General features: G+C 43.1%; 2 protein-coding genes across 7 annotated transcripts in view; one reads left to right on the top strand and one right to left on the bottom strand.

The window, feature by feature from the left end:
* Positions 1-8,665, top strand: part of ubxn10 (UBX domain protein 10) — a 52,552-nt gene extending 43,887 nt beyond the window's left edge. For all 5 annotated transcript variants that reach the window (XM_073032332.1, XM_073032333.1, XM_073032331.1 and 2 more), the window contains one exon: positions 4,691-8,665. In XM_073032332.1, the coding sequence (XP_072888433.1) occupies positions 4,706-5,488 (783 nt within the window). In that variant the 5' untranslated portion in view covers positions 4,691-4,705 and the 3' untranslated portion in view covers positions 5,489-8,665. The remainder of the gene's footprint in view (positions 1-4,690) is intronic.
* A 5,252-nt stretch (positions 8,666-13,917) lies between these two features.
* On the bottom strand, positions 13,918-60,482 carry ddx19a (DEAD-box helicase 19a). Of its 2 annotated transcripts, none has more exons than XM_073032336.1 (12): positions 60,361-60,482; positions 57,241-57,292; positions 49,989-50,084; positions 47,796-47,931; positions 36,404-36,496; positions 35,741-35,843; positions 31,616-31,730; positions 29,617-29,794; positions 26,073-26,310; positions 25,257-25,419; positions 23,207-23,398; positions 13,918-16,443 (listed from the first exon to the last, which is right to left on the bottom strand). In XM_073032336.1, the coding sequence occupies exons 1-12, from the start codon at positions 60,415-60,417 to the stop codon at positions 16,382-16,384; spliced, it is 1,485 nt and encodes a 494-aa protein (XP_072888437.1). In that variant the 5' UTR covers positions 60,418-60,482; the 3' UTR covers positions 13,918-16,381. The 2 variants fall into 2 exon arrangements, with proteins under 2 accessions (XP_072888437.1, XP_072888436.1); XM_073032335.1 differs by having other exon boundaries at positions 49,989-50,087.
* Positions 60,483-62,062: the final 1,580 nt, after the last annotated feature.

The raw sequence follows: 62,062 nt of genomic DNA on the forward strand, positions 1-62,062 counted from the left end.
AGTCTACTCATCACCGTTTCCCTCCTAATGTCAATCTGTTTCATTTCCTCTGTTACCCTATGTCCTTGGCCCATCCATACATCTGGGAGATTGCTTGTGTCTTCCTTAGTGAAGACAGATCTAAAGTACTTATTAAATTCTTCTGCCATTTCTCTGTTTCCCATAACAATTTCACCCAATTCATTCTTCAAGGGCCCAACATTGTTCCTAACTATCTTCTTTCTCTTCACATACCTAAAAAAGCTTTTGCTATCCTCCTTTATATTCCTGGCTAGCTTGCGTTCGTACCTCATTTTTTCTCCCCGTATTGCCTTTTTAGTTAAGTTCTGTTGTTCCTTAAAAACTTCCCAATCATCTGTCCTCCCACTCACCTTAGCTCTGTCATATTTCCTTTTTTTTAATGCTATGCAATCTCTGACTTCCTTTGTCAACCACTGTAGCCCCTTTCCCCCCTTTGAATCCTTCCTTCTCCAGGGGATGAACTGATTTTGCACCTTGTGCATTATTCCCAAGAATACCTGCCATTGCTGTTCCACTGTCTTTTCTGCTAGGATATCCGTCCAGTCAACTTTGGCCAGCTCCTCCCTCATGGCTCCATAGTTTCCCCTGTTCAACTGCAACACCGACACATCTGAGCTGCCCTTATCCTTCTCAAATTACAGATAAAAACTTATCATATTATGGTCACTACCTCCTAATGGCTCCTTTACTTCAAGATCGCTTATCAAATCCTGTTCATTACATAACACTAAATCCAGAATAGCCTTGTCCCTGGTCGGCTCTGGTACAAGCTGTTCCAAGAATGCATCCCGTAGGCACTCTACAAACTCCCTATCCTGGGGTCCAGCACCAACCTGATTCTCCCAGTTCACCTGCATGTTGAAATCCCCCATAACTACTGCGACATAACCTTTGCCACATGCCAATGTTAACTCCCTATTCAACTTGCACCCAATATCCATGCTACTGTTTGGTGGCCTGTAGACAACACTCATTAGGGTCCTTTTGCCCTTACTGTTCCTCAGTTCTATCCACACAGACTCTACTTCTCCTGACCCTATGTCCCCCCTTGCAAAGGACTGAATCTCATTCCTCACCAACAGGGCCACCAGGAATACAGGTGCATAATTCATTAAGTAAATAAGGTCATAAAGAAAACTTTTACCACATTGCCTTTCATAAATCAAAGTATTGAGTACAGGAGATGGGATGTTATGTTGAGGTTGTATAAGACATTGGTGAGGCCCAATTTGGACTATTGTGTGTAGTTTTGGTCACTTATTTACAGGAAAGATGTAAAAAAAGGTTGTAAGAGTACAGATGAAATTTACAAGGATATTGCCAGGTCTGGCGGACCTGAATTATAAGGAAAGATTGAATAGGTTAGGACTTTATTCCTTGGAACGTAGAGGATTGAGGTGAGACTTGATAGAGGAATACAAAATTATGAGGGCTATAGATAGGGTAAATTCAGGCTTTTTCACTGAGGTTGGGAGGGACTACAACTAGAGGTTATTGGTTAAGGGTGAAAAGTTTAAGGGAAACGTGAGGGGAAACTTGTTCGGTCAGGGTGGTGAGAGTGTGGAATGTGAGCTGGATTTCAATGTTTAAGAGAAGTTTAGATAGGTACATGGATGGTAGGGGTATGGAAGGCTTTGGTTCCAGTACAGGTGGACGGGAGTAGGCAGTTTAAATGGTTTGACATGGACTAGATGGGCTAAATAGCCTATTTCTGTGCTGTACTTTTCTGTGACTCATTCTTCAGGTGTATTCTCTATTCTTTACTCTCAAGTGCTTTTTGTCCTTTTATGTTAAATTATTGCTCTTAAGACTTGCACGTATATGCTGACTGCTGCCTTATCAGATCTGCTTCGCCTGTAATCTGCATCCATGGTTCAGCTCACAAAGATTGGTGCAGGGCCAAGATTTTGTTTTGTTGGAGCTAATTTGCTCTAACGCTTCAACAGCACATCAAAAATATTTAACAAATGCCAATTAGAAGCCATCTGCAGAAACATTTTGGGTGTAATCCTTCATCTCGCCTCCCCCACAAGCAGTGCTGGGATGTTCTTTTGAAACGTTTATTTTACAGCAGGGGTGACACTATCCATCATTGTTTAACACCACAGGAACATTTTGCAGTGGAACAGCTCAATTGATTGCATTCTTAATATGTGTAGCAAATGTACTGTATCTGACATGTAGCAGAGGTAGTGTAGCAGTTAGCATAACTCTTTACAGCACCAACTGGGGTTCAATTCCTGCTGCTGGCTATAAGGTTTGACCACACTTGTGATCAGCTCTGGTTGTCTCATTATGGGAAGGATGTAGAAACTTTACAGGGAGATATTTACCAGGATGTTGCCTAGATGAGAGAGTGTGTCTTATGAGGAAAGGTTGAGAGAGCTTGGGCTTTTCTCTTTGGGGCAAAGAAGGAGTGAAGCAATAGCTTGATAGAGGTGTACAAGATATGAGGCATAGATAGTGCAATCACCCAGTGTCTTTGGCTATGACAGAAGTGGCTAATATGAGAGGGAGTAATTTTAAGATGATTGGAAGTAAGTATGGGGAGGCGTCAGAAATAGTTTTTTTACAGAGAGCGGTGAGTACGTGCAACACCCTGGGGGTAGAGGCAGATACATTAGGGATGTTTAAGAGACTAAGATAGGTGCATGGATGACAGAAAAATGGAGGGTTCTGTGGGAGGAAAGGGTTAGATTGATCTTCGAGTAGGTTAAAGGGTCAGCACAACATTGTGGGCCGAAGGGCCTGTACTGTGCTGTAGTGTTCTATGTTCTAAAGGAATATTAACACTGGAAGGGTAGGACAGTTAGAGTGAGAACACAAAGGGATGTGTTCCTTTAGAACACAAGTTTCAAAGTATGTATGCAGTATACATACCACACCCCCCACGCACATAAACAAATCGCGTAAATGGCGACAAGAACATCAAGTCCCCCCCCACGCAAAAAAACAAATAGTGTGAACAGTGGCAAGAAAGAACGAGTAAAAGCACAGAATATAAAAAGAATTGAAAGTCCAAGTGAACTACAGTCCAATCCATAAACCGCTGACCCCCAACTTTGGTACCATCCTCATCCTCTGACAGCATCGAGGGGGAGAGAGACCCTTTGAATGCAGTGGTTTTCCTTCAGGAGTAGCGAGTGAGAGGCTGGTAGACAGTGCTGAATGATCACCTTGCACGTTTCAGTCTTCCTCAATGCTTTAATCAGCAAGATGGACAAGAAATGGGAGCAACTGTTCTGCATTGTAAAGAAATATTAACACTGTGAAGTGAGGACAGTAGAGAATGAAAACAGAAAGAAATGTAAAGGGTGTTAAATGAAGGGCTGAAAGACATGGCGAGCTGGTCAGATCCTGTTAAAGAGAGAGAAAGGCTGAGCCAATATCAAAGATGGACTGACTTCCAGTAACCTAGCAACTGGACGACCTAATTTAACATCTTATTTCCATGGTGATCCTGTCACTGTGTTATCAGAATTATTTTCCTGGACTGATCCATCCCTCATCCTCCTTCCCTGCCAGTTAAAACCAATCTGTTTTCCCCCGTTCCCAATTCTGATGTCTGTCTTTCCCGAAATGCTGTCTTGCCCACCTAGAGCTTCCAGAATTTTCTGCTTTAAATTGAGTTTGGTGAGGAAACGTTGGTGGAGGGGAGATGTTGTGGAGGTCAGAGCTTGGGTGTGTGAGTAAGGAGGGAACTACTACTGCATTCTGACAATGTCAGCTTAACTTGGCTCCAGACCAATAACACTGTTGTCTCTCAATCCTCCTCCTGGGGCGTAACCTGCCTTGTACACAAGTGCAACTTAACCTCTAGGTCATGCCCAATATCTAAGATCCCCTGTGGTTTATTAACCTTGTTAACCTGTCCTGCCATCTTTGAAATATTGTGTACCAATGTGCAATTTTGATAGGAATTCAAGCTTCAAGATAGGTTATTGTCATTTTTTAATGTAAAGGAGAATGAAATGATTGTTACTCTGGATCTGATGCAGCATAAAGAAAACACTATAAGAATAAAAAATGCAATAAATAAAAATATGATAAACAATGTAAAAGTTTTTGCACACCTTTTAAAATTACTTCAATTAAAGCACATTACAGAGAGGTAGCTTCTTTATGCAGATGGTCTCTGGATTGACCTGCCAGAGGAAGTGATCCAGGCGGGTACAGTTGCAATACATCAGAGACGTTGGATAGCTACGTGGAGAGGCTTGGAGGCCTGTGGGGTGAAGATTGGCAACTGGGACTAGCAGGGAGGATGCTGTGGTCAGCATAGACCAGTTGGCCCCAAGGGCCTGTTTACGTGATGTGTGACTCTATGATATACTCCTCTTCCTGCAAGTTACTATCTCAGTTTGATTTGCTATGTCTTTTTGGAGAAGAAGCTCTGTAACAGCCAATCAAGCCCACACTGCCCATTTACACCCATCTGATCAATTAATCTACTAACCCCTACATCTTTGGAAAGTGGGAAGAAACCAGAGCACCCGAAGTCCATGCAGTCACAGGCAGAACGTGCAGCCTCCTTACAGACAGCAGTGGGAATTGAACCTGGGTCATTGGTGCTGTAATAGTATCACGCTAACTGCTATGCTATTAAGCTGCCCCCAAAGTTGCAGGTGTTGAAGGAGTAGAATTAATTGAGTTTTCTGATTCTCTTTAGGTATGAAAGAGTGAAATGACTGCTACGGAGCCAACCAGCAGACCATCCTCTGGGTCCAAAAGCACTTCCTTTGATCTGCCTGTACACTCCATCACAGATCCCAACACCAACATCATGAATGTTCCAAGGCCTAAGTCTGCCAAAGGTCGGAGTCGCTCTAACTCAGCGTACGTTCACGGCACAGAGAATTGTTCCTATCCTGTTCCGATTCCAACTACCTTCAGTGATCGGAGCAGCTGTCCCTCATCCTCGCCCCCTGTCTTATATCCACACAGCAGGATCACTCGCGTGACCAAAGAGGAAGTCCCAGAACTTCTCCATCCTGTACCTTCTCGGCCATCGTCATCCTTAAATCGGTACAGAGTTCTTCCCTCCATTGGGACCAGCGTCATCAGAACAAAGACTCCAGACCATAATGTGGACTTAAGCATTGACATTGAAGAAAAATTAAGCTTACACGGGGAAAAGGAGCCATCACACTTTAAATCCAAAAGTCCAACTTCCAAAGCACATTCCCTTGTCTTCCCACTGGACGAACCTTCAGAATCTGAGCCGAAATTGCGACTTGCTGTGAGGTACCCATCAGGCCAGAGATTTGAGCGTTGCTTCAGGCCTACAGATACACTACAGACTATCCTGTCTGTGGCGGATTGGAGGAGTGATGGTGACTATAAGAATTTTGTCGTTGAAACGATGGATGTGCCTAGGAGGAGCTTCAAAGATTTGTCGAAGACACTGGAGGAATGTGGAATTCAGAATAAATCAGTTCTTTGTATCTTACATGATGATGATGATTAATGCATGTGTTAGTGACTTGTGTATCACTTTTCCTATTGAAAATTGTAAGACAATGTCAAACCTATGGAGCACTACAAATTTTTCAAATTTGTTAATACTTCTTACCATAAATCCACATCAATGGGACAAACAGCATAACTTCAGTGGCAAACACAAGAGATTCTGCAGATGCTGGAAATCCAGAGCAATGTGCACAAAATACTGGAGGAATTCGGCAGGTCATCTATGGAGAGGAATAAGCAGTCAATGATTCAGGCTGAGACTCGTCATCAGGACTGGAAAGGAAGGGGGAAGATGTCAGAGTAACAAGGTGGGGGGTGGAGAAGGAGTGTGACATTTAAATGGCATTTTCTTACATTCTAAAGCATAACTAACAGTGGAAAGGTGGACAAGTGAGGCAGTAATCTACATTTTCCATGGTCAAGTTAGGTGTTGTGGTGTGCAGTAGTTATATTTCTCTTCAGACCAGTGAAGAGATCCCAAACTGAAGAACTTATGGATAATTTACAAATGCAAAAGTTGATCTAGAAAATAAAAGGGAAGTTTAGTATGCACTCAGTGGCCACTTTATTAGGTACACCTGTACATTAATGCAAATATTTAGTCAGCCAATGATGAGGCAACAACTCAAAACATGCAGATATGGTCAAGAGGTTCAGTTGTTTAGACTAAACATCAGATTGTGGAAGAAATGTGATCACAGTGACTTTGACTGTGGAGTGATTGTTCGTGGCAGACAAGGTTTTAGTATCTCTGAAATTGCTGATCTCTTTGGATTTTCATGTTAAACGGTCTCTGGAGTTTACAGAGAATGGTGCAAAAAAGAAAAAAAACATCTAGTTCTGTGTGCGAAATGCCTTGTTAATGAGAGAGGTCTGTGGAGAATGGCCAGACTGGTTCAAGCTGACAAGAAGGCTACAGTAATTCAAAGCAACACGCAAAATGCTGGAGGAGCTCAGCAAGCCAGGTAACATATATGGAAATGAATAAACAGTTGATGTTTCAGGCCGAGACCCTTCACCAGGACTGGAAAGGAAAGGGGAGCAAGTCAGACTAAGAAGTGAGGTTGCAGGTGACAGGTGAAACTGGGAGGCTAAATTAACTGAGAATAAATTGAGAAGGTGGTATACATAGTGTGTTGTAGTCATCAGTAATCTGTAGCAACTTTACGTACAGAGTTTGCGTAAGTAGATACACAACTTGGATATGACATAGGAGCCATCCCAACCTGAATCATAACAAAGCCAGATCTTCAAAGTCTTCCTAGCATAAAATAAGCCTTATTGCTGTGGAGCCAGTGGTCAGTGAGGACGTGTGGTCCCAGTCCCAGTCCCTGTCACTCACGTGCATTCTTTCTGTCCCCAAAGTAGACCCACCAATTGCAAAGGCATTTCCCACCGAGAGTCAGCACCAGTGGTGAGAAATCCCACTAAAAAGTCAAATTTATCATCAATTTCTTGCAGGCATTTACAGAAAGTTAAAGAAATACAATAAAATTTATGAAAACTATAAAGTCTGACAAACAAGCAATGTGCAGAGGAAGACAAATTGTGTAATTAAATAATACTGAGTACATGAGTTGTACAGTCCTTGAAAATGAATCTGTAGGTTGTGGAATCTGTTCAGAGTTGAGGTGAGTGAAGTTCTGCACTGGTTCAAGAGCCTGATAGTTGTAGGATAATAATTGCTCCTAAACCTAGTGATGTGTGACCTGAGGCTCCTGTACCTCTTGCCTGATGGTGGTAGTGAGAAGAGAGCGTGTCCTGGACGGTGGGGTCCTTGATGATGGGTGCAGCTTTCTTGTGGCTGCATTCCTTGTAGATGTGCTCAGTGGTGGGGAGGGTTTTGCCTGTGATGGGCTGGACTGTTATCTGTTACTTTCTGAAGACTTTTCCATTCTGGCCTATCTATTGAACATCTTCCGTGCAATAGAATGTAGAGCTGGGACTCACGATCCCAGCACATGCAGTGCATTGCATATTGGTCTCGCATAACTCTGATAGAAGCCCCTTGCAGCATTATTTCAGCTCATTGTTTTACTTACACAACAGATTCTAACCAATTTCTTCTGTTGATGCACCTGCTGGATGTTTCAAATTCTTTTGAACAAAACAGAAGGTTGTATTAGCAGCAGCAGCAGCAATTTAAACCAGAAATTCTGGGCATGCAACTTCTAAAAGAAATTGGTTTTGGCCCAGATTTAAATGACGAAAGATCTTCCCTTGAGTGTGGTGCTGCCTGATCACATCATCGGTGAAACTGTGTATGGAATAAGTACAAGGTGTAATAAAACTCTGTGATCTTGTTGAAAACAATCAAATGTTGGAAGGTCGAGATATAGTGGATGAGTCTAGGACCAGAGGGCATAGTTTCAGAATAGAGGGACATCCAGTTAGAACGGAGATGAAGAGGAATTTCTTTAGGCAGAGGTTGAATCAGTGGAATTCATTGCCACTGATAGCTGGGGTGGCAAAGTGTTTGGGTATATTTAAAGTTGAGGTTGATACACTCTTGATTAGTCAGGGTGTCAAAGGTTACAGGGAGAAGGCTGGAGAATGGAGTTGAGAGGGATAATAAATCAGCCATGATTGAATGGCAGAGCAGACTCGATAACCTCAATGGCCTGATTCTGTCCCCTTATGAAAGGGGAAAGGGGCCATTTGATCTGTAAGACAGACTAACTTTTCCTGCATTTCAACCTCCTTACAGGAAAAGCAAAGGATAAACAGGGAAAGAGTTAAATGTGCGGAGCGTCGTGGTTCCTAGTTTTAAGTTTCCTTTGACGTTGTCTGTGGAAAAGTGAGCATTTCATGCTTTTAATCTACATTTAGGAGTGACTTTAATTTTTTAATGATTTTTATGAAATTTTAATATATTTTGTTTAAAATGTTATGACATTTCTGATCTACTTATTGTTTAATACCAACCTTCTTATACAATGACATTTTCTCTGTTGTCTTCTGTTTACATTACTGGTTACCAAGCACAGAATACATCAAATAATTTTACTGAACAACCCTGATATGAACATTATGTTGATTCACTGGAGTTTCTGTTCAACCCCATGACAGGTTTTTAAATCCTTCACAGGATATTTGCTTTTCAAATGGAATTTTAATATTCATTTCAAGTGGAAAGAGCCAAACTGTAATAAATATTGAATGTCTTTCAGCTGAATTCACTCTATTGTCACTTTTGTGAAGCCATTTCTGCATTTTTTCTACAGGAAAAATAGCACAGAGGTAGCAATCCGCATTGGTTCTGTATTTCATTAATGTCGCAACAAGGTGCTGAGTAATAGAAGCACAGAACAAGATGCTGCAAGGTAAAATCCTAAAATGCAGTGACCAGAACGGCTCCAATAAGGGTGCCACAGTAGCGTAGTGGTTTAATGCCACTTTAACGGCTCACAGCATTCCAGAGTTCGGAGTTTCAATTCCAGCATCCTCTGCAAGCAAATTTGTTCATTTCTTCTCATGACTGTGTAGGTTTTCTCCAGGAACTGCAGTTTCCTCCCACAGTCCAAAGATGTACCTGTTAGTAGGTTAATTGGTCATTGTAAACTGTCCTGTGATCAGGCAGGGGTTAAATAGGAGTGTTACTGGTGGCATGACATGAAGGACCTATTCTGCACCGAATCGCTAAATAAAGAGGTTTTTCTCAGCCCATTGAATCTCCACTAGCTCTGAGCAATCTAGCCAGTTAGTCATAGAAAAGCACTGCATAATTGAATTGAAATGACTTTATTTCTTACATCCTTCGCATACGTGTAAAAATCTTTACGTTACATCTCCATCTAAATGTGCAATCATAGTAATTTATAATAAATATAACGGTCATTGTCATATAGAGTACACCAAGTCAGAGTGAGTTCATCAGTCTGATGGCCTGGTGGAAGAAGCTGTCCCGGAGCCTATTGGTCCTGGCTTTTATGCTGCAGTACTGCTTCCCGGATGGTAGCAGCTGGAATAGATTGTGGTTGGTATGACTTAAGTCCCCCTGATCCTTTGGGCCCTTTTTACACACCTGTCCTTGTAAAGGTCCTGAATCATGGGAAGTTCACAACTACAGATGCGCTGGGCTGTCCGCACCACTCTCTGCAGAGTCCTGCGATCGAGGGAAGTACAATTCCCATACCAGGCAGTGATGCAGCCAGTTAGGACGTTCTCAATTGTACCCCTGTAGAAAGTTCTTAGGATTTGGGGACCCATTCCAAACTTCCTCAACCGTCTGAGGTTAAAGAGGCCCTTCAGCCCATCTAGTCCATGACAATTCCATTTAAACAGCCTATTCCTATCGACCTGCACTGGAACCAAAGCCCTCTATACCTAACCACCATTGTACCTATCCAGACTTTGCTTAGATGTTGAAATTGAGCTCACATGCACCACTTGTGCTGGCAGCTCCCACAACCTTCTGAGTGAATAAGTTTCCTCCTATATTCCCCCTAAACTTTTCACCTTTAACCCATGACCTCTGGTTGTAGTCCCACCCAATCTCAATGAAAGAAAGCCTGCTTGCATATATTCTTTCTAAACCTCTCATAATTTTGTATACCTCTATCAAATCAGCTCTCAATTTAATATACTTTAAGGAATAAAGTCCTAACCTATTCAATCTTCCCTTTTAACTCAGATCCTCCAGACCCGGCAACATCCTTGTAAATTTTCTCTGTACTCTTAGAACCTTGTTTACATCTTTCCTGTAGGTAGGTGACCAAAACTGCACACAATACTCCAAATTAGGCCTCACCAGCAGATGGATTTTCACCATCCGCAGAATCTTGAGTTTAGCTCTGCTCTCCGAAATACAAGAGATTCTGCAGATGCTGGAAATTCAGAGCACCACACATAAAATGCTGGAGGAATTCAGCAGGGCAGGCAGCATCTATGGAAATGAATTTAAGCCAGAACTGTTCCGTCAGATCCTGATGAAGGGTCTCAGCCCGAAATGTCAACTGTTTATTCCCCTCCAGGAAAGGTACAGTTAGGTCCAGACATCAAGGGAGCAGAGGTTTGAGAGGAATTGATTGAATGTAGGATATACACAAGAGATTTGGCATCTATGGAGGGGAACAGACAATTGACATTTCAGGCTGAAACCTTTCATCTGAAAGTTTAAACGTACTAATCCTAGTTGCCAACTCCAGTAAAATTCACCCCATAGTAACTTCAACAATGATACTGTGAAATTGATACCTTCAAAAGAGAATAAATAAACTGAATCACTAGCAGTATCAAGTGCAAAATAGAAACACAGAAAATAGGTGCAGGAGTAGGCCATTCGGCCCTTTGAGCCTGAACCACCATTCAGTATGATCATAGCTGATCATCCAACTCAGAACCCTGTACCTTCTTTCTCTCCATACCCCCTGATCCCTTTACCCACAAGGGCCATATCTAACTTCCTCTTAAATATAGCCAATGAACCGGCTTCAACTGTTTCCTGTGGCAGAGAATTCCACAGATTCACCACTCTCTGTGTGAAGTTTTTCCTCATCTCAGTCCTAAAAGGCTTCCCCTTTATCCTTAAACTGTGACTCCTCGTTCTGGACTTCCCCAACATCGGAAACAATCTTCCTGCATCTAGCTTGTCCAATCCCTTTAGAATTTTATACATTTCAATAAGATCCCCCCCCCCTCAATCTTCTAAATTCCAGTGAGTATAAGCCTAGTCAATCCAGTCTTTCTTCATATGAAAGTCCTGCCATCCCAGGAATCAATCTAGTGAACCTTCTCTGTACTCCCTCTATGGCAAGGATGTCTTTCCTCAGATTAGGGGACCAAAACTGCACACAATATTCTAGGTGCGGTCTCACCAAGGCCTTGTACAACTGCAGTAGAACCTCCCTGCTCCTGTACTCAAATCCTTTTGCTATGAATGCCAACATACCATTTGCCTTTTTCACCGCCTTCTGTACCTGCATGCCCACCTTCAATGACTGGTGTACAATGACACCCAGGTCTCGTTGCATCTCCCCTTTTCCTAATCGGCCACCGTTCAGATAATAATCTATTTTCCTGTTCTTGCAACCAAAGTGGATAACCTCACATTTATCCACATTAAATTGCATCTGCCATGAATTTGCCCACTCACCTAACCTATCCAAGTCACCCTGCATCCTCTTAGCATCCTCCTCACAGCTAACACCGCCGCTCAGCTTCGTGTCATCCGCAAACTTGGAGATGCTGCATTTAATTCCCTCGTCTAAATCATTTATATATTGTAAACAACTGGGGTCCCAGCACTGAGCCTTGCGGTACCCCACTAGTCACTGCCTGCCATTCTGAAAAGGTCCCTTTTACTCCCACTCTTTGCTTCCTGTCTGCCAACCAATTCTCTATCCACATCAATACCATATGCTTTAAGTTTGCACACTAATCTCCTGTGTGGGACCTTGTCAAGAGCCTTTTGAAAATCTAAATATACCACATCCACTGGCTCTCCCCTATCCACTCTACTACTTACATCTTCAAAAAATTCTAAGATTCGTCAGACATGATTTTCCCTTCACAAATCCATGCTGACTTTGTCCGATGATTTCACCTCTTTCCAAATGTGCTGTTACCACATCTTTGATAACGGACTCTAGCATTTTCCCCACCACCGATGTCAGACTAACCAGTCCATAATTCCCCGGTTTCTCTCTCCCTCCTTTTTTAAAAAAAAAAGTGGGGTTACATTAGCCACCCTCCAATCCTCAGGAACTAATCCAGAATCTAAGGAGTTTTGAAAAATTATCACTAATGCATCCACTATTTCTTGGGCTACTTCCTTAAGCACTCTGGGACGCAGACCATCTAGCCCTGATACAATGAATTCTTGCAGTTCACTTTTTAATATTTAGATACTGGTAGAAAAGGCCCTTCTGGCACAACAAACCATTGCGGTCAGCAACACACACATTTAAAACAAGCGTAATCACAGGATTTACCATGACTAATTAACCTACTAACCATATGACTCTGGACTGTGGGAGGAAACCCACGCGGTTAAAGAAAAAGTTTATTCTATGAGCCCTGTCTGAAATTTGTTTGAGTCATAGAGGTAATGAGATGGTCATTAATCTTACCTTTGCATGAATGGAAGTGCGACTGTTGTGGAGACGCCGGGGTAGAGATGTTAGGACTGCATTGTAAGTAGCTGACAGGTGGTGTCATTCCCCACCCCCTCTGTTCAGGGATGGGTTTTCCACTTTGACGAAGATGGCTTCTTTAACCCTTTTTTCGAGTTACCTGTCCTCCCTCTCCAAAATGTGCACAGTACCATCAAAGGAGTATCCCTTGGCTTTTAGGTGCAATGAACTGCGCAGATCTGTATATCGATGAGACAAAACAACTTCACCAATGGATGGCCCATAAAGGAGGGCTAACCCCTCAGGTCAAGACTCAGCTGTATACCTACACCTAAAGGACTGCTTGATAAACAATGACTGGGAACTTTCATTGACATACCACATAAAACATACCATAAATACAAAGTTCTGCAGGTGCTGGAAATCAGTAGTAATACACACAAATGCTGGAGGAACTCAGCAGGTCAGGCAGTATCCATGGAAATAAACAGTCGACATTTCGGCTGAAACCCTTCCTCAGGACTGGAAAGGAAGGGGAAAGGTGATAAGTAAATTCAAAGGGGTGGGAAAGATAAAGGCTAGAGAAGAAGGAATCTGACAGGAGAGGAGAGTGGACTACGGGAGAAAGGGAAAGAGAGGCACCTGGGGGAAGGTGATCACAGGTGAGAAGAGGCAAGGGGCCAGAGTGGGAAATATAATCACCCATCTATCCTTACCATGACATAATGCGTACATATAAAATGAAGCAATCTTTAGGATACAACCACAGAATTAGGCCATTTGGCCAATTGAGTCTGCTCCACCATTTCATCATGGCTGATTATCTTCCCTCTCAGCCTGTATCTCCTGCCTTCTCCCTGTATCCCTTCATGCCCTGACTAATGAAGAATCTATCAACCTCTGCCTTAAATATACCCAATGACTTGGCCTCCACAGACGCCTATGGGAATGAATTCCACAGATTCACCACTCTCTGGCTAAAGAAATCCCTTATCTTTGTTCTAAATGGATGTCCCTCTATTCCAAGGCTGTGTTCTCTGGTCTTTCCCACCACAGGAAACAACCCCTCCATATCCACTCTGTCAAGGCCTTTCATAGATTTTAATGAGGTCACCCCTCATTCTTCTGAATTGCAGTTACATCCTTGTTTTTATATTCTAGTCCTCTTGAAATGAATGCTAACATTGCATTTTCCTTCCTCACCACCGACTCATCCTACAAATTAACCTTTAGGGAATCCTGCCCAAGTAGCGCCTCTACTTCCTCAAAACTAACTGCCCCTCCACCTATCCTCCTATCATCCGCAAACTGCAGATTCAAAAAGTAGTGACCAGTGAAATAAAATATAGAAGAGTTGATGTACTTATTCTTTATTCCAATTAGTACATAATATGGAAATCAGAAGCAGCATCTGCCATCTCCATTGTTATGGCTGCTAAATGATCTATTACAATTTGTAAAATTATAGGCATTTCACTCGCAATTTATCCTCAACACTCATTCATTTCTGCAGTTAAATATTTCCAATTACAATCCAAATAAAAATGCACTGTGTACAAATGCATACACCCTATAGTACAAAAGTCAACACACAGAAATTGAAGCTGCACACCCAATTTAAGATAAAGCTTTTTTATACACGTCGAGAGGGCATTTTGTCAAATTCTCCTAAAACTTTAGGTACAACCTCAAATTATCTTTAATTTTTACTCGGTAAAAGTTTAATTTATTTCTGTATTTAAACAGAATTTCACAGCCAATGTTTTTGCATAAGATTGTATTTTGTGTTTTGTCTTTTATTTTCTATAGCTTCATCCTCGCTCTCCCCACTTCTATTAAACAACAGATTTGAATCAATTCTAGTGAGAGGAGTGATTGTTAAATACTTCCCCCCCCCCCCCTTCACTGCAGAGTTGCAAGTCACCAGTTGAGAACATTACTTGTGGAATACAAGAAAGAAGTCATCCAGAAGCTAGCCGTATATTGCAAATAATTGATTGCCAAACCACAATTCCCCTTTAATTCAAATTGCTATGCTGATTAAGGTAATTGTCCCTTAACACTGCAAGAGCCTCTATTTCACCATAGCTATGGTCTATGCCGCTAGCCACAGTATATGAAGCTTCCACACGGGACAAGCACGAGAAATCACCCAATCTCCGCTTGACAGATTTTGGGTAGAAAAGATGCACACTTCCCAATTCATGTTAAAAGATTGATGTCCATATTAGTAAAATTATTTAAAAATAGTTGCAGTGTACAAATGTTTTGACTTTGACATTTATTAAATGGATTACTGTATCTGGTATAAATGGGGAAAAATAACAATGGCAGGAATCTTAAACACAAGAGGTTCAGCAGATGCACACACACAAAATGCTGGAGGAACTCAGCAGGTCAGGCAGCATCGACAGGAGTCATGAAAGGTCTTGGGCTGAAACAATGATTGTTTGTTCCTCTCCATAGATGTTGCCTGACCTGCTGAGTACCTGAGCAGGAATCTGACTTGATAGCGGCGTACAGTGATTTCTCCAGCTGCCACTGATACAGGAACATACAGTGCATGGCAAATATAGTCTCAATTATCAGCTTTACATAAGCACAATATGGGGAACAATTGTACCTACCATGAAGGCAAGGATCTACAAAAGCTATTCCCAGCCTAAAAACTCAGAACAGCTTCTGGTTTATATTCTACACAAGCATCAAGTGAAACCACTCAAGAAATGACTACAAGGCAATTCATCTGCGCAGATACTTATAGGAGTTGAGATTCCAAGCCATTATGCATAATGTTTATTGAGTGCAGCTAATCGAAAAACTATTAACTCGAGCAAGTCATTTCACATGCCGCTCTAGTCTACTTATTCATACAGCAGCTTTATGTCAAATTCATCAATTAAAAATTACATCTGCCCAATACTGCTTCTTACCTAAAAAGTCTGGAAATTTTGGCCAAGATTGAAATCAGATGCCTGCGTCCTATAAAAACACGACATTTTCTATAACCACTTTGGAAGCTCTTGTATTAAGCAACTAACATCCCTATTTGGTTAAAGTACTCGGTTAAGTATTAGAGGGTCTTTTTGATTCACTAGAGCTGAATAGCAAGTTACTTAAGAGGTGCTGGGTAAACTGTTTATCTCAGTCTGTAGAAAGGGCCAAGTGTTCATACAGCAAACTAGGTACCTTTAAATACAAAGGGAGTAACAGATCATTGCTGTATCCAGGAGGAAACTAGCTGTGACTAAATTACCTGTCAGTAATAAATTAAGAAAACAAACTGATAACCATCTCAACTACCATAGTTGGTGAGAATAAATTACATTTTGTAATTAATTTGCTAAATGATGAAATCATTAAATTTGTCTAAGATAACAGTGTGTTTCAATTTATTTCAGTAACCTTCACTTCCAAACAGAATTAAATCTATAACTGTAACCCACTGCATTAAAAATGAACGATATCTAAATGGAAAAGGTCTTCCTTACTTCACATTTACATCTCTCACCTTTTTTGTTGTTGTTTGGCATTTCAAATATTCCTTTTAAGGCTAACTAAGACAAACTATATAATGTTGAATGATGTCATGTAAACACTTTCCTGGCATTTTTTTATTTTTCACTCCATTGAAGGAAAAATACAAGATTTTACAGTCCCAATGCAAATTTTTAAATGAGGTAAATTGAATATAATTTGATTCTGTCGGTTTATTCTCAAACTTGGCTGCAGAAGAAACCAAACTGGTATCTAGTCCAAAAGTCCAATTGCATCTGGGTGCGTGTTGTCACAGGGTTGAGAAGGCGAATTCAGCCTGTTCAGTTAGTAATCTTCTCAATCTCATCAAGGTCATCGGTGTCAAGTTTCTCAATTTTCTTGTCTGGAAGAGAATCATATAGTGGTTACAACACTGAAGATTGCTAATGGCTCCAGCTTAAAGTTTTTATCTATCAATCTATCAGCAACCACTATCTATCATCATCAACCACCTATCACCAAACATCAACCTAACTATTAACTTAAGAGTTACAGCGTGGATCAGGCCTTCCGGCCGCACCCACCAGCCTCCCACCTGCTAAACCTCAGTCTAAGTTCAGGACTATTTACAATGACCAATTAACCGGTTCATCTTCGGATTGTGGGAGGAAACGAGCACCCAGAGGAAACCGACGTGGTCATCGGAAGAACGTACAAACTCTGGAAAGCCCTGAGCTGTAATAATATCATGCTAACTGCTACATTGCTGTGGCATTTCAACAATCTTGTGAAATTCTGTTTACAGTTGATATTTTCAATCATTATTTTGTGCGTGTTCATGAGGAAAGGGTGAGCACTTTCTCAGTCCTTCCCTCCCTGCCAGGACAAGGCAAGGTGAATTAGATGTCAATGTCATAAACTCCAGAGGCTCTGTCAGCACTGGAAATCCAGAGCAACACACACAAAATGCTGGAGGAACTCAGCAGGTCAGGCAGCATCTATGGAGATGAATGAACAATTGACACTTTGAGTCAAGCCCCTCTATCAGGATTCAATGTACAATGGCAATCAGTTCACAAGTTCATCACCCTCTGGCTAAAGAAATTTCTCCTCATCTCTGTTCTAAATAGAGACCTTTGAGGTTGTGTCCTCTGATCCACTACAGGAAGCATCCTCTCTACACCCGTTCTGTCTAAGGCTTTCAATATTTGATAAGCTTCAATGAAATTACATGCCCCCCCATTCCTCTAAACCCCAGTGAATACAGGCTCAGAGCCATCAAATGCTCTGCATACATTAACCCTTTCATTCCTGGGATCATTCTCATACACCTCCGCTGGTCCCTCTCCAATGCCAGCACAACTTTTCTTAGATAAGGGGTCTAAAATTACTTACAATACTCCAACTTGGCAAGACAGGTAAATTGGTTATAGCCCGGCTCTCTGCTTGCTTAATACTGAACATAATCTACTCTGTCAATATACAAAAAAACCCTTCTTTGTATTTAACCATATTACAGAATGTGTTTATAAACAAAAAGTTTCAATTCTGATTTATTCTGCAATCCGCAGAGTGAAGAATTAAAAACAGACCAAAGCTGCAGCCAAAATTCAATGCAGGTAATTAAAATCAATCTTGGGTCATAGATTCATTGTGTCATGTAGTACAGAAAGACCCTTGGGTCCAAATGTTCCATGGTATCTATAGCATCCACACTGCTAGTCCCAGTTGCCCCTGATCAGCCACAAACCAAAACTAACATTCAATAACCAAAAAAGGACACTTCCAAAAGATATGCCTCAAGAAGGCGGCATCCATCATTAAGGACCATCGACACCCAGGACATTTGTAAAACAGGATCATTACAAATAAAAACTTCAGTGACATAATGTGACGTTGACTGGTTTTAAGCTACAAAGTGTTATTCTGGCTTGACAGTCTTGCTATAAAGCCACCTAGCCCAAGTGTTAAGGAGAAAGACTTTGAGTTAATCACAACTTGCCCTTTTCTTCTAACCATAAAACAAGTTCAAAGTAAATTAATTATCACAGGATGTATATTTCACTATATACTACAATGAGATTCATTTTCCTGCAGGCATTCACAGTAGAACAAAGTACAATAAAATCAATTAAAAACTATACACAAAGACTGACAATCAACATGCAAAAGACAAACTGTGCAAATAAAAAGCATAGATTGGAATCTTGATTCCAGTTTGCAAAGGGGAATACTAGCTTTCACTTCATAATTTAATGCACATTTGAAAACTTTCCAGTTCACGTCTATTAGCATTTCTTGTAAAATTTAAATAGCTAAATTTAAATTTAAAATTTACAGTAAATACATCATGCAGATGCGATCTAAATGGTGAATCCAATTTTTGTAAAATATGATTGATATCCCTGTAATAACTGGTGGAGAATTTTAATATAGAACACAGAAAACACGACAGGCTCTTTCACCCACAACTCCTGTGCTGAAATTAAACTAAACCTCTTCTACTTGCATATGATCCACATTGCCCCCAATTCCTGCACTTTCATCAAGCTCAACTTTATTGCCATTCAGCCGTACTTGTGTATACTGCCAAATGAAACAACTTTCATCCGAATCAAGGTACACATAACTCACACACAGCTCAAAGTAATATTACCACAAACAAATTAACAAGTAGTAAGGTGCATTAGCTAAAAAGCACACAAGCTAAAAGATAAACAGTAAAATATTATTCAAACAACAGAAGATCTGCAGATGCTAAAAATCAAAGTGGAAAATGGAAGGAACTCAGCAGGCCAGGCAGAGTGAACAGTCAACTTTTCAGACTGAGACCTTTCATCAGGACTGGAGAAGTCAGAGTAGATAGATAGATAGATACTTTATTCATCCCCATGGGGAAATTCCAACTTTTTTCCAATGTCCCATACACTTGTTGTAGCAAAACTAATTACATACAATACTTAACTCAGTAAAAAAATGATATGCATCTAAATCACTATCTCAAAAGCATTAATAATAGCTTTTAAAAAGTTCTTAAGTCCTGGCGGTAGAATTGTAAAGCCTAATGGCATTGGGGAGTATTGACCACTTCATCCTGTCTGAGGAGCATTGCATCGATAGTAACCTGTCGCTGAAACTGCTTCTCTGTCTCTGGATGGTGCTATGTAGAGGATGTTCAGAGTTTTCCATAATTGACCGTAGCCTACTCAGCGCCCTTCGCTCAGCTACCGATGTTAAACTCTCCAGTACTTTGCCCACGACAGAGCCCGCCTTCCTTACCAGCTTATTAAGACGTGAGGCGTCCCTCTTCTTAATGCTTCCTCCCCAACACGCCACCACAAAGAAGAGGGCGCTCTCCACAACTGACCTATAGAACATCTTCAGCATCTCACCACAGACATTGAATGACGCCAACCTTCTTAGGAAGTACAGTCGCCTCTGTGCCTTCCTGCACAAGGCATCTGTGTTGGCAGTCCAGTCTAGCTTCTCGTCTAACTGTACTCCCAGATACTTGTAGGTCTTAACCTGCTCCACACATTCTCCATTAATGATCACTGGCTCCATATGAGGCCTAGATCTCCTAAAGTCCACCACCATCTCCTTGGTCTTGGTGATATTGAGACGCAGGTAGTTTGAGTTGCACCATATCACAAAGTCCTGTATCAGTTTCCTATACTCCTCCTCCTGTCCATTCCTGACACACCCCACTATGGCCGTGTCATCAGCGAAGTTCTGCACATGGCAGAACTCCGAGTTATATTGAAAGTCTGATGTGTACAGGGTGAACAGGACCGGAGAGAGTACGGTTCCCTGCGGCGCCCCTGTGCTGCTGACCACCGTGTCAGACCTACAGTCTCCCAACCGCACATACTGAGGTCTATCTGTCAAGTAGTCCACTATCCAATCCACCATGTGAGAGTCTACTCCCATCTCCGTTAGTTTGTGCCTTAAGATCTTGGGCTGGATGGTGTTAAAGGCACTAGAGAAGTCAAGGAATGTAATCCTCACAGCACAACTGACCCCCTCTAGGTGAGAGAGTGATTTGTGCAGCAAATACGTGATAGCATCCTCCACTCCCACCTTCTCCTTATACGCAAACTGAAGAGGATCCTGGGCGTGCTTGGTTTGTGGCCTCAGATTCTGTATTATCAGCCGCTCCATGGTCTTCATCACGTGCGACGTCAAGGCAACAGGTCTGAAGTCATTCAACTCCTTTGGTTGTGGTTTCTTCGGTACCGGGACAATACAGGATGTTTTCCACTGTCTGGGTACTCTTCTCTGCTCCAGGCTCATGTTGAAGATGCGCTGTAGTGGTTCTCCCAGCTCAGTCGCACAGGCCCTCAGTAATCGTGGGGAAACTCCATCCGGTCCAGCCGCCTTGCTGGTACAGATCTTCCTCAGTTGACCTTCCACCTGTGCAGCCGTAATCCTGGGCGTGGGCAAGGTCTCCTGTGAGTGGCTATTTTCCTGTGAGGGAAGTAAGCCTGGTGTGGATTCCTGCGGTGAGGATGAGATTGAGCTGTCGAACCTGTTGAAGAAGTTGTTCAGTTGGTTCGCTTTCTCCACATCTCCACTTATGTTCGCCCCCCGCTTTGCACCGCATCCGGTGATGATCTTCATCCCATCCCACACCTCCTTCATGCTTTTTTTCTGCAGCTTTTGTTCTAGCTTCCTCCTATACTGCTCCTTTGCCCCCCTTATCTGTACTCTGAGTTCCTTCTGAACTCTTTTAAGCTCCAACCGATCACCATCTTTAAAGGCCCTCTTCTTCTGGTTTAGGAGGCCTTTGATGTGACTAGTGATCCAGGGCTTATTATTGGGATAGCAGCGAACAGTTCTAACCGGGACAACTGCATCCACACAAAAGTTAATATAGTCCGTTGTGCATTCAGTGACCTCCTCAACGCCCCCACAGAGCCCCCCTTGCAGTACATCCCAGTTAGTAGTACCGAAGCAGTCTCTCAGGGCCTGTTCAGCTTCAGGAGTCCACTTCCTAAAAGAGCGTGTGGTAGTGGGATGCCTCATCACAATTGATTTATATCTGGGCTGTAACAAAACCAGGTTGTGATCAGCTTTCCCCAATGAAGGCAGTGGGGATGCACTATATGCCTCCTCTACGTTTGCATACAGTAGGTCAATAGTCCTATTACCCCTGGTGTAGCAATCCACGTACTGGGAGAAAGCAGGTAGTGTCTTGTCCAAAGTCACACGGTTGAAGTCCCCTGTAATTACCACCAGTGCCTCAGGGTGCTGTGTCTGAAGCCTAGCAACAGCGGAGCTGATGACGTCACACGCTACCGTTGCGTCGGCATGCGGCGGGACATACACATTCACCACAATGACGTTTGCGAATTCTCGAGGCAGGTAATATGGCCTCATACTTACGGCGATCAGCTCAATATCTCTTTCACAAACGGAGATCTTTGTACTCACATGCCCAGGGTTACACCATCTTACGTTAATGTAGACAGCGAGTCCCCCTCCTTTCTTCTTCCCACACTTTTTGGCATCTCTGTCAAATCTTACCGTAGTAAAACCAGGTAATTCTACATTTACAGAAGGTGGAGGAATCTGATAGGTGAGGACAGAAGGCCATGGAAGAAAGGAATGAGGGACGAGCACCGGGGGAAGTGATGGCAGGTACGGAGATAAGGTGAGAGAGGGATCTAGGACTAGGAAATGATGGGAGGAGGGCAATTACCAGAAGTTCAAGAAATCAATGTTCATGCCATCAGGTTGGAGGCTACCCAGAAGGAAAAGGTATAATGCTACTGGTGCTTCCTACCTGATGAGACCTGAGTGATGGCAGGGAGTTCAGTAGCATCATGGCATTGGGTAAGAAACTGTTTCCCAATCCTAGCAGTTCTTGTCCTAAATCTGCGGTATCTCCTGCCTGATGGTTGGGGGGGGTTCAAGGAGATTGTTGGACAGATGGGAGGGATCATTGATGATGCTGAGGGCCCTGCGTGCGTTGTCCTCCTGATGGGCAGAAGAGAGTTTTCCTCGCAATCATTTGTAGGGTACTACGGTCAGACATGTGTCTAATAGCCTGTTAAATGCCAACATTACACCTGCTTCCACCATTATCCCTGGTAGCATGTTCAGCCACTTGTTACTCTATAAAAATACTTGTTCCGCACATCACTAAACTTTTCCCCCCTCACCTTAAGTGCATCTCTTCAGGTACTTGCCATTTCAAACTTGAAAAAAGTAAGATTCGGACGGTCTACCTTCCACACAATCAAGAAGTTAACCAATACCTTTCTGAGGAGGCTGAAGAGAACCGGACTATGCACACCTGCATTCACATCCTTCTACAGATGCGCAGTAGAGAACATCCCAACAAATTGCCCATCATTTCACTGGCACCAGCCTACCTGACGTCAAAGACATACATATAGGCAGAAAGGTGCTGGAAAAAGGCCAGTACATTGTGAATAATCCAGCCACCTGCTCATGGACTGCCTGTCCCACTCCCATCAGAGAAGAGGCTACACAGCATCCATGCTGGACCACCAGACTCAAAAACTTACTTTCCCAAGCAGTAAGGCTGATCAACACCTCCACCCACTAACTCCCCACTCTGCACCAGCCTCATCACCAGTGCTTTACCATTTCCTGCCTGTCACCTTATGTCACCTTAGCTTCACTTTATGGCATACCGTGCAGTGCAAAAGTCTTAAGACACATATACACAGCTAGTGTCTCAGATCTTTGCACAGTACAGCATTTGTCAATACGGAGCGGAGAGCAAGTTTGTGTAAATCTGGCAGGAACAAAGTATGTTGGGAATGCTGAGGGTAGGGTGTGGGACAGGTGGCAGAGGAGTGCCGGGGCAGGGAGTGGTGCAGATACCTATGTCTGCCTGCTTATATGTATATATATTTGATGTACAGACACTCCTGTCCTAGCATCACTTTATGGACATATATGCATAGAAGCTATTTAGGTACTTACAGTATATTTACTGTGTGCTTTTTTTTATTATTGTGTTCCTTATCTTACTGTGCTTTTCTAGTGCTGCATCGGATCCAAAGTAACAGTTACTTTGTTCTCCTTTACACTTGTGTTCAGGAAATGATATTAATCCATCTTGAACCTTACACTCTATGCCGTGACTAACGAAGGCAAGCATTGTTTACTGAAAAGATGACTAGGAGACGTACTGAAATGTTCCTGGATCCTGTTCAGGATGTTCATGCTGTATTTACTATCCACCATATTGATAGCCAAGCCACGTTTGCCGAAACGGCCTGTCCGTCCAATCCGGTGAAGGTACGTCTCGCAGTCTGGGTTCCCGTCCTTATCCACTGGGAGATCAAAGTTGATGACGACAGAGACCTGCTCAACATCAATACCTGGTGTGAAATTGGGTGGGGGGGGGGGGGGGAGAGGAGTAAACAGAATAGTTAACAATTTCATAATCAGAGATTGACTGAAATATTTTATAAAATGTAAGCAAAGTTTTCTTTATTTTATTTATTGAGATAGAGAGCAGAATAGACTCTTATGACAACTAAGCTGCAGTGCGCCCCAAAGATGATGGTGGCAGTGCAGGAGAAACAAAGCCCTCCTGTTCAGTTCTGTCCCCTCATTATGAGGAGGACGTGGGAGCTTTAAGGAGGGTGCAGAGATTTACCAGGGTGCTGTCTGGATAGACAGCATGTCTTATGAGGATAGGCTGAGCGAGCCAGGGCTTTTGCCTTTTGAGCAGAGGAACAGGAGAGGTAACTTGTTATAGATGATACGAGACATTAATGGAGTGGACAGCCAGAGACCTTTTCCTAGAACAGAAATGGCTAATACAAGAGGGGATCATTTTAAGGTGACTTGAGTTTAGTATAAGAGGGATGTCAGTGGTAGGTCTTTTATATAGAGAGTGATGGGTGTGTTGAACACCCTGACAGGAGTGGTGGTAGAGGCAGATACATTAGAGGCACTTAGGAAACTCTTAGATAAGCACAACAAAAACTTGAGGGCTGTGTGGGAGGGAAGGATTAGATTGGTCATCAAGAGGGTTAAAAAGTTGTTGCAACATAGTGGGCCGAAGGCTTTGTGTTCTAAACATTTGCTGAGAACTCACACAGAAGCTGTTGGTATGTGTGCAGAGTCCTGCTGTGTTTAGGGACACTGTGAGAGATAAGAGAATCCGAGGATTCAAAGGCAGATCTTATAGTTCTGAGACCCACTCTGCCTTGTAATTGCAGGAGGCGCATGCTTGTGGCTGACATAGGTGTTGGTGGTGTTGATAATGAGGAAAGTTGTCTACAGCCACAACAAAGTATAGATCAGATGGAAGCTGGGCAGCACAGTAGTGTATTGGTTAGCACAATGCTTTACAGTATCAGTGACCCAGGTTCTCTCCCCATGACCGCGTGGGTTTCCTCCAACAGTCCAAAGACGTACCAGTTGGTGGGTTAATTGGTCATTGTAAACTGTCCCCTGATTAGGCTGGGGTTAAACTGGGGGCTGCTGTGCAGTGCGGTTTGTTAGGCTGGAAGGGCCTGTTCCGTGCTGTATCTATAAAGATCGTAAGACATAGGAGCAGAATTAGGCCATTCAGTCCATATACTGTGCTCTGCCATTCCATCACAGCTGATTTATTCTCTCTCAACCCCTTTTTCCCGTAATCCTCTGACACCCTGACTAATCCACAAACCCACCAACCTCCACTTTAAATATACCCAATGACTTGGTTTCCACTATGAATTCCATAGATTCATCACCCTCTGGCTAACAAAATTCCACTTAATCTCTGTTAAATCGATGGCTCTCGCTAGACTGCCCCCACCATAGGAAATATCCTCTCCACAGCCACTGTATCTGTGGAATTCACTGGCACAAACAGCTGTGGAGGCCAAGTCATTGGGTATATTTAAAGCAGAGGTTAATAAGTTATTGGTCAGTCAGGATGTCAAAGGTTACGAGGAGAAGGCAGGAGAATGGGACTGAGAAGGCCAATAAATCAGCCATGATGGAATGGCAGAGCAGACCTAACAGGCCAAACAGCCGATTTGTGCTCCTATGTCTTATGGTCTACCTAGGCTTTGGGCTGTACATTCTGAAGCTTCGGCAGACAGAATTTACTCCACAAGTGCAAAGTGATGAAATATGGCAACTCAAATAAGCAGATGTACGGGGGCAGGTATGAACCAGAAATTTGTACTAAAATCCCACAGCACACCACAGCTTGCCGGGATGGGTTCGGCGTGTTACCTCGTGCACAGACGTTCGTTGTGACCAGGACTTTCTCTTTGCCATCGCGGAAGCGCTGGATCACAGCAGCTCGTTGTTCCACCATCATCTCGCCACTCAGCAGCGCCACCTGGTGCCCTTCCTTGGACAGCTCTGCTGCCAGCCAGCCGGCCGTCCTGCGAGTCTGCAGGTCAAACAGCAGATCAGAGAGCTCAGGAAACGTGCAATTATCAACTAACAAAGAAATGCTGATGGCTTTCACTAAAATGTCTCTGCAGGGACAAGATTGGCAATGCCTAGTTGCTTAGAGAGAGGAGAAAGTGACCGAGGTTCTGGCAACTCCACCAATGAGCAGGATTTAATGCAGAATTTAAAGACAGGCCCTTCAGATCATCACGTCTGTGTCGAACGTGATGCTAAATTAATCCCTTCAGCTTGCAGCTGGTCCATATCCCTCCATTTCCTATACAATCACGTGTCTGTCTAACAGCCTTTATAAACACCATGCTTCTATCTGCTTCCGGCACATTCCAGGCACCCCCAACTCTCTGTGCAAAATATATGCCCCACACATCTCCCATAAACTTCTCCCTTCTCAAATTAAATGCATGTCTGCTGGTATCTGGCATTTCTACCTTAACAAAAAAAATTCTGCCTACCCTGTCTTTGCCCCGCAACTTCTATCAGGACTCCCCTCGGCCTTGATGCTCCAGAGAAAATAACACAAGTTTATCCAGCCTGTCCTTATGGTTCATCCCCTCTAATTCAGGCAGCATCCTAAAGCCTCTACTCACTTCCTGCAATGGGGCACAGTACTCCAATTTAGCATTTACTCACATGGCAAAAGATCATGGCCTGGGCGATGGTTATTGCTCCATAGATATTACACAGAGCCTGGTATTTCTCTTCCTTGCTGTTACACATGACATAATACTGTTTAATTGTATCCAAGGTCTCTTCCTCTCGCTTCAACGCGATGATATTAGGATCAGGAACGACCTTCTGGGCAAACTTCCATACGGAATCTTCAAAGGTAGCCGAGAACAGCAGCATCTGACAATTTGCAGGCAGCGTCCTGTGAGTGGAAGACGAGGAGTTACTGATCCAGCTAAGAACATCCCTTCTCTATTTGCATCTGTCACATGTGACATGTTCAGTCTGGATCAGGGATCTCGACTTGAAACATTGTCTGGCCATCTCCATCCACAGATGCTGTCTGACACACTGAGTTCCTCCAGCGTTTTCTAACTATGGGCAGCATCTGCAGTCTCAAGTGTTTTTTTGTATTTGCACAGCAGGTTGCTTTTTGTCCATTGGTTGTATGTCTGTCTTGTAGAGTCAAGGGTCATGGAAAAGTACAGCACAGAAACCAGCTCTTCAGCCCATCTAACCCATGCTGAACCATTTAAACTGCCTTCTCCCAGCAGCCTGCACCAGGACCCTATCCCTCCATATCCCTAACATCCAGGTACCCATCCAAACTTATATTAAATGTTGAAATCACCGGCAGCTTGTTCCACATTCTCATGAACCTGAGTGAAAAGTTCCTCCTCATGTTCCCCTTAAACTTTCCACCCTTCACCCTTAACCCATGACCTCTGGTTTTCTATCGTGATTTGGTCCCATCCAACCTCAGTGGAAAAAACTTGCTTGCATTTACCCATCTAGACACGTCATGATTTTGTGTAAGTCTATCAGTCTCCTCTCAATCTTCTGCATTCCAAGGAATAAAGTCCTAATGTATTAATCAAGTCCCAGCAATGTACTTGCAAATTTTCTAATGTATGAAGGCCAATGTGTCAAAATCTCAATAGATTCTGCAGATGTTGGAAATCAGTAGGTCAGGCAGCACATATGGAGGGCAATAAGGTGACTGAGGCAATTTAAATCCTGTTTCAATGATAATAATTCTGCAACGTAAACTATTTTTTTGCCCCTGATATGAGCTTATTTAGAGAGGTCATGCATATAGTCCCTGTGAGCAAGTATTCAAAACTCAGATTCAGAAGTGAGTGTCTTATGAGCGAGCTAGTGCTTTTCTCTTTGGAGAGGAGGAGGATGAAAGGTAATTTCATAAAGGACATAGACTGAATAAATAGTCATAGTTTTTCCCAGGACAGAAAGGCCTAATACAAGGGGACATAATTTTAAGGTCTTTGGAGGAAAGAATAGTAGGGATGTCAGAGGTAGGTTTTCTCCATAGAGAGGGGAGAGTGCATGGAACATACTTCCCAGGGTGGTTGTAGAGGCAGATAGGCACACTAATGATAGAAAAATGGAGGATTATGTTTGAGGGAAGGGTTAGATTGATTTTGGAGTAGGTTAAAGGGTTGGAACAACATCGCAGGCCGATGGGCTGTGCTGTACTACTCTATGTTCAAGGCCGCTAAAGCAATGCAGTGCACAGTGGAAAGCCCATCTATTTCAAGGTTCGACGTGTTGTACATTCAGAGATGCTCTTCTGCACACCACTGTTGTAACGTGTGGTTATTTGAGTTACTGTCACCTTCCTGTCAGCTTGTGCCAGTCTGGCCATTCTCCTCTGACCTCTCTCATTAACAAGGTGCTTTCACCTACAGAACTGGATGTTTTTTGTTTTTGCACCATTCTCTGTAAACACTAGAGACTGTTGTGAGTAAAAATCCCAGGTGATCAGCAGTTTCTGAAATACGCAAACCACCCCATCTGGTACCAACAATCGTTCCATGGTTAAAGTCACTTATATCGCACTTCTTCCCCATTCTCAAACATGAGAAAATCTGAAGATGCTGGAAACCCAAAGCAATCACACAAAATGCTGGCGGAACTCAGGCAGCGTCTATGGAAAGCAGTGAACAGTTGACATTTCAGGCACTGACCTTCATCAGGACTGGGAAGAAACACAAGAAGGTGGGGTGAGGGGAGGAAGTAGTAAAAGGGGACGGTGGTAAGTGTAACCGGGAGAGCAGCAAGGGGTGTAGTAAAGGGCTGCGAAGTTGACTGGCAAAAAAGGTAAATGGCTGGAGAAGGGGGAATCTGATAGGAGACGGAGCGGGCAGAAGACCATGGAAGAAAAGGATGAGGGAGGAGCACCAGAGGGAGATGATTCCCCATTCTGACCTTTGGTCTCAACAACTGAAAGCCTTGACCACGTCTGCATGCTTTTATGCATTGAGCTGCTGCCATGTAACTGGCTGATTAGATATTTGCATTAATGAGCAGGTGTATAGGTGCAACTAATAAGGTGGCCACTGAGTGTATTTTGGATCACAGAATACTACAGCACAGTACAGGCCTTTTAACCCACAATGACCTTTAACCTACTCTAAGGTCACTCTGAACTTCCCTCCTGCATAGCACTCCATATTTCTATCTAAGTGTCTCTTAATGTCCCTAATGTATCTGCCTTTACCATCACCCCTGGCAGGGCATTCCTCACACCCAGCACTCTGTGGAAAAAGAACTTACTCTGACATCCCCCCTATACTTTGCTCCAAATACCTTAATGGTATTGGGGGGGGGGGGGGGGCGTGGTGGAGATATGTCTCTATCAAAGGAGGTGTACAGCACTCCTTCCCTCCGCTAGCCAGCAGGTCACCCTTGGGCAAAGTGCAACACATGATCAGGGCCATGTGGAGCCATGGTGGATAGTCGTATGAGCAGCCGGTTATGTGACAACTGATGCCAGGCAGACAGTCCCTGAAGCATATTGATAATGGCTGGTGTCCCCTGTCTTGTAAAGACACTGCCCAGAAGGCAGCAATGGCAAACCACTTACAGAGAAAAATTTACCAAGAACAATCATTGTCAAAGACCATGATCGACCACATCATACGATATGGCACATAATGATCGTGATGGAATAAGTTAGTCCATTCCTGGGAAAAGTCACTGGCTGTCCATTCCATCTATAGCTCTTATTTAGAGAGCCAAGGACATTTCAATGGAGTTTGCAAAACAGGAGCCCCAGTGAGTTTCAAGGAAGTACGGGAAATATTAGCTTGTCAGTCAGATACCAAACTATCAGGATTTCCATGGTAGGGTAGCTGTTAGAGCAACACTATTACAGCTCGGGGCACCGGAATTCAATTTCAACGTTATTTCTAAGATTTCTGTGCGTTCTCTCTGAGTGATGAGTGAGTTTTCTCCACGGTGCTCCAGTTTCCCCATTCAGTCTAAAGATGTACCAGTTAGTAGGTTAATCAGTCACTGTAAATTGCCCTGTGATGAAGCTAGAGTTAAATTGGGGGTTGTTGGGTGGTGTGGCTTGAAGAGGCAGAGGTCCTATTGCTTGTGTATCTCTAAATGAAATAAATACATAAACAGCACAGGGCATTATTAAAATGTTACGGAATCTAATGCTTGTTTTTCTGGAACACAGTTCAGTAATGAGTGAACCTACTTCTGAATTCGAATGCTCTGGTCCTGGTGTCCTTGAGTAGCAATCATGACATCAGCTTCATCCAAGACAAAAACTTTTATTTTCTTGGTATCTATGAACTTCAGCTTTATGCACCAGTCCATGACGGTCCCAGGTGTTCCTATAACAATTTGTTCCGGAATCTTCTGGCCTTTCTCAACTAGAAACACAAAATGTATTCAATACCAAACCTAATGCATGTAAATTCATAAAGGAACAATTGTTCATGTTCTTAACAATTTATATTTGGACAGTAACACATTTATCAAATCATACTCATCATTATGTGCCGTATCGTATGATGTGGCCGATCATGGTCTTTGACCATGATTGTTTTTGGCAAATTTTTCTACAGAAGTGGTTTGCCATTGCCACCTTCTGGGCAGTGTCTTCACAAGACGGGTGACCCCAGCCATTGTCAATACTCTTCAGAGGTTGTTTGCCTGGCATCAGTGGTTGCATAACCAGGGCTTGTGATATGCACCAGCTGCTCCCACGGCTCAGGTGACCTTGATCGGGGGGCTAAGCAGGTGCTACACCTTGCCCAAGGGTGACCCACAGGCTAGCGGAGGAAGGAGCGCTGTATCCCTCCTTTGTAGAAACATATCTTCACCCCGCCACCCTAAAACTATATTGCGTCTGCCGTTCAGAAGGAAACCTTAACACTTCTCAGGAATTTAAATACTTATAACACATTTATTTTCAATCTCTTGGCCTGAAATACTATAGAACTGTACAGCTTAAGCAAATAGGGAGATACCGTAGTGTTAAGTTAGCACAGTCAGACTACACCTGGAGTAGCGCAAGGTATTGTTGTCCTTCTTTGGGGAAGGCTATATCTGCCTTGTATATGATCCAGGAAACTTTTAGTGGTTTGCCCTATGTGGTTTAGTGGTTTCTTCAGTAAAACTTGTACTCTAGTGGTTTAGTCCATAAGTCATAGGAGCAGAATTAGGCCATTCAGCCCATCAAGTCTGCTCTGCCATTCCATCATATTTTACCATTCAACCCCATTCTCCTCCCTGTAACCTGACACTCTTACTAATCGAGAACCTATCAATCTTCACTTTGAATATAGCCAATGACTTGGCCTCCATAGCTATCTGTGGCAATGAATTCCAAAGATTCACCACCCTCTGGCTAAAGAAATTCCTCCTCATCCCTATTCTAATGGAATGTCCTTCTATTCTGAGAATGTACCTTCTGGTTCTAGACTCTTCCACTGTAAGAAATATCGTCTCCACATTCACTCTATCTAAGCAAAGTTATCCTTTAAAAGGTTTTTCCTATATGGTTTAGTGGATATAGAGTAATAGGATACTACAGCACAGAAACAGGTCCTTCCGCCCATCTATTAATCTGCCTAGTCCCGTCGACCTTCACCCAATCCATAGCCCTCCATACCCTCCCATCCATGCACCTACCCAAACTTTGCTTAAGTGTTGAAATCAAACCACATCCACTGGCAGTTCGTTCCACTCTCACCACCCTCTGAGGAATAAGTTCCTCTTAAACACTTCACCTTTCACCCTTAAACCATGACCTCTAGTTGTAGTCTCAACCAAACTCAGTGGGAAAAGCCTGCTTGCATTTACCCTCATAATTCTGCATACCTCTAACAAATCTCCCTCATTCTCCTACACTCTAGGGAACAAAGTCCTAGCCTATTCAACTTTTCCTTATAACTCGGGTACTAAAGTCCTGGCAACATTGTTGTACATTCTCTCTGTACTCTTTCAATCTGACTGATATCTTTCCGGTAGGTAGTTGACCAGAACTGCACACACGATACTCCAAATCAGGTCTCACCACAATCCCTACTCCTGTACTCAATACTCTGATTTATGAAGGTTTTCAAGTAAAAGTTGACCTTTAGTGCCAGAGATATTTCTTGAAATTTGCTTAGAAGGGCAGCCAGTTATTCTTTTGGCTTCATGAACCCCCAGTTTAAAATCAGAAAACACCCTACCATGCTACTCACGTCTATTTCCTCGCACAGCGTATGCCAGCTTGATATCAGGACAGAACTTCCCCATCTGCTCAATCACTTGTCCGGTCTGTAAGGCCAGCTCATATGTTGGAGAGAGGCATAAACACTGGGGGGGGGGGGGGGGGTAAAAAAATCAACACCTCATCAAGGGCTGTAACATAGAGAAACAGTAATGAACCGTGCATCTTGAATTGGACAGTCACAGCAGCACAGCCTCCTGGGCCCACACCATTAGCACAATACTTTCAATCCCATCGCTGTCTGTAAGGAGTTTATACGTTTGTTTGTCCCGTCAGTGAGTGGGTTTCCTCCCCATGCCAAGACACAAGGATTAGGATCAGGAAATTTTGGACATGTAATGTTGGTACCAGCAGTGTGGCAACACTTGTGGGCTGCCTCCATCACATCCTCGGAATGCACTGTTGTTGACAAAAACGATGCATTTCGCTGTACAGGTGATAGATAAAGCTAATTTATCTTAATTTTATTGTCAGAGACTGTGCTTAAACAGAAATTAAACCAGTTAAGACAAAGATGTGTACCAGACAATGGACCATAAGAGAAGGAAGCTTAATAAGAATTCCTCATACATGAAGCAAACTGAAGAAAACTGAAGAGACACACTTGCCACTGAGCTCAGGACATCACCATAAAACATAGGAGCAGCAAAATTAGGCCATTTAGCCCATCAAGTATGCTCCGCCATTTTCCCTTTCAAACCCATTCTCCTGCCTTCTCCTGTCACCCTTACCAATCAAGAACCTATCAACCTCCACTTTAAATGACTACAGCCACCTGTGGCAAAGAATTCCACAGATTCGCCATCCTCTGGCTAAAAGCATTCCTCATTTCTGTTCCTAAGGGAGGCTGTGCCCTCTGGTCATAGACTCTCCCACTATAGGAAACCTCATTTCCACATCCACTATATCTAAGCTCTTGAATTTTCAGTAGGTTTCAATGAGATCCCCCCACCAATTCCACTAAACCCCAGAGCGATAAAATGCTCTTTGTACATTAACCCTTTCGCTCCTGGGATTATTCTCCTCTCTGGACCCTCTCCAATGCCAGCACACCCTGTCTTAGATATGGGGCCCAGAACTACTCACAATACTCCAAACGTGATCTGACCAATGCCTCAGAAAGCACTATATCTTTGCTTTTATTTGTTAGTCCTCTAGAAATTGCACCGTCCTTCCTCATCTCTGACTCAACCTACAAGTTCATTTTCAGGAAATCCTGCACGAGAACTTCCTCTGAACTGTGAATTTGCTCCCCATTTAGAAAATTATTTCCACCTTCATTCCATCAACCAAAGTAAACTCAAGGTTACATGGCTGCTCAAAGTGACATACAAATACCTGGATAATAAATTTAGTTTGATTTTGTGTTTATCAATGCTCACAACAAAACAGACAGAATCCAGGAAAAACCAAACAAACCACTTAATAGTAAAGAAAAAGTTTTGAATATGATCAGCACCGTTCATGATTTCAGGATATTGTGTCGAACAAAGAGCTTCACAACAAATTCATGTAAAGCAAGCTCCCACAAACAGCAGTTTGCTCAGATTCAGGTTCAAGGGTATTTATCACATGTGCAGTGAAATGTGTCATTTGCATTAACAACCAACATGCTGTGCTGGGGGCGGCCCACAAGTGTCACCACACACTCCAGCACCAACACAATATGTCCACAATGCTCAGCTGAACACAGCAAACAACAACAAAAAAAACAGTACTGGTTGTGTATTTAATATTTCAATAATATTTGAGTATTCTTAGTATTGTGTGCGTGTGTGTGCGCACATACATACATATATATAGTTTGACTAAACACTATGTAAGTAACTCATTGAGGTTTATAAGTATAAATACTTGAACTGCAGATGTCATCACACTACCATGTGATATGTGTGGGCCTCACTTAAAGTAAGCACGAAATTAGACCTGTATTCCCAGAATCCTTTCAATTAGTTTAATGTTTTGAAATTACAAAACGTAAGAGTCCTGATAAAGGGCCTCAACGCAAAACATCAGATGTTGGAAATCCGCAGCAACACATACAAAATGCTGGAGAAACTCAGCAGGTCAGGCAGCATCGATGAAGAGGGATAAACAGTTGACGTTTCAGGCCAAGATCCCTTCATCAGGACAAGAACAGATAAGAATAGTTACAAATAAGGCTTCAAGTAACCACAGGCTGATGGTTGAGCAGAAATATCATAGTCAGCATGGATGAGATGGGCCAAAGAGCCTGTTCCCTGGAATTTGTCTGTACAACTAGATTCAAGATAATTTAATGTCATTTCCAGTGCACAAGTGTAACGGAGAATGAAATAATTGTTACTCCATATCTGATGCAGCACAAAAAAAAAGAACACAATAATAATAAAAAACAATAAATATAAATCCGTAAAATAGCTTATATGCATAGATTATTTGTATACCCTGTTACGAATGTGCCACAGCTCTGAGGGGCCGAAGGGTGCGGGGTAGCCCCCTCCTTTGTGAGAATCGCAAGATCACTATTAAGTCAGTTCAGGGGACACAGGAAATGAGAGAAAGACATGCAGAATCCACAAAAGGGTTGGAATGTGTCCTGGCCTCCAAAAGGCGGACCCATTGATACCGGCTATTGTCTCTTGGAGACGGACTTGTGTATTGCATCCTGTACTATGCATCAAAGCCCCAGGCAATGAACCAAGGGGGAGGTTGGTGGAGGGATTGCATCATCCCAACCTGATTGACAACTGAGACCCTGTGAGTCAGGATAAAAAGAGGGTCTGTGGGAACAGCCCCTCAGACGCACCAGAAGAAATGCTAGCGATCCCATAATAGCGAAAGCCGGTGGAAGGCCACCTGCGTCCGTTTCCATTTACCCGGAATCGGTGGCCTTTGCCACGGAAAAACGGTTTTCAGCTAATAACGGGGAATTCAACTCCCAACGACTCTCGAAGGATGGACATCATAAAAGGAATGGGCAAGTTTTAACCCGTCTCTCTCTCCAACCAAAGGCTGCAGCCTACAGCTTGACTGAACTAAAGTGACTTTTATATTTCCATCGGACAATACATTATCCCCTAGACAACGATAGAGCTATTTCTTATTATTATTATACCCGCGCTTTTAGATTTAGTATTGACGACGTATATTATATGTATGTTTGCATTGACATTATTTTTGTGTATTTCTATCAATAAATACTGTTAAAAATAGTACCATCAGACTTCAACGGACCTCTCTATCTTTGCTGGTAAGTGACCCAGTTACGGGGTGCGTAACAACCCATAAAATGATGTGTCTGTACATAAGGTGACTCTGACAGGAAATTATAAAGTAGTGGTGGCTATGGCTCGAAAAGGAAGGAGTTAAATGGCTGCCTCCTGTTCATGGGTTGTTAATCACAGGTTGCCTAGGTGCCAGTTTACATTTATGTCTCATTGGCATCAGTCCACATGGGAAGAAAACATAACAGTTCTTCCCACTGTGGAACTAATCTGACAGACAAGGTGACACGGTAGTGTAGCGGTAAGTGCAACGCTTTCCAGCAGCTACCTGTAAGATCTGAGTTTGATTCCTGCCGCTGCCTGTAAGGAGTTTATATATTCTCCCCATGACGGGCGGGTTTCCTCCGAGTGCTCTGGTTCCCTCCCACGAAGACGTATGGTTAGGGTTCGTGAATTTGGGCAAACTATGTTGGCACCAGAAGTGTGGCAACACTTGCAAGCTGCCCAGCCCCATCTTCGTTGATTTGATACAAATCGACACATTTCACTAAATGTTTTGACGTACATGTGATAAATAAAGCTAACCCGTGAAAACAGAGCAAACAAAACTAGCTTCTCCCGTTACACATAAAGAAATGTGGATGACTGAAGTGGTGCTAATTGGTGCTAATTCCGACATTGGTACAGTGGTGCTAGAAAGTTTGTGAACCCTGTAGAATGTTCTCTAGCTCTGCATAAGTATGACCTAAAATGTGATCAGATCTTCACGCAAGTCCTAAAACTAGGTAGAGAACCCAATTAAATAAATAACACAATAAAACATTATGTTGGCAGCCTATGCCCAGTAGGGGTGATGGGCTTAATACAGGACAAATAATGCACTGTTGTACCTGTGGATGTCTTTGTGTAAGATCCACGCGACTGAGCATAGCCAGGACAAAGGCCGCTGTCTTCCCAGTACCCGACTGAGACTGCGCAATCAGATTCTGTGGGCTGCAGAGAGAACGTGAACACAAGGAGTTCATATCACAAAGAAATCAGGAGGTTGCCTGCATTAGAGGGAATGTGTAGTAACGAGAGGTTGGACAAACTTGGGTTTTCTCTGGAGCAGCAGAGGCTGAGGGGAGATCTAATAGACATTTATAAGATTATGAGAGACATAGACAGACAGTATCTTTTTCCCAGGGTTGACATGTCTAATACCAGAGGTCATGCATTTAAAGTGAGAGGAGTAATTTCAAAGGAGATGGAAGGGGCGGTTTTTTTTTAAACAGAGTGTGGCGAGTGCCTGAAATGCACTGCCTGGGACGGTGATAGAGTCCGACACATTAGAGATTTTTAATGTATGTTTACGTAGGCATTGAATATGAGAGAAATGGAAGAATATGGACATTGTGTAAGTAGAAGGGATGTTGCTGGCCATTTGATTACTAATTTAATTGGTCTCTTCCTGTGCTATACTGTTCTATATACATCAGGTAAAATAAGTAATCGTATTTGAAATGATCAGCTGCACATTATAACACGATTTAACATTAGTGGAATAAACATACGGCTCTGCAAGCATCATGGGTAATGCTGTCTCCTGGATCTTTGAAGGTCTGTTAAATCCCATTCCATATACACCTTGCAGAAGTTCCTTCTTCCTATAATGAGAGAAAACAAAAACAGACCATAAGACACAGGAGCAAAATTAGGCCATTCCATCATGGCTAACTAATTATCCATCTTAACCACGTTGTCCTGCCTTCTCCCTGTAACCTTTGATGCCCTGACTAATCAATAATCTATCAACCTATTCTTTAAATATATCCAATGACTTGGCCTCCAGAGCCATCTGTGGTAATCGATTCCACAGATTCATCATCCACTGGCTAAAGAAATTCCTCCTCATCCCTGTTCTAGATGGACATCCCTCAATTCTGAGGCCATGCCCTCTGGTCCTAGGCTCAGCCACTATAAGAAACAGTTGGTCCACATCCACTCTATCAAGGCCTTTCAATATTTGACATGTTTCAATAAGATCCGCATTTGTTCTTCCAGACTCAAAGCCGTCAAATGCTCCTCATACATTAAACCTTTCATTTCCAAGATCACTCTCCCGAACCTCCTCTGGACCTTCTCAAAATGCCAGCATATCTCTGTGGCCCAAAACTGCTCACAATCACCCATGTGGTCAAACCAATACCTGATCAAGCCTCAGCAAAACATCCTAGTCAACTCTAAAACATCCTCACAAAAAAATTTCTATTACTCACTTTCTCTTTTAATTAAACTAGCTGCTATTCCTGGTACCTGCTGGAAAATGAATCTCAGCGTTGTATATGGTGACATACACTCAGTGGCAACTTTATTAGCTACATAGACATAACTAATAGACACATGGCCACTAAGTGGATATTCATGGTCTGCTGCTGTAGCCCACACACTTCCAGGTTTGAATGTTGTGCATTCAGAGTTGCTCTTCTACACACCATTTTAATGTTGCTTTCATGTCAGCTGGAACCAGTCTGGCCATTCTCCTCCGACCTCTCTCATTAACAAAGTGTTTTCATTCACTCACTGTAAACTCTAGAGACTGTTGTGTATGAAAATCCCAGATCAGCAGTTTCTGAGATACTCAAACCACGTCATCTGGAACCAACAAACATCCCATCGTCAGTCACTAAAATCACATTTCTTCCCCATTCTGATGTTTGGTGTCAACAACAACTGAACCTCTTAACCATGCCTGCATGCTTTCGTGCAATGAGTGGCTGATTAGATATTTGCAATAACAAGCAGGAACACAGGAGTACCTAATAATGTAGCCACTGAGTGCATACATACTTTGATAGCAAAATTACTTTGAACTCAATTTTCCTTCCTTTGTGGAAATATTACTCTCACCTCATCTCTCTGCATTCCCAATCTACAGGGCAGACATGCTGGATTATCCCCACGCTGTTAATGCAAGCTGATCAGGGAACAGTGCACAGACAATTCTGTAATTTATTTCCAATTTACAGATTTAATTAGGTTGACTATCAAGCGTGCACGCTGGTTATTATTCAAAATATCACACAAGACAGCTTTCCTAAAAAATGTGGAAACATCTTCAAAGTTCCTTCTGTGGCAAAAACGCAATGTCTCACCACGCTGAAATTAATTTGCCAATTATAAACCTACTCTGTGAGATTATTACACAACAAATACGCCAACATGTCAAGTTAAATGTCAGAGCCACCTAATTTAATGAAGAGCTTTCTCATGGCTTGTCACTTTTTATTTGTGTTTATTTATTTATTGACCGATTGACCATAGAACCTTCTTCCAGCTGACTTCAGAGTCTCCCACATGCCTTCTGGCAAACTCTAGCTGAGATTTCATGTGAGTTTTTTCAACAGTGGCTTTCTCTTTGCCCCTCTCCAATAAAGTGTGACTTGTGAAGCACCCGGGCAACAGTTGTTTGCGCAGTCTCTCCCATCTCAGCCACTGAAGCTTGTAACTCCTCCAGAGATGTCATAGGGTGGCCTCCCTCACTCGCCCCCTTCTTGCACGGTCACAGTTTTTGAGGACAGCCTGCTCTAGGCAGATTTACAGCTGTGTCATATTCTTTCCATTTCTTGATGATTGACTTAACTGTACACCAAGGGATATTCAGTGACTTGGAAATTTTCTTGTATCCATCTCCTGACTTGTGCTTTTCAATAATCTTTTTGTGGAGTTGCTTGAAGTGTGCTTTTGTCTTTGTGGTGTAGTTTTTGCCAGGATACTGACTCACCAGCAGTTGGACCTTACAGATATAGGTGTATTTTTACTACAATCAATTCAAACACCTTGACTGCACACAGGTCTCCAAAACCAGATCTCCATTTAACTAATTATGTGACTTCCAAAACCAACTGGTTGCACCAGTGATGATTTGGTGAGTCATATTAAAAGGGATGAATGCTTATGCAATCAATTATTTTGTGTTCCATATTTGTAATTAATTTAGATTACTTTGTAGAGATCTGTTTTCACTTTGCTGTTGACCAGAGTCAAAAAAGCCAAATTAAATTCACTGTGATTCAATGTTGTCAAACAATAAAACATGAAAACTTCCAAAAGGGGGGGGGGGGGGGGGGGGAATAATTTTTATAGGCACTGTATATAGCTAGAGTGCCTAAGACTTTTGCACAGTACTATATTTGTCAACGTGGAGCAAAGAGTGAGTTTTTAAATCTGCCAGGAGCAAAGGATGTTGGGAACCGAGTGAGGGGAGCCAAGGGCTAGGGTTGGCGCGAGTGCACACACACCCAACCCTGAAACACTAGGCAAAGCAATTTGTTTCCAAATCATTACAGAATGTCTCTCTGGTGCTTCCTACTCCCTCCCCGTCCCTTCCCCTTTTCCAAACCATGATTCCCCTCTCCCCGCCACCTTCCCACTCTCAGTCCACAATAGAGACCCATATCAGAATCGGGTTTATCATCACCCACGCATGGTATGAAATTTGTTTTTGTTGCAGCAGCAGTACAGTGCAATACATAAAATTACTACAGTACTGTACAAAAGCTATAGATATATGCACCCAAGCCTTTTGCACAGTACATATAAACTATCTTAACTATTTACATTTACTGATTTTTCTCAAAGTTCAAAGTAAAATTTATCAGAGCACAAACATGCCACCACATACAACTGAGATTCTTCTTCTGTGGGCATACTTAGCAAATCTATAGAACAGTAACTGTAAACAGGATGAAATGCAAATGCAGATACAAATAAATAACAAGCATGAAATAACAAAATAAAAGAGTCCTTAAATGAGTGTAGTTGTCCTCTTTTGTTCAACAGACTAATGGTTAAGGGGTAGTAACTGTTCTTGAGCCTGGTGTTGAGAGTCCTGAGGATCTTTGATGATTGATGCTGCTTTTCTTTGGCAACATTTCATGTAGATGTGCTCAATGGTTGGGAGGGTTTTACCCCTGATGTACTGGGCCATAACCACTACCTTTTGTAGGATTATCCACCCAAAGGCATTGGTGATGCCATACCAGGCCGTAATGCAGCCAGTCAGCACACTTTCCACCACACATCGAGAGAAGCTTTCCAAGGTTTTTGATTTCATGCCTAATCAAGGAGGTAGATGCGCTGTTGTGCTTTCTTCACAATTATATTTATATGATGGGTCCAGGCCAGGTCCTCTGAGATAGTGACACTGAGGAATTTAAAGTTACTGACCCTCTCTACCTCTGATGATTACTGGCTCAAGGACTTCTGGTTTCTGTCTCCTGACGTCTACAATCAGTTCCTTGGTCTTACTGACATTGAATGAGAGGTTGTTGTTATTACACCACTCAGCCAAATTTTCAATCTCCCTCCTGCATGCTGATTCATCACCCCATCTGATACAGCCCACAACAGTGGTGTCATCAGCAAACTTGTAGATGGTGTGAGAGCTGTACTTAGCCACACAGTCATAGCTGTAAAGCGAGTAGAGCAGGGGGCCAAGTACACATTGCTGCGGTGCTCCTGTACTGATGAGGATTGTGGAGGAGATGTTTTTACCAATCCAAACTGACTGGGGTCTACAAGTGAGGAAATACAGAATCCAATTGCACAAGAGGGTTTTGAGTCCTAGGTTTTGAAGTTTACTGATTAGCTTTGAGGGGTTGCTGATGTTAAATGCCGAGCTGTAATTGATAAAGAGCATCCTAATGTATGCATCATTGCTGTTCAGATGTTGCAGGGTTGTGAGAAAACAACAAGATAGTATCTGCTATAGACCTGTTGCTTCAGTAAGCAAATTGGAGCAGATCCAAGTCGCCACTCAGACAGGAGCTGATATGCTTCAACACCGGCCTTTCAAAACACTTCATCACCGTGGATGTAGGTGCCCAAGACAATAGTCATTTAGACAGGTTACCATGCTCTCCTTGGGCACCAGTACGACTGGAACCTGCTTGAAGCTGGTGGGTACCAGACAGTGTCGGAGTGAGAGATTAAAGGTATCTGTGAACACACCAGCCAGTGTGTCCGCACATGGGCGTGCACTAGGGTTCCGCCCTGTTCCGGTGATCAAAGCGAGCACAGAAGGCATTGAGCTCATCTGGAAGCGAAACTCCACTGTCCCTTATGTCGGAAGATTTAACTTTTGTAGGAGGTTATGGCATTCAAATCCTACCACAACTGTCGAGCATCCCTCATTGGTTCCAGTCTAATCCAGAATCCCCATTTCGCCCGTGAGATGGCTTTCCAGAAATCATACCTGCACCTCTTCAACATTTTTGATCTCCAAACTTGAATGTCTCTGATCTGGTTCTCAGCAGATTTCAGATTTCCTTGTTCATCCAGGGCTTGTGATTGGGGAAATCCTTGAATGATTTTGTGGGGACACACTCATCCACAGCTATATTAATAGTCTGTAACAACCCTGGTGCAGAAGGTTTGAACACAGCCTAGTCCACTGACTCAAGGCAATCCTGTAACTGTTCCTCTGGCTCCCGCGACCACCTCTCTGAAGTCTTATTCTTTAAGGTCTGTCTGTATGCAGGTAGCAGATGTACGGCCAGATGAACCGACTTGCCAAAATGCGGTCTCAGGAAGGAACGAAAGGCACTACTTGTAGTGTAGCAGTGGTCCAGTGTGTTGGGACCTCTGGTGCAAAAGGTTACCTGCTGGTGATAACTGGGCAGGGTTTTCTTCAAACAGGCCTGATTAAAGTCATCAACTAAAATTTAAAATGTATCAGGCCGAGCTGTTTCTTGTTTACAGACAACATAGTGCAGTTTTGCGAATATTTACTTATAACCAGTTGCTGATGGTATGTTAGCTGCAGTAATTATTATTGTGATATATATCTTATTGTGTTTTTTTGTGCAATATCCGATCGGGGTAACAACTCATTTGTTCTCCTTTACACTTATGTACAGGAAATGACATTTAACAATCCCATTTTACAAACTCTTATATCTTACACTGTGCTACTGTCACAAAACAAATTTCCTGGCGTATGGAATGAAGGAAACACAACTATACTGTTATCACACCCAGGAGAGAAATGATGGTCAACAGAAATGCCTTAGCCCAACGATCATGTAACTGCGATATTTCAAAATAGTCACAAAAGTGATGACTCATTCAAGACTGTTTATGTCTTTGATGGAGGCTGGACTGCTGCCAGTGACGCAATGGGCAGTTTTGACTACCCATTGTCGAGCCTGCCAGTCTGCCGTTATGTTAAAGGTGAGAAGACAAATGTAAGAAAAGTGCTGATTCAAGAATGAGGCAATGATGAGTAATACTCTGAAAACAGGGCCAGATTAATAACAGATCAAAGACAGTAAAAAAGCTTTTACTTGCCACATGTGCATCAAAACATACAGTGAAATAAATTGTTTGTGTCAACGACCGACACAGTCTGATGATGTGCTGGGGGCAGCCCGCAAGTAACTCCGGGTTTCCGTAGCATGTCAACAACTTACTAACCTTAACCTGTACATTTTTAGAACATGGGAGGAAACCAAAACACCGAGAGGAAACGGGGACAACGTACAAACCCCTTACAGACAACAGCGGGAATTGCTGGTGACGTTAAGCATTGTGCTAACGGCAATGTTACCGCACCACTTTTATCTTTGGAGAGTGGACAGTACGGTGTTAATTACACTTAAAGGATTAGATTAAGTTAGGGGTTCCCAACCTGGGTTCCACGGATCCCTTGCTTAATGGAATTGGGTCCAGGGTGTAAAGGTTGGAAATCCTGGTTTAAGTGTTTGTGTTTGGTCCTGCACTGAAACTCTGCCAGTTTTCTCTTGTCCCCTGGAAAGAGGGAGGAAGCATTTTTAAAGACCATGAAGCTGAAGCAAAGCAGGTTACTTGTTGGACACTGGCCAATGTTACACTGATGCGATAAAATCCAGGAGATGCCCCATTAAGGCACCTGGATATGTAGCTAGAGGCAGAGTCTATGCTGGCAAGTGAAACTTACGGACTTGGTCAACGGCACCATGGAAGCATGGCAGCTCACATAACACTATTACTGCTCAGGGCGGAGTTTAAACATCAATTCCGACATCACCTGTAATGAGTCTGTACGACCTTCCCGCAACTGCGTGGGTGTTCCCCGGTTCTCTCCTAAAGTCCAAGACATACTGCTTAGCAAGTTAATTGGTCATTGCAAACTGTTCCGTGATTAGGCTGGGGTGAAATCGGGAGTTACTGGGCGACGCTGCTCGAAGGGCCTATTCCATGCTGCGTCTCTAAATTAAAAAAATAAAATTTCCTATATTCATTGGTGAAATTTATGGTTTGACCAATAATGGATTGGGATGGTATGATATCATAATGGTTAGTGAAATGCTATTACAGCACCAGCAACCCAGGGAACTGGGTATATGTCACCCCCCCCCCAACACCCCGCTAATGCCAGCGAGACACTGCATGAGCTCCACAGCACCATCAGTGACTTTCAAACCAAACCCCTGCATGGGATCGCAGGTGATTTTAACCTCGCAAACCTAAAGACAACCCTGCCTAAATTCCACCAGAAGCCTGATTTTGCTACCAGAGGTGAAAATACACCTGACCTGCTTTACACAGACATACCAGCTGTCTATAAAGCAGTCCCTCGACCCCACATAATCTCAGATCACTTATCTGTGAAGTTAATTCCAGCAAACAGGTCTGAGCAGTTGTAAAGGTGGTGAAAACCTGGCCCAAGGGTGCATTCTCTGCACTGCAGCACTGCTCCAATAAATACAAACTTAAGAATGTTCAGGAAGGTTGTTACTAATGGCAAGCAAGTTAACATCGAGGAATATGTGGATTCTGCACAGTTCACTGTTAACTAAAGACTTCATTCCAAAGGACATTTTCTATAGAGCTGTGATCTACCTGCTTCTCATTTTAAGTTCATCGTCATTCAAATGCATGCATGTATACAGGTAAATGAAACAACCTTCAAGGACCAAGGTGTAAAACATATATATCACATACACAATAATAATAACAACAGATAATAAAATATATTCTGCAGATTTATGTTTACAGAGAGCATATACTATACAACATTTAACTAAATATACAACACAATAATGGTACTGGGACTGTATTAAATAATGTGTATGGGGTAATAGCAGGGTGTTCAGATGTCTCCTAGCCTTGGGGAAGAAGCTGTTATCCAGCCTAACATGCCTTGTTTGTATCCTGTGATTCCTTCTGCCTAACGGTTGTAAGTCAAAGAGATTGTAGGACAGATTGGAGGGGTCCTTGATGATGTGGAACATACCATGAACGCAGCCCTTCTGTAGTCTGCCCTAAATGGTGCAGTGGGGAGGGGGAAGCGGAGGGAAGAAGGACCCCGATGATTCGCTCAGCAGGCCTCACAATTGAATACACAATTCCCATATCAGAGTTTGAGATGCTCTTGATGGTGTTCCAGAAGAATGTGCTAAGAATGGGGGTGGGGAGTTTCCCTCACCTCAATCTCCTCAGGAAGTGGAGGAACTGCTGTGCTTTCTTGACCACAGAGGTGGTATAGAGGGACCAGGTGAGATCACCTGTGATGTGTACTCCAAGAAATTCAGTGTTCCTGACTCTCTCCAGGGAGAAACCGTTGATGTACAGTAGGGAGGAGCCAGCTACACCTTCCTGAACACAATCAATTTCAACATCAGATTTCACCCTACCCCCATCTTTAATCTGCTGCTCTTTCCCTTCTTTACAGTGGGGATAATCTCCCTCTACCGATTAAATGCTCCCTATAGCATCCATCTTAAATAACCTCTGAAAACCAAGATTAGTCACTTCGGGCAGATGGGGCTTGTCAGCTGTGGTTGGCAGTTCATCTAGGAGCAGGAAAACTCCAATCTCAAATTTCCGTTGCCTTGCGGCTATAATCACTCATGGGGAAGGCTCCCAAAGTAAATCCCGAGGAAAGATCAGGAGCTGGAGTCCCTACAGAGTTCAATACTGACTGTAAACATACACATTGCTGCTGGTGTCTCTGCATTCCTTTGGATTCAACAGCTGCATGGAGAGGGTGAGCCTGCTTCTAGGGAACAGTTTGCTCTCCATATCGTACTGTCCTGGCTTTCATATAGACAGCTGGAATGCAACAACCATGGCTAACCAGTGGAGGCCTCATTCCCTGCACATCACATCCAGCAGAGTTGTACTTCTAACTGAGTCATACGAACCAATAAACTAGGAGTTTACAGGTGTAACTCTGCCAGTTTGAAAAATTCTTTTGCAACAATTTGGAACCATCCAAGTTGTTCTGTAAAATGACTGCGCTTTTATGATTAGAGGAGCAAAATGCACTGGTTTGCATGAAGCTTGTATCAAGCCATTCATCAGAGTCCCACAGCTCTCTCACAGGCTGCACCTTTCACTATGAATGGCTGATGAAGCATCTTCAATGACATCAGAATCAGGCTTATCATATGTCATGAAATTTGTTTTGTGCGTTAGTACAGTGCAGTGCATAAAATATACTATAAATTACAATAAAAAATAAAAACATTATACAAGTAGTGCAAAGAGAGGAAAAAATACTAAAGTAATGTTCATGGGTTTACTTCACAATCAGAAATCTGATGGCAGAGGGGAAGCTGTTCAAAAAAATTTGAGTGTGGGTCTTCAAGCTTCTGTACTTCCTCCTTGATGGTAGAAATGAGAAGAGGGCCCCTAATGATGATGCCTTTTTGAAGCATTGCCTTTCGAAGATGTCCTCGATGCTGGCGAGGCTAGTGCCCATGATGGAGCTTGCTGAGTTTACAACCCTCTGCAGCTTTTCCCAATCCTGCAGAGTGGATCACCAGACAGTGATGCAACCAGTTAGAATGCTCTCCATGGTACAGCTGTAGACATTTGCTGGAATCTTTGATGACCCTACCAAATCTCCTCAAACTCCTAATGAAATATAGCATGCCTTCTTCATAAATGCATCGATATGTTGGGCCCAGGACAGTTCTTCAAAAATGCTGACACCAGGAACTTGAAACTGCTCACCCATTCCACTGCTGACCCCTTGATGAGGAAAGGTGGGTCTTCACTTGACCTCCATTTCTCGAAATCCTCAATCAATTATTTGGTCTTACAAACACTGAGTGCAAGGCTGTTGTGGCAACACCACTCACCAGGTCCTGTATATCTCCTGTATACCTCCTTGTCACCATCTGAAATTCTGCTGACAATGTTTAATTGTTTTAAGTGAGAAGTTCTTCTTAGCTGTAGATTAAATGTGACAAAGTGTGGGACTCTGGGACTAAAATCAACCAGAAGCACCAGGCACAAAAACCTTGAAAGCATAAAAGCATACAGTCATGGTCAAGACGTTCAGTTATTGTTCAGACCAAACATCAGAATGGAGAAGCAATGTGATCTAAGTGACTTTGACAGTGGAATGATTGTTGGCTCGAGACAGGGTGGTTTGAGTATCTCAGGAACTGATCTCCTGGGATTTTAGAAACATAGAAAACCTACAGCACAATACAGGCCCTTCGGCCCACAATGCTGTGCCGAACATGAACTTACATTAGAAATTACCTAGGGTTACCCATAGCCCTCTATTTTTCTAAGCTCCATGTACCTATCCAGGAGTCTCTTAAAAGACCCTATCATATCTGCCACCACCACCGTCGCCAGCAGCCCATTCCACGCACTCACCTCTCTCTGAGTAAAAAACTTACCCCGATATCTCCTCTGTACCTACTTCCAAACACCTTAAAACTGGGCCCTGAAGTTCATGTCGACAACTTCCATAGTTTCTGCACTCTAATATCCCTAGAGCTGTGGCAAAATCTTACTTTAAGTTAATTTATGTGAAGTGGGTATCACTAGCCAGACCAACATGTAATGCTTGTCTCTTTGCTGCCATGCATAATTCTCACAAGTTTACAGACAATGGTGCAAAAAACAAAATGAAACATCCAGTGAGTAGCAGATCGGCAGGAAAAAATTGCTTGTTAATGAGAGAGGTGAGAGGAGAATGGGGAGACTGGTTCCAGCTTACAGGAAGGCAACAGTAACTCAAATGACCACGTGTTACAACAGTGGTTTGCAGAACAGCATCTCTGAACACACAACACATCAAACCTTGAGTGGCTGGGCTACAGCAACAGAAGACCATGAACATACGCTCAGCAGTTACTTGTACATTGCGTTTTTTAGGATTGTTTTTATTTATATAGTACTATGCAAAAGTCACAGGCACATATACATAGCCAGGGTGCCTTAGACTTTCGTACAGTACTGCAGTTATTATGTATTGCACTGTAAACTAATTTCATGACATATGTGAATGCTGATGAACCTGATTCTGATCTGGGTCTCTATTGTGGACTGAGAGTGGGAAGGGGGCAGGGAGAGAGAAATCATGGGTAGGGAAAGGGAAGGGAGTGGGAAGCACCAGAGAGACATTCTGTAATGATCAATAAACCAATTGTTTGGAATCAAATGACCTTGCCTGGTGTCTCAGGGCTGGATGTGTTTGCACCCACACCACCCCTGCCCCTGGCACTCCTGCTCTTCCACCTGTCCCACACCCCTCCCACAATGCTCCACCCTCGCCATTCCTGGCATCCTTTGCTCCCGCCAGATTTACAAACTTGCACTCTACTCCACATTGATAAGCACGATACTGTGTAAAAGTTGGAGGCACACTATCTATATACATGTGCCTACGATGTTTGCGCAGTATTGCATTTATTGTACTTCTTTATGCTGCATCAGATCTGGAGTAACAATCATTTCATTCTCCTTTACACTTACGTACTGAAAAATGACTATGAACTATCATGAATATTGAATAAATTGTGTTGAATTTCAATCAGTGTGGTGAAAAAACAAACCATCTCAGCAAGCATTAAAAGGAGGCACAGTAAGTAGTTGTTTGGCTACACAAAGCTCGATCAAATTTATACTTTATCTCATTGACAGCAATGACAGGAACAGTAGCATAGAGGTAAAACTTACAAATGGAGCTCTTCAAATGACTTCACTGAGTAGAGTGGAGAATTTGGGTCTCTCTGCAGCACTTCCACCTGGTGTGACGACTGAACCAAGTTACTACGAATGAGTTTATTCAACAAGGACTGGGCAGCCTTGTCCTCTGTAAAAGCAGAAGTTAAAATGGTCACCAGATAGGAAACAGAGCACTACTTCAATAATACTCCCTTTAAAAGAAATGCTAAAAAATTGAAGTGTAGCTTTATTTATCAGACATACATCAAAAAATACAGTAAAATGCATGATCTGCGTCAATGACCAACACAACTTGCTAACACTTACATCTTTGGAACATGGAAAGATACAGGAGCACCCAGAGAAAACCCATCTGATTACGGGGAGAACGGATACACATTTCTTACAAACAGCTTTCAAACCTAATCTACTGATCACTAGGTGATGGCCACAAGTCTGGCTGTGAAAGGAGGAGGGGTGCGCATGGGGCTAGCAATCCCCATCCCATAAAAACACAGAGCCACAGAAACGGCAACAGAAGCTCCAAAGACCTCATGCCTAGGAGAGGAAGATGGGCTACACCTGGAGACAACGTGAAAGACTGGCCCAGCACAGAGGACAATTGTGAGCTGCTGTTGGTGGTCTATGTTCCAGCAGGGGTGATAGGCTTAAGAAGTTCACCTGATCACTAGTGCAAACGTCTTAGGCACTTATTTAAGACTTTGGCACAGAACTATAGCAATTTTATGTATTGCACTGTACTGCTGTCGCAAAACAAAAAATTGTGACATATGTGAATGCTGATGAACTTGATTCTGATATGGGTCTCTATTGTGGACTGAGAGTGGGAAGGGGACAGGGAGAGAGGAGGGAACAAGAAGCACCATAGAGACATTCAGTAATGATCAATAAACCAATTAGAAACATAGAAACCCTACAGCACAATACAGGCACTACGGCCCACAAAGCTGTGCCAAACATGTCCTTACCATTGAAATTACCTAGGGTTACCCATAGCCCTCTATTTTTCTGAGCTCCATGTACCTGTCTAGGAGTCTCTTAAAAGATCCTATTTTATCCACCTCCACCACTGTCACCAGCAGCCCATTCCACGCACTCACCACTCTCTGCGTAAAAAATTTACCCCTGACATCTCCTCTGTACCTACTTCCAGCAGCTCAAAGCTGTGCCCTCTCGTGCTAGCCATTTCAGCCCTGGGAAAAAGCCCCTTACTATCCACACGATCAATGCCTCTCATCATCTTATACACCTCTATCGGGTCACCTCTCATCCTCTGTCACTCCAAGGAGAAAAGGCCGCGTTCACTCAACCTTTTCTCATAAGGCATGCTCCCCAATCCAGGCAACATCCTTGTAAATCTCCTCTGCACCCTTTCTATAGTTTCCACATCCTTCCTGTAGTAAGGTGACCAGAACTGAGCACAGTACTTCAGGTGGGGTCTGACCAGGGTCCTATATAGCTGTAATACCTGTTGGCTCTTAAACTCAATCCCACGGTTGATGAAGGCCAATGCACCGTATGCCTTCTTAACCACACAGTCAACCTGTGCAGCAGCTTTAAATGTCCTATGGACTCGGACCCCAAGATCCCTCTGATCCTCCACACTGCCAAGAGTCTTACCATTAATACTATATTCTGCCATCATATTTGACCTTCCAAAATGAACCACCTCACACTAGTTTAAACTCTCCTCAATAGCCTTAGCAAATCTCCCTGCCAGGATTTAAGTGCAACCCATCCTTTTTGTACATTGTTAATTCCAATTATTTGCAATCAAATTACTTTGCCTGGTGTGTCAGGGCTGGATGTGTGTATACAGGCACCACACCCATCCCTGGCACTCCTTATCTACCACATACCCCACACCCCTCCAGCAGTGTTCCATCCTTGCATTCCTAACATCCTTTGTTCCCGTCAGATTAACAAATTCACTCTCCGCTCCACATTGACAAATACAGTACTGTGCAAAAGTCTTGACCATCCCAGATATATAATAATGTGCCCAAGACTGTTGCACAGGACTGTACTAAATGTTGGAGGTTGGCCTGGACGATGAACAAGATAAATCACAATACTGCACTTAAAAACCAAACAGCATGTGTCTCTTTTCACTCACCTGTCAGAACATTTGGTTTAAACGTACTTAGATTAGTATAAAATGTAAAATTTGCACGTTTAAAATACCTCTGTCATCTTCATCTGGCTTGGCGTTCTCACTATCACCACTCTTGTCTGGTTTATTGGCTTTGTCCACTTTATCTGAACGATCTTGCTTTACGACTGCTAAAATAGAATTATTGAATAAAATGAAAGCAAAACCTTCCCAGAACATAAACATAATTCAATTATTGTGCATGGCTGGTTCCATGGTATTCTGACAATCTTAGTGCATTGATTGAGGACAAGAAGGGGAAGTTGGTCGAGCACAAAGCAGTGTGGGTCAGCAGTGGAAAGGGTGATAAGTTTCAAATTCCTGGATGTCAACATCTCAGAGGACCTACCCTGGGCCCAACACACTGATGCAATCACAAAGTAGGCATGCCTGTGGCTACATTTCATTCAGTGTTTAAGGAGAATTGGTACAAGATCATAAGATACAGGAGCAGAATCAGGCCATTTGGCCCATCAAGTCTGCTCTACCACTTCATCATGGCTGATCCAATTTTCCACTCAGTCCCAATCTTCTGCCTTCTACCCATATCCCTTCATGCCTTGACTGATCAAGAATCTATCAACCTCTGCCTTAAATATACATAAAGATTTAGCCTGTCCAGCTGCCTGTGGCAAGAATTTCCACAGATTCACCTCTCCCTGGCTAAAGAAATTCTTCCTCATCTCCATTCTAAAAAGATGCACTTTTCTTCCGAGGCTGTGTCCTCTGGTCTTAGACTCTTCCACTACAGGAAACATCCTCTCCACATCCACTCTATCAAGGCCTTTCACCAATCGATAGGTTTCAATGAGGTCACCCCTCACTCTTTTGTACTCTAGTGAATACAGGCCCAGAGCCATCAAATACTCTTCACATGACAAGCCATTTAATCCTGGAATCATTTTCGTGAACTTTTTAAACTCTCTCGAATTTCTGCACATCCCTTCTGCAATAAGGGGTCCAAAACTGCTCACAATACTCCAAGTGAGGCCTCACCAGTGCTTTATAAAGTCTCAACATTACTACCTTGCTTTTATATTCTAGTCCTCTTGAAATGGATGCTAACATCACATTTGCCTTCCTCACCAGTCTCAACCTGCAAATTAACCTTTAGGGAATCCTGCACAAGGACTCCCAAGTCCCTTTGTGCCTCAGTTTTTAGTATTTTCTCACCATTTAGAAAATAGTCACCTTTTCATTTCTTCTACCAAAGTGCATGGTCATACACTTCCCTACGCTGTATTCCATCTGCCACTCCTAATCTGCTGAAGTCCTTCTGCAGCCTCTCTACTTCCTCAAAAGTACCTGCCCCTCCACCTACCTTCATATCATCTGCAAAGTTTACAAGAAAGCCATCAATTCCATCATCCAAATCACGGACATACAACATAAAAATAATCAGTCACAACAGAGATCCCCGTGGAACACCACTAGTTACTGACAGCCAACCTGAAAAGGCTCCCTTTATTCCCATTCTTTGCTTTCTGCCCATCAGCCACTGCTTTATCCATGCTAAAGTCTTTGGTATGTCATGGAAGTCTCTTGGAAATTGCTTCAGATGTACGATGGACAGCATTCGGAGTGGTTGCATCGCCGCCTGGTATGGAGGGGCCAATGCGAGGATGGAAAAAAGCTGCAGAGTGCTGTAAACACAGCCATATCCACCATGGGCTCCAGCCTCTCTAGCATCGGGGACATTTTCAAAAGGCAATATGTCAAGGAGGAGAATTCATCATTAAGACCCCTCACCATCCGGTACTTGCCCTCTTCCCAATGCTGCCATCAGGAGGGAAGTACAGGAGCCTGAGGACACACACTCAATGATTTAGAAACAGTTTCTTCCCCTCTACTACTAGATTTCTATATGGTCCATGAACCTACCCCACTATTCTTCTTTCACACTATTTATTTATCTAAATTTTTGTAATTTTTGTCTTGCACTCTACTGCTGCCACAAAACAATAAACTTCACGGTGCATGTCGGTGCAGTGTCGAGTTTGTTAAAGATCACAGAAGGGTAATGAAGGTTTCATAATTAGAGGTAATTTGGCATCCACAATAAAAAAAAGTAAAAAACATTGTCAACATGCTCGCTGTCCCAGTCGTAGGGATACCCCATGAGCCTCGGCATCCAACACATCATTCTCCAGAATTTCTGATCTCCAAAGGGATTCTACCACCACACATATTTACCTCCCACTTTCCACAGGGATTGCTCCCTCTATGGTTCCCCATCCTTTCGTCTCTCTCCCGGCATGCACTCCTGCAAGTGCTACACCACCCATTCAACTCGTCCCTCACCTCCATTCAGGCCCCAAACAGTCCTTCCAGGTGAGGCAACGCTTCACCTGTGAATCTGCTGGGGTCGTCTATTATGTCCAGCATTCCCGATGCAGCCTCCTCTACATTGGTGAGACCTGTCGCTTCATAGAGCGCCTCCACTCCATCTGCCAAAAGTGGCCCAACTTCCCAGTGGCCAAAAATTTTAATTCCAATTCCCATTCTTGCTTGGACATGTCAGTCCTCCTCTTGTGCCACAATGAGGCCACCTTCAGAGTGGAGGAGCACCACTTTATATTCTGTCTGAGTAGCTTCAACTTGATGGCATAAATATAGATTTCTCCTTCTGGCAAAAACATTTTTCTCTGCCCCTTCCCTCCTGTTCTCTTCCACACTCTGGCCTCTTACTTCTTCTCACCTGCCTATCACCTCCCTCTGGTGCCCCTCCTCCTTCCCTTTCTTTTATAGTCACTGTCCTCTCCTATCTGATTCCTTCCTCTCCAGCCCTTTACCTTTCCCACCCACCTGGCCTCACTTATCACCTACTAAATAGCACTCTTTCCCCTCCCCCCAACTTCTTATTCTGGCCTCTTCCCCCTTCCTTTCCAATCCTGAAGAAGGGTGTCAGCCCAAAACATCAACTGTTTACTCTTTTCCATAGACTTGCTGAGTTCCTCCAGAATTTTGTGTGTGTTGATCAGGACACTACAGTTCTCAGATAGAGGAGATTCATGCCATCTGATATTTACATGTAACAGGGGTATAGATTTAAGTCTGACCAAGTGATGTATCAATCCAATATCCTGTTTTAGAGAAATTATATTCAACAGTTATGATACGCTACTGTAATGTTCTTTTTGTTTAACAATAACTTTTTTCAATTGTAAGCTTTGTAATGAAGTAACTCCACCATGGACAGTCCCAAGCCCGGCTAAGAAAGGAAGAGGGTTGGGCATGGAGGCTAGCAACTCCATCCCTTCAAAACCCGATGCTAGAGAAAGGCCAACAGAAACTCCAAAGACCTCATCCCTGGGAAAGGAAGGATCTTTGCCTAGAAGACGTATGAAGTCATGTGGTGAAGGTGGAAGCTACAGGGCCAATCAACTTTTGGCCCAGGACAGAGGATTCTGGTCAGCTACTGTCGGTGGCCTATGCCCCAGTAGGGGTAATGGGCTTATTAGCTGACTGAATTTGTAAAGAGAAAGTTGCAACTCATTGGTTAAACGATAATGTCCTTGTTATATCTTTAGTGCCCATCTGGGCCCCTCTGTCTGTAAGTTCAACTGCTCTGGAATTTCCCCACCATGAAAAGCATCTGGAAGAGAGGCTGCCTTAAGAAGACAGCATATTATCATAAAGGACTTCTACATTCTGGGCCATGCTCCCTCCTCGGTGCTACCATTGAAGATATAGAAGCCAGAAGTCCCATAGCACCAGGTTCAAGAAGTTACTTTACTGGGTCTTGAACCAACCTTCACACTCACAGAGCAATGGAAGACTAGTTATTGTCAGATTGCGACAATTTCTATTAACAATACACCACAAACAACTTGAGAACTTTTATGTAGTTAAACTCAGAAATTTGGCTGTGATACATTTAGTTCATTAGCTACACCTGTATACCTGCTTATTAATACAAATATCTAATCATGTGGCAGCAACTCAATGCATAAAAGCATGGTCAAGAGGTTCAGTTGTTGTACAGACCAAACATCAGAATGGGGAAGAAAATGTGATCTAAGTGACTTTGACCATGGAATGATTGTTGGTGCCAAACAGGGTGATTTGAGTATCTCAGAAACTGCTGATCTCCTGGGGTTTCCACACACAACAGACTCTAACGTTTACAGAGAATGGGGTGAAAAACAAAAAACATCCAGTGAGTGGCAATTCTGTGGGCAAAAGTGCCCTGCTAATGAGAGAGGTCTGAGGAGAATGGCCAGACTGGTTCAAGTTGACAGGAAGGTGACAGTAACTCAAATAACCACACGTTACAACAGCGGTGTGCAGAAGAGCATCTCTGAATGCTCAACATGTCAAACCTTGAAGCGGATGAGCTACAGCAGCAGAAGATCCCGCACAAACACTCCGTGGCCGCTTTATTAGGTACAGGAAGTGCAGTACATAAAAGTGACCACTGAGTGTATAAGTCGTGGCTCTAGAAATCGTGGACGTATTGGTAATCATTTTCCAATGTTCTATAGACTCAGGATCAGTTCCTGCGGATTGGAGGGTGGCTAATGTTGTCCCACTTTTCAAGAAAGAAGGGAGAGAGAAAACAGGGAATTACAGACCGGTTAGCTTGACGTCAGTAGTGGGAAAGATGCTGGAGTCAATTATAAAAGAGGAAATTACGACACATTTGGATAGCAGTAGAAGGATCAGTCCGAGTCAGCATGGATTTACGAAGGGAAAATCATACTTGACTAATCTTCTGGAGTTTTTTGAGGATGTAACTATGAAAATGGACAAGGGAGAGCCAGTGGATGTAGTGTACCTGAACTTTCAGAAAGCTTTTGATAAAGTCCCACAAAGGAGATTAGTGGGCAAAATTAGGGCACATGGTATTGGGGGCAGAGTACTGACATGGATTGAAAATTGGCTGGCTGACAGGAAACAAACATTAACGGGTCCCTTTCGGAATGGCAACCTATGACCAGTGGGGTACCACAAGGTTCAGTGCTGGGACCGCAGCTGTTTACAACATACATTAATGATTTAGATGAAGGGATTAAAAGTAACATTAGTAAATTTGCCGATGACACAAAGCTGGGTGGCAGTGTGAAATGTCAGGAGGATGTTATGAGAACGTAGGGTGACTTGGACAGGCGAGGTGAGTGGGCAAATGTATGGCAGATGCAGTTTAATGTGGATAAATGTGAGGTTATCCACTTTGGTGGCAAGAACAGGAAGGCAGATTACTATCTAAATGGAGTCAAGTTAGGAAAAGGGGAAGTACAACGAGATCTAGGTGTTCTTGTACATCAGTCAATGAAAGCAAGCAGGCAGGTACAGCAGGCAGTGAAGAGAGCTAATGGCATGCTGGCTTTTATAACAAGAGGAATTGAGTATAGGAGTAAAGAGGTGCTTCTGCAGCTGTACAGGGCCCAGGTGAGACCCCACCTGGAGTATTGTGTGCAGTTTTGGTCTCCAAATTTGAGGAAGGACATTCTTGCTATTGAGGGAGTGCAGTGTAGGTTCACAAGGTTAATTCCCGGAATGGCAGGACTGTCACATGTTTAAAGATTGGAGCAACTGGGCTTGTATACACTGGAATTTAGAAGGATGAGGGGGGATATGATTGAAACATATAAGATTATTAAGGGATTGGACACGCTAGAGGTAGGAAGCATGTTCCCGCTGATGGGTGAGTCCAGGACTAAAGGCCACAGTTTAAGAATAAGGGGTAGGCCATTTAGAACAGAGATGCGGAAAAACTTTTTCACCCAGAGAGTGGTGGATATGTGGAATGCTCTGCCCCAGAAGGCAGTGGAGGCCAAGTCTCTGGATGCTTTCAAGAGAGAGTTAGATAGAGCTCTTATAGATAGCGGGGTCAAGGGATATGGGGAAAGGGCAGGAACAGGGTACTGATTGTGTATGATCAGCCAAGATCACAGTGAATGGCAGTGCTGGCTAGAAGGGCTGAATGGCCTACTCCTGCACCTACTGTCTATTGAGTGTATAAAGTAATTCAATTATTTCTCTTGTGATCAGTTGAAATACAAAAAAATAGGCTACATTAATTGTTGTATTTAAACTTGTAACAGATTTGATCTAATAATATTGGAGAACGCTTTGGCTCACCATTCTCCTGCTGCCTCTGCGTGCTTAGAAAATCTTAAAAAGTCGTGGATACGGCCCAGTCCATCAGAAGTAAAGACCCCCCCCACCACTCAGCACATTTACAAGGAGCACTGTCACGGGAAGCAGCATCCATCATCCAGGTCATGCTCCCTTCTCGCCACTACCATCAGAAAGGGTAGTAACTTTTCCTGAGCCTGCTGCTCTGGGACTTGAGGTACAAGGGCCTTAAGTTCCACATCACCGGGTTCAGGAAAAGTTATTAACCATCAACCACTGGGTAACTTCACTCACCCCAACATGGAAATGTTGCCACAACCAAGCAATTCACTTTTAAAGACTCTGCAACTCGTGTTCGAATAATTATGGCTTATTTATTTTTTATTATTATTATTTTTCTCCCTTTTCCTATTTGCAGTTTGTTGTCTTTTGCACATTGGTTGTTTGTCTGCCCCTGTCATGTGTAGTTTTTCACTGATTTTATTGTGTTTCTTTCTATTAACTGTGAACATCCACAAGAGAATGAATCTCACTGTTTGTTGTACATGGCAATGCTCCCTCTATTTGTTTTTAAACAGCTGTGCGGACCAACCATTGCTCTGAGCAGAAAATACATACACATCCTGAAAACTACACAACAATTTAATTTTTTTCCATAATATGCACATCAAGCAAACAGAAAGCACAACCCACAAGGAAACACGGTCCAGCAATCAAAGCAACCTACAAGCACGATGACAAAAAATGTTTTGTCTAGATGGTGTTGGCGTTCAGCAGGCTGGCAGCTTATTAACAATGAGCTACCAACTTCCATTCTGTGTTTATTGTTTCAATATGTAACAGTGTTGTAACTTGAAACACTGACAATGTAAATACATCAAAGCTCTAAAATGTCTCAAAGTAAAGGTTGTGGTATGTTTATTATTTAGAAAATTTGTGGATTATATTCATGAACACATCATTAATCACAGGGCATTTCATAATTATATTAACAGATTTCAAAATTATATTAGCATAATTTCAAAATTATTTTAAGATTATTTAAAAGAAAACTCCAGCTGCGCAGCACAAGGGCTATGAGCGTAGGAGCATTTCGGTTACTGCTCGACTGCACACCCACGCAGCTTAGAGGGAACATAGTGACATACAATGATGATAATTCAAAACTTTGAACTTTGAAAAATGCCAAGAGCTGATTCTCACCTTCTTTTGGCTCAGCATTTGAACTTTCTTCTTTCAGTTTCAGGTTGCTCAGCTGCGATTAAAAGAAAAGGCGCTTTGTTTAGAAAATAGGAATGGCAAGCACCCTGAACTTGTAACCGGGAAAGAGCAAGAGGATCAGAGACTGAACATGATACTCTTTTACTTTACAATCCATAAAAGCAATTCAGATTCAAACTTTTGCCACAGACATCCACCTTTAGAAACTTCCACCAACTCGACATCTCAGCAAACTTCTGATCAGGTCCTTGGTATATCCGCCTCCAGTTTTTCTACTGAACGACTGACTCTCTATCAAGCATTTTGTCATAAAGTTTGAGGCAGTTAGAATAAGGTATTGTTGCAGATGCAAGGGAAAATAAATGAACAATTTAGGGAACATAATCAGGAGGTAATATTGAGACAAAGGAGACACCTTTTCTTCACTGACAATGGTGTTTGTTTCAATTTTAAAAAAGGGGTATCAAAACAGCAGCAGGCACAAGAAAAACAAGCCATGGAAAGCATGATCATATAATTGTTTAATTATGCTCTCAGCAACCTCAAAACCAACACAAATGATCAAGTTCTTGTATTTACAGGAGTGCTGCCACAAGGAAGAAACATCCATTAAAGACCCCAACATCCAGACCATGCCCTTTTGTTACAAACACCATCGGGAAGGAGGTACAGAAACCTCAGGTCCCACACAGTTATCACCCCTCAACTACCAGGCTCTTGAACTAGAGGAGGTAACTTCATTCACCTCAACTCTGAAATGATTCTATGATCTACGCATTCAAGGACTCTTTACTAGTCATGTTCTGAGTATTTTTTATTTGTACAGTTTGTCTTCTTTTGCATATTGGTTGTCTGTCAGTCTTTGTTTTTTTTCTAAACTCTATTGTTTTTTTTTGTCCTGTAAGTGCCCACAAGAAAGTGAATCTCAAGGTAGTGTATGGTGACATATACAGAACTTTGAGAATAAGCTTACTTTGAATTGTGAATTCATATAACACCATAACAGTGGAGGAACATGAATTTGGTTAATTCTGGAATTTACTGCTCAGAACTGTAACGATGAACTCAAAACTGTCAAGATGGCTTCAAAAATCAGTCTGGTTTACTAAAGGTCTTTATGAAACAAAATCTGCCATGATTGCTTTCTGAACAATCCCAGCTAATCAACGCAGTTGACTTTTCACTTCCATCTCAAATGCCAGTTGGTTCCATTCGAGATGGAACCTGCCACAGATGTCCAGATTTGTTAGAAATGTCTTTTCAAATTCATCTTAATTTGTATAACATTTCCATTTATGTCTTTTTGTCCACCTGCATCGTACTTTCCCTGTAACTTTATATTGTGCAGTAAATTTTTTCATCTTTGCACTACCGGGAATGTGGAAGTAGTACAAATCCATTTTGTTTGGATGTCACACAAGCAAAAGCTTTTACTGTATCTCAGTACATATCACTGTAATACACCAATTCTCAATTTTACATGTTCTGAGAAAACACCTGAAAGTATCTGATGGAACTTGGCAGGTCAGGCAGCATCTAGAGTGGAATAAACAATTGATGTTTTGGGTTGAGACCCCTTAACAGGGCAGAAGCCAGAATAAGGTGGTGGGGGAGGGGAAGGAGTACCATTTAGCAGATGATAGGTGAGACCAAGTGAGAGGGAAAGTGGGTGTACAGGGGAGGGGAGATGAAGTAAGAAGCAGGGAGGTGATAGGTGAAAAGGTAAAGGACTGAAGGAGGAGTCTGAACAGAGAGGAAAATATACCATGGGAGAAAGGGAAAATCAATTGGCATCAGAGGAAGGTGATGAGCAGATGAGGAGAGGTGAGAGGGGAACTAGAGTGGGGAATGGAAAAAGAGAGAAGGGAGGGGGGAGAAATTACCAGAATCTACAGAAATCAATGTTCAGGTTGCCAGGTTGGAGACTATCCAGACAGAATATAAGGTGTTGCTCCTGCAACCTGAGAGTGGCCTCATTGTGGCACGAGAGGGCATGGAACTTCAGTTTGTTCATTTCCATTGATGCTGCCTGACCTGCTGAGTTCCTCCAGCACTTTGCATGTGCATTGCTCTGGATTTGCAGAATCTGCACCACCTCTAGTGTTTACAAAAATATTTGATGGCATTTGAAATATTCCTGGTGTAGCCAATGTGAGGAATGTGGCGCCCAACGTTTGCAGCAATTATCTGCACCCTTTATTCAACAGTGGTGCAGAATCTTTTATTTACACACAGGGTTAATCTGACAACTGATATCCAGTAGCTCAGTACTGTCTGAATGTCTAGACTGGGAGCTCAAACAAGTAATGGGGGAATAAATGCATCTAACCCAGACATGGGATTCCCCAGCCCAGGCCAACACAAAAAGCTGGAGATATTCAGCATCTGTAGAGAGACAGAGCTAATCTTTGTAAAGATTATCTAAAGTATTGACTAGCTCTCTTTTTCCACAGATGCAGTCTGACCTAATGAGTGTTTCTAACATTTCTGTATCTGTGGACAGAATCAATGCCGGAGAATTAGCGCAGGAATATAATTGTAGATCAAAATAAATCCAAGTGAGGACACAAACTCAAACACTTTGGGGGGAAACCATGCCCCTACCACTATCTGAACCCCCTCCTTATTTGTTCCTTATCCCCACATTCCCTTCTCTTATCTCACTACTACATCTCATCCCAACCATCCTCAAAACACCCTCCCATCCCACTGGAGTTGCCTCCCTCCCCACCCACTTCTGCCCCAAGAACCATGCTTCTTGTCTTCCAACAAACCCTCTCAAAAGCCTCCCCAACTCCAACCCCTTCCCTCTGCCTCATCCCACTCATCCTCCTCAATCCCAAACCCTTTTAGCCTCCTTCAAATCCTCCCCACTCCATTTATAGCATCATTCCAGCCCCTCCTCTCCTTCTATCCTACTTCCCACCTAATCCTCTTCTTTCCCCCAAACCTCAACCTCACCCCTCTCCCCTCCCGCGGTTACCATAGTCCCGGTCCCGGTCTCTTCGCCGGGTCGTATCCGGATTCCCTTCCGCCGCCGGCCCGACCTCTCGTTCAGCGCCCCGCCACCGCCCTCCAGACCACTCCCCAGGCCGTACCCACCGACTCGGCTGCCGATTCCTGCAGATCGACCGCCCGCGCCCACGACTCAGCCGCCATCGCTCGCCAGGCCCGAACCGGAAAGGCGGGGGAGCGAAGCAGGCGGTGGACACCAGTCAGAGCGCATGCGTCGCGTCTAGTCCTACCTTCTGCATCACCGTGCTGTCGCCGTAACGCCAACCTTTGGTTCCGTGATGCATGGCTGAACCCCAAATCAGCAAAAGAAAACCAGGTTCAGCTTGTCTCCTGTTAACAGAGGTTAAGAGAAGGTGACACTTTGCACTGACATTGTGGCCGATTAGATGAGCAGATCACCTCCAGTTGCTTAGTCAACGAGTAGTGCAGCACAGAAACAGAACCTTCAGCCCAAATTGTCCAATCTGAACAAAATATCCACCTTTCATGTTTGGCCCATATCTCAACATTCTTTTCCTACTCATGTACTGTACATGTTCAAATGCTTTATAAATGCTGTGATTATTTTCTGTACACTCTAGATACTGTTGGAAGGGATACACTTGAAATCTAGTACTCCCTCTCAAATACCAGAACATCCTTTCATAGATAAGGAGCCAAAACTGCTCACAGTGCTCCAAAGTGCAGTCTGAACAATGCCTTACAAAGCCTTAGCATTATATCCTTGTTTTTATATCCTATTCGTCTTGAAATGAACGCTAACATTGCATTTCCTTCCCTTACCACCGACTCAACTTCAAGTTCACCCTAAGGGAATCCTGCACAGATCCTCCCAAGTCCCCTTACACCTTTGATTTCTGAATGTTCTCCTTTATTCACCTTTAAGCACTCTATTCCTTCTATCAAAGAACATGATGACTATACATTTCTCTGCAGAATATTCCATCTGCCACTTCTTTGCCCAATCTGACCAGTTCCTTCTGCAGATTTCCCTGCTTCCTCACCGCTACCTGCTTGTGGTAAACTATGTATACCTGTCTGGACACGCCCCTCTGCTGACTGCTCCTGTGGCTCCTCCCACAGACCCTTGTATAAAGGCGATTGAGGCACTGCTCCTCCCTCAGTCTTCAATATGTCGTGCTTCCTTTTCACTGTTAATAAAAGCCTATCGTTCACTTCCAGTCTCCTAGAGTTATTGATGGTGCATCACTGCTCCCCCACCTATCTTAGTATCATCCGCACACATGGCTACAAGAACCCCATTAGCTGTGACGCTGTTCCTAATCAAGAATCGATCAACCTCAGCTTTTTGTGCTTACAGACAGAAAAGAAGCCTCAAGCCCACAGGTGGGAGGTGACGGTTCTCTCCACTGACATTGAATGGGGAAGAAACAATTTCCGTGGAATGCTGCAGTTTGGGGTAGAGTGCTCCTTCCTTCTGATTGCCTGCAGTTCACCCTTGGGCAAGGTATAGCACTTGCTTAGTGATCAGGATTGTATGAGCGGTCGGTGCATATCACAAGTCCTGGTTATGTGACCACCGACACCAGGCAGAGAATCTCTGAAGATTATTGATAATGGCTGGGGTCACCCGTCTTGTAAAGGCACTGCCCAGAAGAAGGCAATGGCAAACCACTTCTGTAGAAAAATTCGCCAAAAACAATCATGGTGATGGAAAGACTGTGATCGCCCACATCATACAACATGGTACACAGAGAAGACAATGATCAGACATGTGTTGTGAAATTTGCTGATTTGTGGCAGCCTACATTGCAATACATAATAATAA

The sequence above is a fragment of the Hemitrygon akajei genome, chromosome 29 (assembly GCF_048418815.1).
Source record: "Hemitrygon akajei chromosome 29, sHemAka1.3, whole genome shotgun sequence".
In the NCBI taxonomy this organism is placed as follows: Eukaryota; Metazoa; Chordata; class Chondrichthyes; order Myliobatiformes; family Dasyatidae; genus Hemitrygon; species Hemitrygon akajei.

What these genes read in the sequence shown, in the direction of transcription:
- ddx19a (XM_073032335.1), bottom strand. Translation starts at nt 60,417, where the DNA reads ATGGCGGCTGAGTCGTGGGCGCGGGCGGTCGATCTGCAGGAATCGGCA. An exon ending in TCATTTGAAGAGCTCCATTT is followed by an intron (nt 36,497 to 47,795) that starts GTAAGTTTTACC and finishes CTCTCATTATAG; the next exon opens with GAAGAAGGAACTTCTGCAAG. An exon ending in CAGAGCATTCGAATTCAGAA is followed by an intron (nt 26,311 to 29,616) that starts GTAGGTTCACTC and finishes TTCCACTCACAG; the next exon opens with GACGCTGCCTGCAAATTGTC.